The sequence below is a fragment of the Bubalus bubalis genome, chromosome 3 (assembly GCF_019923935.1).
Source record: "Bubalus bubalis isolate 160015118507 breed Murrah chromosome 3, NDDB_SH_1, whole genome shotgun sequence".
NCBI lineage: Eukaryota > Metazoa > Chordata > Mammalia > Artiodactyla > Bovidae > Bubalus > Bubalus bubalis.
Window position 1 is genome coordinate 147,257,730 of NC_059159.1, and position 72,089 is coordinate 147,329,818.

At 39.1% G+C, this 72,089-nt stretch overlaps 1 protein-coding gene across 1 annotated transcript; it reads right to left on the reverse strand.

Moving 5' to 3' along the window:
* Positions 1–4,898: 4,898 nt before the first annotated feature.
* Positions 4,899–58,399, reverse strand: LOC102409886 (serine/threonine-protein kinase MRCK alpha). Its single transcript, XM_044938464.2, has 14 exons — positions 58,226–58,399; positions 54,162–54,255; positions 53,657–53,787; positions 51,904–51,968; positions 47,196–47,272; positions 36,541–36,651; positions 19,962–20,045; positions 18,516–18,621; positions 16,626–16,762; positions 15,825–15,961; positions 9,420–9,501; positions 6,553–6,769; positions 5,394–5,456; positions 4,899–4,921 (listed from the first exon to the last, which is right to left on the reverse strand). The coding sequence occupies exons 1-14, from the start codon at positions 58,294–58,296 to the stop codon at positions 4,899–4,901; spliced, it is 1,398 nt and encodes a 465-aa protein (XP_044794399.2). The 5' UTR covers positions 58,297–58,399.
* Between the last annotated feature and the right edge of the window lie 13,690 nt (positions 58,400–72,089).

Consider the following 72,089-nt stretch of genomic DNA (forward strand, 5'->3'; position numbering starts at 1 on the left):
AGTCTGTCACTGTTTCCATTGTTTTCCCATCTATTTGCCATGAAGTGATGGGACTAGATGCCATGATCTTTGTTTTTTGAATGTTGAGTTTTAAGCCAGATTTTTCACTCTACTCTTTCACCTTCATCAACAGGCTCTTTAGTTTCTCTTCACTTTCTGCCATAAGGGTGGTGTCATCTGCATATGTGAAGTTATTGATATTTCTCTCAGCAATCTTGATTCCAGCTTGTGCCTCATCCAGTCCAGCATTTTTAATGATGTACTCTGCATATAAGTTAAATAAGCAGGCTGACAATATACAGCCTTGATTTACTCCTTTTCCAATTTGGAACCAGTCCATTGTTTCATGTCTGGTTATAACTGCTGCTTCTTGACCTGGATACAGACTTCTCAGGAGGCAGGTAAGGTGGCCTGGTATTCCCATCTCTTTAAGAATTTTCCACATTATGTTGTGATCCACACAGTCGAAAGCTTTAGTGTAGTCAATGAAGCAGTTTTTTTTTTTTTTTCTGGAATTCTGTTGCTTTTTCTATGATCCAACAGATGTCGACAATTTGTTCTCTGGTTCCTCTGCGTTTTCTAAAAGCAGCTTGAATATCTGGGAGTCCACGGTTCACCTACTGTTGAAGATTGACTTGGAGAATTTTGAGCATTACTTTACTAGCATGTGAAATGAGTGCAATTGTGGGGTAGTTTGAGCATTCTTTGGCATTACCTTTCTTTGGAATGAAAACTGACCTTTTCCAGTCCTGTGGCCACTGCTGAGTTTTCCAAATTTGCTGGCATATTGACTGCAGCACTTTCACAGCATCATCTTTTAGGATTTGAAATAGCTCCACTGGAATGCCATCACCTCCACTAGCTTTGTTCATAGTGATACTTCCTAAAGCCCACTTAACTTCGCACTCCAGGATGTCTGGCTTTAAGTGAGTGATCACACCATAATGGCTATCTGGGTCGTGAAGACCTTTTTTGTACAGTTCTTCTGTGTATTTTTGCCACCTCTTCTTGATATCTTCTGCTTCTGTTAGGTCCCTACCATTTCTGTCCTTTATTGTGCCCATCTTTGCATGAAATGTACCCTTGGTATCTCTAATTTTCTTGAAGAGATCTCTAGTCTTTCCCATTCTATTGTTTTCCTCTATTTCTTTGCATTGATCACTGAGGAAGGCTTTCTTATCTCTCCTTGCTATTTTTTGGAACTCAGCATTCAGATAGGTATATCTTTCCTTTTCTCCTTTGCATTTCGCTTCTCTTCTTTTCACAGCTATTTGGTAAGGCCTCCTCAGAAAGCCATTTTGCCTTTTTGTTTTTCATTTTCTTGGGGATGGTTTGATCATCACCTCCTGTACAATGTTTCAAACCTCTGTCCATAGTTCTTCAGGGCTGTCTATCAGATTTAATCCCTTGAATCTATTTATATGTATATGTATCTCACATCTTTATTTGTTCATCTGTTGGTAAACATTAGGTTGTTTTTATATCTTGACTGGTACAAATAATGCCGCAGTGAACATGGAGGTACAGATACATTTTTGAGTTAGTACTTTTGTTTTCTTTGATAAAATATCCAGAAGTGAAGTTATTGGATCATACAGTGGTTTTATTTTTAATTTTTGAGGAACTTCAATACTGTTTTCTATGTGCCTGTAGCAATATACATTCCCAAGAACAGAGTACAAAGGTTCTCTTTTCTCCACATCCTCCCCAATATTTATTATTTCTTGGCTTTTTAATAATAGCCACATTAACAAGTGTGGGGTGATATCTTATTGTGGCTCTGATTTGCATTCTCCTAGTGATCTTGAGTAACTTTTTTGTACCTGTTGGCCATCTGTATGTCTTTTTTGGGAAAATGTCTATTCAGATTTTCTGCCCATTTTTTAATCAGATTGCTTAGCTTTTTTTGCTACTGAGTTGCACAAGTTGTTTATGTATATTGGATATTAACCCCTTATTAGATATGATTTGCAAATATTTTCTCCCATTTGGTAGGCTTCTTTTACCTTTTATTGATGGTTTCCTTTGCTGTGAAAAAGAATGTTTTTGTATTTTTAAATTCTTTCCAATTATTACTCCATAGGGTTTAAGTCATGTTCTAATAAAATTACAGACATAAACTTCAGTTCAGTCAGTTCAGTCACTCAGTCGTGTCCAACTCTTTGTGACCCCATGAATTGCAGCACTCCAGGCCTCCCTGTCCATTACCAACTCCCGGAGTTCACTCAGACTCACATCCATCGAGTCAGTGATGCCATCCAGCCATCTCATCCTCTGTTGTCCCCTTCTCCTCCTGCCCCCAATCCCTCCCAGCATCAGAGTCTTTTCCAATGAGTCAGCTCTTCGCATGAGGTGGCCAAAGTACTGGAGTTTCAGCTTTAGCATCATTTCTTCCAAAGAAATCCCAGGGCTGATCTCCTTCAGAATGGACTGGTTGGATCTCCTTGCAGTCTAAGGGACTCTCAAGAGTCTTCTCCAACACCACAGTTCAAAAGCATCAATTCTTCCCCGCTCAGCCTTCTTCACAGTCCAATTCTCACATCCATATATGACCACAGGAAAAACCATAGCCTTGACTAGATGGACCTTTGTTGGCAAAGTAATGTCTCTGCTTTTCAATATGCTATCTAGGTTGGTCATAACTTTCCTTCCAAGGAGTAAGCATCTTTTAATTTCATGGCTGCAGTCACCATCTGCAGTGATTTTGTAGCCCCAAAAAATAATGTCTGACACTGTTTCCACTGTTTCCCCATCTATTTCCCATGAAGTGATGGGACCAGATGCCATGATCTTTGTTTTCTGAATGTTGAGCTTTAAGCCAAAATTTTCACTCTCCACTTTCACTTTCATCAAGAGGCTTTTTAGTTCCTCTTCACTTTCTGCCATAAGGGTGGTGTCATCTGCATATCTGAGCTTACTGATATTTTCCTGGCAATCTTGATTCCAGCTTGAGCTTCTTCCAGTCCAGTGTTTCTCATGATGTACTCTGCATATAAGTTAAATAAACAGGGTGACAATATACAGCCTTGGTGTACTCCTTTTCCTATTTGGAACCAGTCTGTTGTTCCATGTCCAGTTCTAACTGTTGCTTCCTGACCTGCATACAGATTTCTCAAGAGGCAGATCAGGTGGCCTGGTATTCCCATCTCTTTCAGAATTTTCCACAGTTTATTGTGATCCACACAGTCAAAGGCTTTGGCATAGTCAATAAAGCAGAAATACATGTTTTTCTGGAACTCTCTTGCTTTTTCCATGATTCATCGGATGTTGACAATTTGATCTCTGGTTCCTCTGCCTTTTGTAGAACCAGCTTGAACATCAGGAAGTTCACGGTTCACATATTGCTGAAGCCTGGCTTGGAGAATTTTGAGCATTACTTTACTAGCGTGTGAGATGAGTGCAATTGTGTGGTAGTTTGAGCATTCTTTGACATTGCCTTTCTTTGGGATCAGAATGAAAACTGACCTTTTCCAGTCCTGTGGCCACTGCTGAGTTTTCCAAATTTGCTGGCATATTGAGTGCAGCACTTTGAGAGCATCATCTTTTAGGATTTGAAATAGCTCAACTGGAATTCCATCACCTCCACTAGCTTTGTTTGTAGTGATGCTTTCTAAGGCTCACTTGACTCCACATTGCAGGATGTCTGGCTCTAGGTGAGTGATCACACCATCATGATTATCTTTGTCGTGAAGATCTTTTTTGTACAGTTCTTCTGTGTATTCTTGCCACCTCTTCTTAATATCTTCTGCTTCTGTTAGGTCCATACCATTTCTGTCCTTTATCGAGCCCATCTTTGCATGAAATGTTCCCTTGGTATCTCTAATTTTCTTGAAGAGATCTCTAGTCTTTCCCATTCTGTTGTTTTCCTCTATTTCTTTGCACTGATTGCTGAGGAAGGCTTTCTTATCTCTTCTTGCTATTCTTTGGAATTCTGCATTCAGATGCTTATATTTTTCCTTTTCTCCTTTGCTTTTAGCTTCTCTTCTTTTCACAGCTATTTGAATGAAACTAAGCAATGCCAGTGGGGCAACCCAAGATGGGCGGGTCATGGTGGAGAGATCTGACAGAATGTGGTCCACTGGAGAAGGGAATGGCAAACCACTTCAGTATTCTTGCCTTGAGAACCCCATGAACAGTATGAAAGACATAAACTTAGAGGATAGATTTGAGGACAAAAAAGGATAAGAAGAAATGAGATCAAAAATTATATGTTAAAAACAGATAATTATTCCAGAGATAATATAATTACCTTAATCATAAAATTAGCATAATAAAGCACTCAACTTAATCCTGATATTTCAGATGGCAAAGCAAACATTCCTCAGTGTCTGACGAATAGAAAGAAATATGCTGCTTTTTTTTGTTTGTTTCTTTTTTTTTTTTTGCTTTCCTGCGAGGCTTGAGGGAGCTAGATATCACCAGGGATAGAACTTAGGGTCTTGGTAATGAAAGTGCTATGTCCTAACCACTGGACAGCCAGGGAAAAAAGAGAAAAACAAAACTGTCCTCTTCTTTCCTGGCACTAATTTGATTCCTTTATTGCACAAATATTTGTTGAGTGACCACTATGTGCCAGGCACTTTTAAGTGCATGGGATACAGTGCTGAACAAAAAGACACAAGGCCCTGCTCTCATGCTGGCACCTGGTGACCTTTCCTGGGTCTCCTCACCAGGACTGGGAAGCCTTTCATGGAGAATAGCTAATGGCCTTCAAATGCAGGTTCTCCTTTATCTAACTTATCATTTGAATGCAAGACATTCACTGGAACAGCTGTATTAGAACGGCTCTTCTTCATGTCAGCTATTCACCCCCTTCTCCCTCAAGCAACTTTGAGAACCAAACAAAACCAAAACAGAGAATTTTGCTGTCTTATCTGGGAAAGATTAAATTTATGTGGTTACTCTTCATGGTGCCAATGTACTAGTGAGGGCAGGGGCATTCAAGCAGAAGTGTTTTCCTCCATGCATCAACTGGAAGATGGTACATTAAGTTCTTACAGCACACTTACTAGGTAAAATCCCTTGTGAATATATATGGACACCCTACTACATATAAAATAATTAACAAGGGCCTACTGTATAGCACAGGGAACTCTATTCAGTAACCTGTAATAATTACATGGGTAAATAATCTGAAAAAGAATGAATAGGTATAATTGAATCACTTCACAGTACCCCTGAAACTAACACAACATTGTAAGTCAGTTATATACTCCAATAAGAAATTTTTTAAAAACATGTTTGAACTCTGGAGGATTATGGATCTCTGAAAGTAGGCAAGTCATCCTGTGACTTGAAAGCACATCAAACCAGATGTGGACAAAAGAGAACAAATTTGATAATATTATTATTGAACTTTAAAGTTATTCCAGAACATTAAAGACTCTCCTTACCATCTATGATAATGTGGACAACAAATAACCCTTCTTCATTTCCCAGAGCAATTCTTTTGTGATCTATATTTGACACATAAATAAAAACATCAAGGAATTTGGGAGCAAATTAAGTGAACCAATTTATCAATGTTGAAAAATTTTAGAAGTCAAATTAAATATATAATTAGAAATATTCAATGAAAAGAAACATAATAAGAACCAATAATTTATACTATGATTCAGATTACACAAGTGAGCACAATAAAACATGGTTTTTCTCAATAGAAATTTCATTTTATAAGGTAATCTTTATGAATACTTGAAGAAAGCATAATAGTCAAGTAATGATATACTTTCAGATTTGCTGTAAGTGATGTTTCACAAATGAAAAAATTTTATAAAATAATTTGTCAGTGACCATAATTTGAGCTACAACAGCATGGGGGTGTGTGTCAGAACACAGTGAGAACTAAAAAATGCAAAGATACCACATTAAGTGAAGCCTTTGAATACAGAGCACAGAACCTAACATATACAAGTTCATTTAATCCTCTCCATAACTGAAAAGCTGGAATTATCTGCATTTAACACATAAAAGCTTAGGAACTAGCTCCATGCCACCAAGGAGGCAATAGCTAAGTGGTTCTTACTGTCACCATTATCTAATGCAGAAATATGCTGTTTAAGAAAGGCAAGTATTCTTGTTCACTGATAAAACTTTCAGTATCAATCTTGGCAATTCATTCATTGATTTCTTTGCTTTTCACTTATTTATTGAGTATTGGGTGTTGGGATTTGAAGGACAGTCTCTGCCCTCAAGGTAAGTAGTTCACAGTTACACACAGGGTAACACTCCTTGTGTGTTTGTGGCCAGATGTGTTTGGAAACTAAGAATTTTTCAGACTTGAAAAGGTATAGCTGTAGATTAAAGAAACACCCCTTTAGGCAGAGAACCATAATATAATCAAATATATTTTTGCAGAGAATCTGATGAATAGCCATGGGATGGAGGAAGAAAGACCTTTTCCCTCACTCCCACCCCCTGCCACTCATAGAGCTTCATTCAATCAGGTTTTGCTGACAAATGAGTTATGGATAAAGTTAACGTTTTCAGATTTCGACACTGGGACTGTGGTGAGGGGTGTGAACCTAGCAGGATAATGTTGTAAATCCATACCTATGATTGCAGCTGTCTGGGTGGTTTTGATCCAGGGTAGATTGCTGTCATAAGCCTCTTTCAGAACATAGATTGACCGGTCTCTGGAATGACTTTTTCTCAATATCTTGTGCAATTCACTCAGCACACCCACCCACTCACTCTTCTTATTCTCGCTATCTGCTAAGATTGGGATTGAATATCTATTACTAGGTGCTGAGAGCTGGGAAGCTGTGACCTAGAACGATGTAAGGAATATCTAGGTTATAAGAAAGCAGACATTCTCTATGCCAGCCTGTCTAGCATTTTCCCATTACATTCACAACTGGTAAATGACACTTCTAATAATATTACCCTCTTCCTAGTAGTAAAACAGAGAAGGCAATGGCACCCCACTCCAGTACTCTTGCCTGGAAAATCCAATGGATGGAGGGGCCTGGTGGGCTGCAGTCCACGGGGTCGCTAGGAGTCGGACATGACTGAGAGACTTCACTTTATTTTTTCACTTTCATGCATTGGAGAAGGCAATGGCAACCCACTCTTGCCTGGAAAATCCCGTGGAAGGAGGGGCCTGGTGGGCTGCAGTCCATGGGGTCGCACAGAGTCGGACATGACTGAAGTGACTTAGCAGCAGCAGCAGCTAGTAGTAAAATAGGTGATGTGAGCCATCAGAGCCAGGCCAGAAGTGTCAGAATCACTTCTATTTCGATCTTCATAAAACCATCAGTGTTATCTGACTACCTAAGATCTTTTACTTCATCAAATGAAAATAACTACTATTTATTCCCTGGTGGCTCAGACCGTAAAGAATCTGCCTGCAATGCAGGAGACATGGGTTCGATTTCTGAGTCGGGAAGATTCCCTGGAGGAGGAAATGGTAACCCACTCTGGTATTCTTGCCTGGAGAATGCCATGCACTGGCTACAGTCCATGGGGTCATGGCAAAGAGTCCAACATGCCTGAGTGACTAACACCTTCACTTTCATTGTATGCTGTCTCTGTACCAGGAACTGCTCTAAGAAATTTGCATGTGCTAATTGAATGAATCCTCACAGAAAACTCTGGGTAGTTAGGACTCTTCTCTCCATTTTATGGGTGTGAGGACAAGAGCACAGCTGGGTAGAATGCAAGCAATCTGATGCCAGAACCTTCACTCTGAGTCTCTATTTCTTTAGTTCTAAGACGCACCTTTGCACCTTTAGATTATCTCTGAAATGGCAATGCTTTGGGTAATTGCAATCATCACAATCAATTGTGATGCTACAGAATGCTCAGTAGTTTTTGTTGTTACATTAGAAGTATTCAGAAACACTCATGCTTTCCTGACTGCTACATGTCTATAATTTATATTATTACTAGTAAATTGGCAAATCAAATTTAAATTTTAAGATGTATAATTAATCTTAAAGTCTACATTTCTATATAAAACTTTCTTTTGTGATCATCAAGTCAGCATCAGTGATATAATAAGCTACCACTCTAAGTCAGTTCCAAATAGCCAGAACTTTGTAGGGGCTCTTGGCAGTTGCTGCTGCTGCTGCTAAGTCGCTTCAGTCGTGTCCAACTCTATGCGACCCCATAGATGGCAGCCCACCAGGCTCCCCTGTCCCTGGGATTCTCCAGGCAAGAACACTGGGTTGCCATTTCCTTCTCCAATGCATGAAAGTGAAAAGTGAAAGTGAAGTCACTCAGTCGTGTCTGACTCTTAGCGACCTCATAGACTGCAGCCTACCAGGCTCCTCCACCCATGGGATTTTCTAGGCAAGAGTACTGGAGTGGGTTGCCATTGCCTTCTCCAATGCATGAAAGTGAAAAATGAAAGTGAAGTCACTCAGTCCTGTCCGACTCTTCACGACCCCATGGACTACAGCCTACCAGACTCTTCCGTCCATGGGATTTTCCAGGCAAGAGTACTGGAGTGGGGTGCCATTGCCTTCTCTGCTTGGAAATTGAGTAATATCTAAATAAATGTCTATCTTTGGGTTAGGGAACTAAGAATACTCCTGTGTGGCCTTTGTTAAGGCAAAGATTTCTAGGCTGACTAACCACAAGGGTCTCAAGAGAATAACAAACCTTTGCTCTTTCTGTCACCTTATCATACCCATTCCAGAATCACTTTAATTTTTACATGAGTTTTAAAGAGCAGAGTGTCTATTTTTTAGATTGCAAAATAACATCTTCCCCAAATTTTTCCATTTTGTACTCTTGGTTTGAACCTGAATTATGGCTTCAATATGTTGCCTCAGAGAAGACTTATTTTACAAAGTGACTGTAGTTTTAGAAGCTGCATACTCGTGTTACTGCAGGTCCATGAACTGACCTCCCTGTACATCTGACCTGGAAGAATATTATCACTCTTCCTCTGTCATTGTTTCCCCCTCTTCTTTCACATCCTCTGCCCCAGCACTGTTCTGTTTTGTAAGCTTTCCCTGTTTTCAGCTATGAATCATATCTGTCTGATTACCTTAGTGTGGAGTGAATGGACACCCTACGGAATATTTGTATTTTAAATCTTAAGTTTAACTGTAGGATGAAAGACAGTGATACTTGCAAAAACCTATTTATAGCATGTTTGAATAAGAATAAGGGTGCTAGATTTCTTGTGGCAAGTGGGATGGAGTGGGGAACAATTCCACAGCCCTTCTAAAATCTTAACCTTCAGGTACTAATACCTTTACCAGCCCAAGGAGGCTTGACCCCTATGACCATACAAGAAAGGGATGAAACAAAACACATGTATACCTGTGGCAGATTCATTTTGATATTTGGCAAAACTAATACAATTATGTAAAGTTTAAAAAATAAAATAAAATTAAAAAAAAAAAGTGTGACTAAGGAGAAAAAAAAAAAAAATGTATAAGGGATCCAACAGCAGCACGGACACTTACCTTAAACATACGAGGCATTTCCTTTCTCTTCACAGGAACAAAATCAGAGGGCCAGACTGAACTGACAGAAAACGCTCCATCCCTGAAGGAAAAGCAAGACTCTGGGAGTGAGTAGAATTGCCTGAAAGTGAGTAAAATGATACATAAACATAATCGTCAAACTTAATTTCCTTAACTTTTAACATTCTTTTTTGTAGGAACTGACAGTGATCAAAATATTATAACAGCAGTTCTCAGCCAGTTACATATTATCAGAAAACCCAAGTTAACTCCGGGCTGTTCATGGAGGAGTCAACCCCCTGTGACTCCCTGTTCACAGGGAACTAAGAAAGGAGCACATGTCTGACTGCAAAGCCATTGGCCCTAGAGTAAGGGCCATAAGCCCTCAGATCAGCTTGCTTGTGTATTTTGTCAGTGTTACTGAGATACACTTGGCATGTAATAAACTGCACATATTTAAAGTGGACAATTAGATAAGTTTTGATTTATGTGAGACCGCCACCACAGTGGAGATAATGAATGTGCCCATCACCCGCAAGTTTCTTGGAACAGCTGTGTAACCCTTACCCCTCTCCCTCCTTGGAACTCTTCCTCACTCCCCCACTGATCTGCTTCCTGTCACTCTAGATTAATTTGCATTTTCTAGCACCTTATAGAAATGGAAAGATACACTATATATTCCTTTTGTCTGACTTTTTCTTAGCATAATAATTTTGAGATGCATTAGTGTTGCTGCCGGAGAAGGCAATGGCACCCCACTCCAGTACTCTTGCCTGGAAAATCCCATGGACGGAGGAGCCTGGAAGGCTGCAGTCCATGGGGTCGCTAAGAGTCAGACACGACTGAGCGACTTCACTCTCACTTTTCACTTTCATGCATTGGAGAAGGCAATGGCAACCCACTCCAGTGTTCTTGCCTGGAGAATCCCAGGGACAGGGGAGCCTGGTGGGCTGCTGTCTGTGGGGTCACACAGAGTTGGACACGACTGAAGTGACTTAGCAGCAGCAGCAGCAGTGTTGCTGCATGGATGAATACTTCATTTCTATTTATTAATGAATACTATTTCATTGTATGGATATGCCACAGTGTATCCATTCACCCATTACTGAACATTTGGCTTATTTCAAGTATGGGGTGTTTTAAATAAAGGTGTTATGCATGTTCATGTATGTCTTTGTGAACATATGTGTTCTCTTGGGGAAATACCTAGGAGTAGAATGACTAGATTATATATTCAGTTCAGTTCAGTTGCTCTGTCGTGTCTGACTCTTTGCAACCCCATGGACTGCAGCACGCCAGGCCTCCTGTCCATCACCAACTCCCAGAGTTTATTCAGACTCATGTCGATTGAGTCGGTGATGCCATCCAACCATCTCATCCTCTGTCATCCCCTTCTCCTCTCGCCTTCAATCTTTCCCAGTATCAGGGTCTTTTCAAATGAGTCAGCTCTTCGCATCAGATGGCCAAAGTATCAGAGTTTCAGCTTCAACATCAGTCCCTTCAATGAATATTCAGGACTGATTTCCTTTAGGATGGACTGGTTGGACTTTCCTGCAGTCCAAGGGACTCTCAAGAGTCTACTCCAACACCACAGTTCAAAAGCATCAATTCTTTGGCGCTCAGCTTTCTTTATAGTCCAACTCTCACATCCATACATGACTACCGGAAAAACCATAGCCTTGATTAGACGGACTTCTGTTGGCAAAGTAAAGTTTCTGCTTTTTAATATGCTGTCTAGGTTGGTCATAATTTTTCTTCCAAGGAGTGTCTTTTTATTTCATGGCTTCAGTCACCATCTGCAGTGATTTTGGAGCCCCCCAAAATAAAGTCTGTCACTGTTTCCACTATTTCTCCATCTATTTGCCATGAAGCGATGGGACCAGATGCCATGATCTTTGTTTTCTAAATGTTGAGCTTTAAGCCAAATTTTTCACTCTCCTCTTTTATCTATTAAGTGTGCATTTAACTTTTTAACTATTTTTCAAAGTGATTATATGATTTACAAAGCAATGTATGAGAGATTTAGGTCTTCCACATCTAGGTCCTCCAATACTCGAAATAGTCTTTAATTTTAGCTTTTCTTATGGATGTAAAGTGATATCTCATGGTTGTTTTATCTGAATTCCCACTGGAAAAGACCCTGATGCTGGGAGGGATTGGGGGCAGGAGGAGAAGGGGACGACAGAGGATGAGATGGCTGGATGGTATCACTGACTCGATGGATGTGAGTCTGAGTGAACTCCGGGAGTTGGTGATGGACAGGGAGGCCTGGCGTGCTGCGATTCATGGGATCGCAAAGAGTCGGACATGACTGAGCGACTAAACTGAACTGAACTGAACTGAATAATTAATGACATTGAGCATCTGTTGATGTGCTTATTTGACATATGTATCATCTTCTTTATTGAAGTATCTTTCCAAATTCTTTGCCCTTTTTTTAAATTAAGCTATTTTCTTACACGACTGAGCAACTGATCTGATCTGATCTGATTTTCTTATTATTGAGTTTAAAGAACATTTTTATATATTTGGTATGTAAGTTCTTTTTCAAATATTTGATTTGCCATCTGTCCACAGTTTCTATTACTTCTCTTAACAGAATATTTCAAAGAGCAGAAGTTCTAAATTTTTATGAAGTTCAATTTATCAATTTTTAAATTTTACCTGTTCTGCTTTGATGTTATATCTAAAAATTATTTGTCTCATACAAGATCAGGCTTTCTCCTAAGTTTACTTCTAGGTACATTACAGTTTTAGGTTTTACATTTAGTTCTATGGTATATTTTGAGTTAATTTTTATACATAGCAAAAAGTATAGATCAAAGTTGATTTTTAAATATATGGATATCTAAAATTCCATATGATTTGTTGGTAGCTATTGTAAGATGTTTAAAATACTGTACATATTAAAGTAACAGAATAGAAAATATAGAAATATATTTACATATATTTGAAGAAAGTAGGGAAAACCACTAGACCATTCAGGTATGACCTAAATCAAATCCCTCATGATTATACAGGGGAAGTGAGAAATAGATTTAAGAGGCTAGATCTGATAGATAGAGTGCCTGATGAACTATGGACTGAGGTTCGTGACGTACAGGAGTCAGGGATCAAGACCATCCCCATGGAAAAGAAATGCAAAAAAGCAAAATGGCTGTCTGGGGAGGCCTTACAAATAGCTGTGAAAAGAAGAGAAGTGAAAAGCAAAGGAGAAAAGGAAAGATATAAGCATCTGAATGCAGAGTTCCAAAGAATAGCAAGAAGAGATAAGAAAGCCTTCCTCAGTGATCAGTGCAAAGAAATAGAGGAAAACAATGGTATGGGAAAGACTAGAGATCTCTTCAAGAAAATTAGAGATACCAAGGGAACATTTCATGCAAAGATGGGCTCGATAAAGGACAGAAATGGTATGGACCTAACAGAAGCAGAAGATATTAAGAAGAGGTGGCAAGAATACACAGAAGAACTGTACAAAAAAGATCTTCACGACAAAGATAATCATGATGGTGTGATCACTCACCTAGAGCCAGACATCCTGGAATGTGAAGTCAAGTGGGCCTTAGAAAGCATCACTATGAACAAAGCTAGAGGAGGTGATGGAATTCCAGTTGAACTATTTCAAATCCTGAAAGATGATGCTGTGAAAGTGCTGTACTCAACATGCCAGCAAATTTGGAAAACTCAGCAGTGGCCACAAGACTGGAAAAAGTCAGTTTTCATTCCAATCCCAAAGAAAGGCAATGCCAAAGAATGCTCAAACTACTGCACAATTGCACTCATCTCACACGTTAGTAAAGTACTGCTCAAAATTCTCCAAGCCAGGCTTCAGCAATACATGAACCGTGAGCTTCCAGATGTTCAAACTGGTTTTAGAAAAGGCAGAGGAACCAGGGATCAAATTGCCAACATCTTCTGGATCATCAAAAAAGCAAGAGAGTTCCAGAAAAAACATTTATTTCTGCCTTATTGACTATGCCAAAGCCTTTGACTATGTGGATCATAATAAACTGTGGAAAATTCTGAAAGAGATGTGAATACCAGACCACCTGACCTGCCTCTTGAGAAACCTGTATGCAGGTCAGGAAGCAACAGTTAGAACTGGACATGGAACAACATACTGGTTCCAAATAGGAAAAGGAGTACGTCAAGGCTATATATTGTCACCCTGCTTATTTAACTTATATGCAGAGTACATCATGAGAAATGCTGGGCTGGAAGAAGCACAAGCTGGAATCAAGATTGCCAGGAGAAATATCAATAAGCTCAGATATGCAGATGACACCACCCTTATGGCAGAAAGTGAAGAGGAACTCAAAAGCCGCTTGATGAAAGTGAAAGAGGAGAGTGAAAAAGTTGGCTTAAAGCTCAATATTCAGAAAACGAAGATCATGGCATCTGGTCTCATCACTTCATGGGAAATAGATGGGGAAAGAGTGGAAACAGTGTTAGACTTTATTTTTCTGGGCTCCAAAATCACTGCAGATGGTGACTGCAGGCATGAAATGAAAAGATGCTTACTCCTTGGAAGGAAAGTTATGACCAACCTAGATAGCAAATTCAAAAGCAGAGACGTTACTTTGCCAACAAAGGTCCGTCTAGTCAAGGCTATGGTTTTTCCAGTGAACATGTATGGATGTGAAATTTGGACTGTGAAGAAAGCTGAGCACCGAAGAATTGATGCTTTTGAACTGTGGTGTTGGAGAAGACTCTTGAGAGTCCCTTGGACTGCAAGGAGATCCAACCAGTCCATTCTAAAGGAGATCAGTCCTGGGTGTTCTTTGAAAGTACTGATGCTAAAGCTGAAACTCCAGTACTTTGGCCACCTCATGCGAAGAGTTGACTCATTGGAAAAGACTCTGATGCTGGGAGGGATTGGGAACAGAAGGAGAAGGGGACGACAGAGGATGAGATGGCTGGATGGCATCATCGACTTGAAGGCCATGAATCTGAGTGAACTCCGGGAGTTGGTGATGGACAGGGAGGCCTGGCATGCTGCAATTCATGGGGTCTCAAAGAGACATGACTGAGCAACTGAACTAAACTGAACTGAATGGAGACACAGATGTAGAAAATGGACTTGTGGACACAGTGGGGACAGAGTGGGATGAATGGAGGAAGTAGTGTCAACATATATACACTATTGTGTGTAACATAGGTAACTGGTGAGAAGTTGCTGTGTAACACAGGAAACCCAGTCTGGAGCTCTATGACAACCTAGAGGGGTGGGATTGGCAGGGGCAGAGAAGAAGGAGGCTCAAGAGGGAAGGTATATATGTATAATTATGGTTGATTTATGTTGTCATACAGCAACACAACTTTGTTAAGCAATTTTACTTCAATTAAAAATAAATTAAAAAATAATGTAATAAATCATGGGAGTTAAGGGAAAAACAACAATGATCTCAAGAGACCCAAAAAACCATCTGCCAATATCCAACAACACCTTTCCAGATAAAAAGACTCAACAAACCAGGAAGAGAAGGCCAGTTTCTCAACCTGACAAAGGGCATCAGCCATGAAAAATGAAGTACTGATTCATGCTCCATGGGTAAGTCTTGAAAAATTATGCTTAGTGAAAGAAGCCAGTTACAAAATCCCACATATTTTATGATTTCATCTATATAAAAATTTAAAATAGGCAAATCCATAGAGACAGAAACAGCTTAATGGTTGTCAGGGGCTGGGGGCAGTGGTGAATATAGAGTGACTGCTAATTAATAAGGGTTTTGGGTTTTTTTTTGATGTGATGAAAATCTAAAATTAGGTTATGGTGATGGTTTTACAAGCTTGTGATATACTAAAAACCAGTGGATTCCACATTTTTAAATAGTGAATTTTATAATACATAAATAATATCTCAATGTAAAGAACTTTTGGTTTTGAGGTTGTATTTCCTTTCCTGCTATACACATGTGCTGTTCTGTGCTAAGTCACTTCAGTCATGTCTGACTCTTTGTGACCCCGTGGACTATAGCCCACCAGGCTCCTCTGTCCATGGGATTCCCCAGATAAGAATACTGGAGTGGGTTGCCATGCCCTCCTCCAGGGGATTTTCCTGACCCAGGGATCGAACCCGCAGCTCCTGCATTGCAGGCAGATTCTTTACTGCTGAGCTAACAGGGAAGCCCTGCTATAAACACGTGCAAACATAATAATAAAATAAACTTCTGACTAAAAAAAAAAACAAACCCAAAAAACTCTTACAAATATTACACAGTTATAATCCACATCTAAGAGGTAATGATGCAAACTTTAGGAAAAATCGTTTTTAAAGTCCTCATGGAAATGGTGAAAATTGGGAACTTAAGTAAAGTTGTGGCAACACTACTTAAAAAAATATCAGAAACCGTTTTTATTCCAGTTCTTGTTTTGATAAAGAACATTCTCCCTTTCAAAGCTTACCTCATGTCAATTACTTGACTCACTACAACACTGGGTTTTGAGTCTTCTTCATTCATATCATATAGGAAGAGTTTGAAGTCACAAACTATGGCCAATGCCCTCTGCCATCCTTTTTTCATGCCTGCTTTCTTTGGAATCTTTAGTTTTTATTTTTCAAGAAACAAATAAAAGCAATCCAAGCTGAAACATCAAACACTACACAATTATTACATATAAAATTAAAACAATACAAATGTGTTACAAATCTATCATGTTTCTTGTTAAAAGATTGGAACCCAATGACATAACATGATTGAGATTTAAAAGCAAGGCAATTCTTTTGATTACTGAATAATTCATGTGCGTGAAAAATATATTAATACTATTTCAATTAGCACAAGCAATTCATTCAAATAACAGTCACAGCTTTTCCTCTAAGGTAACATTAAATTCAAATTTGGTAACTCCAAAATCACCTCAGATTTTAAATATTTCTCAGGAAGATTTTTTCACTTTTAGCCTCATAAGTTATTATTGCTGACTGGAAGTCAAAGTTACATCATTAGGACAGATTTTAGCATTTGTTCATTGCAAGGTAATGTCTAAACAGAAAGCTTTGAGCAATTTGAAAATACCCTATTGGGGGCAGCTATACTTAGTTTTGAAATCATATTCTTAGGATGCAAAAAATATTTTCAATTTAATATAATGAATATTGTATAACATATCATAAATACTTCTGACAAATATTGTACATGCATTTTGAAAAGTGATTAATAAACTCTTTAAGAGTTCATGGGAACCCAGAACATTGCCACTTACCCAGACATGGCCTTCATAGGCTGTTCCCAAGCCTTTCTGTGGGTCTAGACAGAAGGCACCTTTCTTCTGATGAAAAGGCACCGGACAAGCTCTTGGAGCTTTTTCTACACAGGCTGTGTGACATGAGAACCCACATGCTTTTTGAAGGAAATAGAGAGATATGATTGTAGAGGGTAAAATGGGTTGACTCCCTCAACCCCTACTGCAATTCTGTCTACTCTATCCTAGAGATCAAAATGCTAAAAACTACCTGTCCCAGACTCCCTTGGAACTAAGTTTTGGACCTGACGTAAGTTCTGCTGGTAAGATAACCTTCTGTGAGACTCTGAATTGAGTCAAGCTAGAAGAGCTGCAAAACGCAGCACATCAATGTACTGGCTTGGATAGTGACAGGGAGTGACAGCTGCAGGAATGGCTTCTGATTTGATGGAAGCTCTCTTAACTCCGCAGCAGCAGGGTGTTTCTTGCTACTGGCAGAAGTTGCAGGTTTTAAGGGCTGCAGCAGTAGTGGCAGCTTCCAGACTCACCATCTTCTTATGACACTGGTGGGAGCTGCTCCAGGCTCAGCAGAGACTGAGTGATGCTGGCAGCAGGAAATGCCCTGGGAGCTCAGCTCAGAAGCTGCCTCTGCTGCCCTAGGAGGATTGCATGGGCGCATAATTCCCCCTGTAAAGTCCTACTTTGTTTAATATGCTGGGATGTATTTATGGTTAAGGCATCTCTGATTGTCATAGTGCTGAGGACAAGAAAGCTGTCCTACTCCACACCATGTGTTCCTGAGTGGGCACTCGAGAGACTGGCTATTAATACAGAGTCTGTTCCCTAGGATGAGGTATGAAGTGTCTGTGCGGCATTGTGATATGCTGCTGCTGCTGCTGCTAAGTCGCTTCAGTCGTGTCCAACTCTATGCGACCCCATAGACGGCAGCCCACCAGGCTCCCCTGTCCCTGGGATTCTCCAGGCAAGAACACTGGAGTGGGTTGCCATTTCCTTCTCCAATGCATGAAAGTGAAAAGTGAAAGTGAAGTCGCTCAGTCATGTCTGACTCTTAGCGACCCCATGGACTGCAGCCTACCAGGCTCCTCCATCCATGGGATTTTTCCACTGTGATATACTGTTTGATATTTACAAAACTATATTTCTTTATTTCAATGATGTCATAATAAATTCAACGAGTAAAATAAAAGGATTACAACTCAAGGCTAACATTCTATTTTCCTGTCACATAAGCTGGTGAATGTGGTCCTCACACTCTACTATTGCTATAAAGAACAAAATTTATCTAAACACATTTTCCTAATAAGTGTGGCCCTGCCTGGAGACTACACAGCACACCTCCCTGGGGTGCTTTCATGTGGGCTGTGAGGGTATGAGGCTGTTTGGAGCTGCACAGTGCAGAGGTCTCTTCAGAAGCCCCCTTATGAAATAGATTCAGAGGGATTTTTAGTAAAGAGATCAGTTCACTGTCACGCTTCCACAATTCAAAGAGAACAAAATTTATGACTGAATGCATGCATTCCTTCATAAATGATATATCGAAATCGTAATCCCCTCGTGATGGTATTTGGAGATGGGCTCCGTGAGAGGACATGGGAGTGGAGCCCTCGAGAATGGGATCAGCGGCGTTACAAAAAAGACTGCACAGAGCTCCTTGGCTCCTCCACCAATTGAAGACACAGCAAGCAGGCAGCCGTCTGCAGCCTGCAAGAAGGCCTCCCCAGAACTGGGCCATACTGACATTCTGATCTGAGACTTCCAGCCAGTGAGGAACATATGAATGTGTTTGGAAGTCACCCAGTCTCTGTACTTTGTTACGGCGCTGAGTTGGCTAAAACACTTAGATGCAAGTATTATGAGTCTGACTCCACGTATCCCTTCCTCAGATCTCACCGTCACAGGTGCAGCCTTGTCTTATCAAACCCACCATCAGAGACGTGCACTGGTGACACTTGGTGGGAGCAGTAAAGGATGTGAGGAAAAACCGGTGGGCCTTAAGCTACAAAACAAAGAGACCAAATGCACATTGATGGTTAAATAACTTTGAATAGGTGATTCTGGTGATTCCTTCAACCCATCCTGCCCCAAACAAAGAAAAGCAGCTTTCCCTTTTCTCACCAGCATTCAAGATTCTTGCCCCTAAGTACTTCATAATTGGAAAATTCTGATTTAAAAAAATACTAAGAAGAGAAAGGGGGTGTGGAGGAGGAGAAGAAGAAAGAGAACTATTTAAGCGGTGACCAAACGTACATTGTTACTACTTGGAAGTAGTAGCAATAAAGCCTGACTTTTATTTGAGCTGGTATGCTCTGAACATTTAAAAAATTCTAGATTGACAAATTCTTCAAATCATTCCTTTATAACAAATGGAGTCAAATTGCCTATGTACACATATTTTTATCGGGGAGGGGTAGCAAAAATAATATGGTTTTTAAAACCTTCTTTAGAAGAAAGAATAATTTCAAAATTTTATCCCTACAGCAAATTATGTATTTCATTTTCTACTATCAATAAAAAAGAATGTGCTCCAGGAAATGGAACACTTCTATTAAGTTAAGCAAGATCTATTATACCTTCAAGACAGAAGGCACCCTGAAATTTCTCACTGAAACCTCAATAACTAAAACTGTAGATGTTTTCACAGAATTATCAAGTTGACAACCCACTATAGATTTTCCATTTCTGTATCATATCTTTTTGACCTGAAATTATTGTCATAAAATAGCAATATGTATAACAAAATTATAACAAAATCTGGCCTTCCTAAACACTAGTTGACCAGTTTTCTCACCTTCCTTGTGTCTGTTTCCCAATTTGTGAGGGGGACAGACTTGCACTCCCTGCCATGTGCCATGGATAGTGTGTGTACAGGGGTTACTTGCTCTTTCTCAGATGATCAATTTATTCCTCTCTTCACCAGGGCAAGTCACCCCTGCCTCCTGAAGAATCTGGTGTCTGTAGTTCCTGAATCCTTCTAGGTGTGCAAAATCTTAATTATCTTCTGACTTAGCAAGACCTTTCTAAGCCCTTGACATTCAGATTTTTCAGCCATCCTAACCTCTCACTCAGGTTCTTCCATCTTCCAAAATTACATTGGCTTATTTTTCTACTTTTTCTCTCTCTTTGGTTGGGTTAGTAAGTTACATTAGAAAGCAAAAAAAAAAAAAAAAAAAAAAAAAAGTATGCATTTTTGAGCCTGCTATGTTTAACCAGAAGTCTCCAAGGAAAATAAGAAGGAAGGAAGGAAGGGAAAAGAAGGTAAGGTAAGGGGTAGGTTAGAGACCAAAACCAACTTGTCATTTTTCAAAGACTTGCTAAATTTATAACTAAATCAAGTACCTTAGTTGGAAAGAAGATTCTACTATGACATTCCTTTCTCTTTATTGTTGGTGTGTGGACGGGAAGGTGAGCAGAATCTGTGATCTGAAACAAAGAGACAAAAATAAAGATAGGTAAGTCACCCATATCGCCAAAATTATAAGAATTAAATTATTTCTCAAGTAAAGCAAAAGAATTATATTTGCTATACAAAAAGACAGTAAAAATAAAATTCTCACAGGGCAATATATATATTTTAAGTAATTTAAATCTATGCTTTTAGTTTCTATAAAAAATATACTTATTTCATATACTTTATTTCAATTTGGCTATTTTGAAATGTGTGTCATAACATGTAGACTATACTAAAGAAGAATTTTATTTTTTGGCTGAGCCCTGCAGCGTGTGGAACGCCCTCCAGCAGGTACTGAACATATGACAATTGCAGCGGAAGCGCGGAGTCTTAACCACTGGGCCACCTGGGAAGTCCAAAAGAAGAATAGTAATCCTGAACACATTTGAAAGATAATTTTAACAAGTAGGTATATGACCAGAATCTTCAAAAGATTTTTGAGCTACTAATTTTTTAAATGTAGGAGTAATTTATTATTTAAATTCTGTAGAAATATACTAAATTATAGAGGGTTCAGCAAGATCATGTGAATACTAATAATCTAAAAATAGGCTCAGATAATTTAGATTATGTATCTTAAACAGACTTCAAAATCATATAAAATACAGCTATCTATGTGACTGGAAAAGGTAAGTTTTCATTCCAATCCCAAAGAAAGGTAAAGCCAAGGAATGCTCAAACTACTGCACAATTGCAGTCATCTCAAACACTAGTAAAGTAACACTCAAAATTCTACAAGCCAGGCTTCAGCGATACGTGAACTGTGAACTTCCAGATGTTCAAGCTGGTTTTAGAAAAGGAAGAGGAACCAGATATCAAATTGCCAACATCCTCTGGATCATTGAAAAAGCAAGAGAGTTCCAGAAAAACATCTATTTCTGCTTTATTGACTATGCCAAAGCCTTTGACTGTGTGGATCACAATAAACTGTGGAAAGTTCTGAAAGAGATGCGAATACCAGACCACCTGATCTGCCTCTTGAGAAACCTGTATGCAGGTCAGGAAGCCACAGTTAGAACTGGATATGGAATAACAGGCTGGTTCCAAATAGGAAAAGGAGTACGTCAAGGCTGAATATTGTCACCTTGCTTATTTAACTTATATGCAGAGTACATCATGAGAAACGCTGGGTTGGAGGAAGCACAAGCTGGAATCAAGATTGCCGGGAGAAATATCAATAACCTCAGATATGCAGATGACACCACCCTTATGGCAGAAAGTGAAGAGGAACTAAAGAGCCTCTTGATAAAAGTGAAAGAGGAGAGTGAAAAAATTGGCTTAAAGCTCAACATTTCAGAAAACTAAGATCATGGCATCCGGTCCCATCACTTCATGGCAAATAGATGGGGAAACAGTGGAAACAGTGTCAGACTTTATTTTTCTGGGCTCCAAAATCACTGCAGATGGTGACTGCAGCCATGAAATTAAAAGATGCTTACTCCTTGGAAGGAAAGTTATGACCAACCTAGACAGCATATTAAAAAGCAGAGACATTACTTTGCCAACAAAGGTCCATCTAGTCAAGGCTATGGTTTTTCCAGCAGTCATGTATGGATGTGAGAGTTGGACTATAAAGAAAGCTGAGAACTGAAGAACTGATGCTTTTGAACTGTGGTGTTTGAGAAGATTCTTGAGAGTCCCTGGGACTGCAAGGAGATCCAATCAGTCCATCCTAAAGGAGATTAGTCCTGGGTGTTCATTGGAAAGACTGATGTTGAAGCTGAAACTCCAATACTTGGGCCACCTGATACGAAGAGCTGACTCATTTGAAAAGACCCTGATGCTGGGAGTGATTGAGGGTAGGAGGAGAAAGGGACGACAGAGGATGAGATGGTTGGATGGCATCATCACCAACTCAATGGACATGAATTTGGGTAGACTCAGGGAGTTGGTGATGGACAAGGAGACCTGGTGTGGTGAGGTTCATGGGGTCACAAAGAGTTGGACACGACTGAGTGAGTGAACTGAACTGATGTGATATAAAATTTTTCTTTCCTAGGACATAGTATAAAACACATTTTGAAATGGAAAGAATTGGATGCTTACATATGTTCCTGGAGAATAAAATCTGATTGTAAGCAGAGATGCTGCACAGTTAAGCAGAGCTTATAAGTACATAGATTTGCAAAATGGTAAATAACCATGGATAAAAAAATACTCTAAGAAATTGATAGTAAATGCAGGAAATTCAGGACACTTGCAAAATTTTCAAAGACAGTAAGAAAAAATTGCCTCTTTACTATGCATCCCAATAAATAGACTTTTATATGGATTTATTAAATAAATACAATAAAGATTCCTTCTTATAAGGCAATTTATTAATGACTTAGCTCCAATTTAGTTTTATTTTGTTTAAAGAGAGACTACCACATCATCCCGCTTCATGGATCACAGCCTTGTCATGGTGAAGGATCATAGAGAAACCAAGGGAGTTCCAACAAAACATCTACTTCTGTTTCATTGACTGTGCTAAAGACTTTGACTGTGTTGATCACAACAAACTATGGACAATTCTTAAAGAGATGGGAGTAACAGGCCACCTTTACCTGTCTCCTAAAAATCCTGTATGTGGTCAAGAAGCAACAATTAGAATTGCACATGGAATAACAGATTGGTTCAAAATTGAGAAAGAGGTATGACAAGGCTGTATATTATCACCCTTTTATTTAAATTATATGTAGAGTACATCATGTGAAATTCCAGGATGTATGAATCACAAACTGGAATCAAGCTTGTGGGGAGAAATATCAACAACCTTAGATATGCAGATGATACCACTCTAATGGCAGAAAGTACAGAGGAACTAAAGAGCCTCTTGATGAGGGCAAAAAAAAAAAAAAAAAAAAAAAAAGGAGTGAAAATGCTGGCTTGAAACTCAATGTTCAAAAAACTATGACCATAGCATCTGATCCCATCACGTCAAGGCAAATAGAAGGGGGAAAAGTGGAAGCAGTGACAGATTTTATTTTCTTGGGCCCTAAAATCACTGCAGGTGGTGACTGCAGCCATGAAATTAAAAGATGCTTGCTCCTTGAAAGGAAAGTGATGACAAACCTAGACAGCATATTAAAAAGCAGAAACATAACTTTGCTGACAAAAGGCCGTCTAATCAAAGCTATGCTTTTTCTAGTAGTCATGTACGGATGTAAGAGCTGGACCATAAAGAATGCTGAGTGCACAAGAATTCATGGTTTCAAATTGTGGTGCTGGAAAAGACTCTTGAAAGTCCCTTTTATAGCAAGGAGATCAAACCAGTCAATCCTAAAGGAAATCATCCCTGAATATTCAATGGAAGAACTGATGCAGAAGCTGAAGTTCCAATAGTTTGGCCACCTGATGCAAAGAGCCAACTCAATGGAAAATACTGATGTTGGGAAAGATTTAAGGTGAAAAAGAAGAGGGTGGCAGAAGGTGAGATGGTTAGATAGCATCACTGACTCCATAGTACATACCTGAGCAAACTCTGGGAGACAGTGAAGGACAGGGAAGCCTGGTGTGATGCAATCCACGGGGTTGCAAAGAGTCAGACATGACTTAGCGACTGAACAACAAAAATCATATCATTATATCAGTTGATGCAGAAAAGCTTTTGACAAAATTCAACATCCATTCATAATAAAACTCTCACCACACTAGGAATGAAAGGAAGCTCTTAACCTGATGAAGGGCATTTATAAGAAAACAAAGGCAAGCACTACTACTACTAATGAAAAACCAAATACTTTCTCCTAAGAAAGGAAACAAGGCAAGGATCTCCATTACTACTTCTTTGATTCAACTCAACCTGAAAGTTCTAGCCAGGACAACAGGCAGAATGAAAAATAATAGGCATACAGACCAGAATAGAAGCAATCAAACTATCTTATTTGCAGATGACATGATAATCTGTGTAGAAAATGCCTAGGAACGTCAAATAAAAATAAAATCCTGAACTATTAAATGAATTTGACAAAGACACATGGCACAAGATTAACACAAAAATTAATCATATTTATACATAATAGCTGCTAAAGCTGAAACTCCAGTACTTTGGCCACCTCATGCGAAGAGTTGACTCATTGGAAAAGACTCTGATGCTGGGAGAGATTGGGGGCAGGAGGAGAAGGGGAAGAAAGAGGATGAGATGGCTGGATGGCATCACTGACTCGATGGACGTGAGTCTGAGTGAACTCCGGGAGTTGGTGATGGACAGGGAGGCCTGGCGTGCTGCGATTCATGGGGTTGCAAAGAGTCGGACACGACTGAGCGACTGATCTGATCTGATCTGATACATAATAGCAAAACGTAATTGGGAATTGACTTTTTCTACTGACACTTAACCCTGCTTATTTAACTTATATACAGAGTACATTATGAAAAACACTGGGCTGGATGAAGCACAAGCTGGAATGAAGATTGCCAGGAGAAATATCAATAACCTCAGATATGCAGATGACACCACCCTTATGGCAGAAAGCAAAGAAGAACTAAAGAGCCTTTTGATGAAAGTGAAAGAGGAGAGTGAAAAAGTTGGCTTAAAGCTCAGCATTCAGAAAACTAAGATCATGGCATCTGGTCCCATCACTTCACGGCAAGTAGATGGGGAAACAGTGGAAAAAGTGAGAGACTTTTTTGGCCTCCAAAATCACTGCAGATGGTGACTGCAGCAATGAACTAAAAAGACTCTTACTCCTCGGAAGGAAAGTTATGACCAACCTTGACACCATATTAAAAAGCAGAAACATTACTTTGCCAACAAAAATCCATCTAGTCAAGGCTATTGTTTTTCCAGTAGTCATGTATGGATGTGAGAGTTGGACTGTGAAAAAAGCTGAGCACCGAAGAACTGATGCTTTTGAACTGTGGTGTTGGAGAAGACTCTTGAGAGTCTCTTGGACAGCAAGGATATCCAACCAGTCCATCCTAAAGGAAATCAGTCCTGAATATTCATTGGAAGGACTGATGCTGAAGCTGAAACTTCAATACTTTGGCCACCTGATATGAAGAGCTGACTCATTGGAAAAGACTCTGATGCTGGGAGGGATTGGGGGCAGGAGGAAAAGGGGACGACAGAGGATGAGATGCCTGGATGGCATCACCGGCTCGACAGACGTGAGTTAGAGTGAACTCCGAGAGTTGGTGATGGACAGGGAGGCCTGACGTGCTGTGATTCATGGGGTCGCAAAGAGTCGGACACAACTGAGCGACTGAACTGAACTGAACTGAATGTTCCATTGTCTTCATGTACCACAGTTTATTTATCCAGACACCTACATGAATCAGATAATCATGATGGTGTGATCACCAGCCTAGAGCCAGACATCCTGGAATGCAAAGTCAAGTGGGCCTTAGGAAGCATGACTATGAACAAAGCTAATGGAGGTGATGGAATTCTAGTTGAGCTATTTCAAATCCTAAAAGATGATGCTGTGAAAGTGCTACACTCAATACACCAGCAAATTTGGAAAACTCAGCAGGGGTCACAGGACTGGAAAAGGTCAGTTTTCATTCCAATCCCAAAGAAAAGTAATGCCAAAGAATGCACAACTACCGCACAATTGCAATCATCTCACACGCTAGCATGGAGAAGGCAATGGCACCCACACCAGTACTCTTGCCTGGAAAATCCCCTGGATGGAAGAGCCTGGTGGGCTGCAGTCAATGGGGTCGCTAAGAGTCAGACACGACTGACTGACTTCACTTTCACTTTTCACTTTCATGCATTGGAGGAGGAAATGGCAGCCACTCCAGTGTTCTTGCCTGGTGAATCCCAGGGACGGGGGAGCCTGGTGTGCTGCTGTCTACAGGGTCGCACAGAGTCAGACACGACTGAAGAGACTTAGCAGCTGCGGTAGCAGCACACACTAGCAAAGTAATGCTCAAAATTCTCCAAGCCAGGCTTCAACAGTACGTGAACCATGAACTTCCAGATGTTCGAGCTGGTTTTAGAAAAGGCAGAGGAACCAGAGATGAAATTGCCAACATCCGTTGTATTATTAAAAAAAAAAAAAAAACAAGAGAGTTCTAGAAAAATATCTACTTCTGCATTATTGACTATGCCACAGCCTTTGACTGTGTGGGTCACAAAAAACTGTGGAAAATTCTTAAAGAGATGAGAAAACCAGACCACCTGATCTGCCTCTTGAGAAATCTATATGCTGGTCAGGAAGCAACAGTTTGAACTGGACATGGACAGCGATTAGTTCCAAATAGGGAAAGGAGTATATCAAGGCTGTATATTGTCACCCTGCTTATTTAACTTATATGCAGAGTACATTATGAAAAACGCTGGGCTGGATGAAGCACAAGCTGGAATCAAGATTGCCGGGAAAAATATCAATAACCTCAGATATGCAGAAGACACCACCCTTATGGCAGAAAGTGAAGTGGAACTAAAGAACTTCTTGATGAAGGTGAAAGAGGAGAATGAAAAAGTTGGCTTAAAACTCAACATCCAGCAAACTAAGATCATGCCATCTGGTGCTGTCAGTTCAGTTCAGTCGCTCAGTCATGTCTGACTCTTTGTGACCCCATGAATTGCAGCACGCCAGACCTCCCTGTTCATCACCAACTCCTGGAGCTTACCCAAACTCATGTTCATTGAGTCGGTGATGCCATCCAGCCATCTCATCCTCTGTTGTCTGCTTCTCCTCCTGCCCCCAATCCCTCCCAGCATCAGGGTCTTTTCCATTGAGTCAACTCTTTGCATGAGGTGGCCAAAGTACTGGAGTTTCAGCTTCAGCATCAGTCCTTCCAATGAACACCCAGGACTGATCTCCTTTAGGATGAACTGGTTGCATCTCCTTGCAGTCCAAGGGACTCTCAGGAGTCTTCTCCAGCGCCAGAGTTCAAAAGCATCAATTCTTCAGTTCTCAGCTTTCTTCACAGTCCAACTCTCACATCCATACATGACTACTGGAAAAACCATAGCCTTGACTAGATGGACCTTTTGTTGGCAAATTAATGTCTCTGCTTTTGAAGATGCTATCTAGGTTGGTCATAACTTTCCTTCCAAGGAGTGAGCGTCTTTTAATTTCATGGCTGCAATCACCATCTGCAGTGATTTTGGAGCCCAAAAAAATAAAGTCTGACAGTGTTTCCACTGTTTCCCCATCTATTTCCCATGAAGTGATGGGACTAGAGCCATGATCTTCGTTTTCTGAATGTTGAGCTTTAAGCCAATTTTTTCACTCTCCTCTTTCACTTTCATCAAGAGGCTTTTGAGTTCCTCTTCACTTTCTGCCATAAGGGTGGTGTCATCTGCATATCTGAGGTTATTGATATTTCTACCGGCAATCTTGATTCCAGCTTGTGTTTCTTCCAGTCCAGCATTTCTCATGATGTACTCTGCATATAAGTTAAATAAGCAGGATGACAATATACAGCCTTGATATACTCCTTTTCTTATTTGGAACCAACCTGTTGTTCCATGTCCAGTTCTAACTGTTGCTTCCTAACCTGCATATAGGTTTCTCAAGAGGCAGGTCAGGTTGTCTGGTATTCACATCTCTTTGAGAATTTTCCACAGTTTATTGTGATCCACACAATCAAAGGCTTTGGCATAGTCAATAAAGCAGAAATAGATGTTTTTTCTGGAATTCTCTTGCTTTTTAGATGATCCAGAGGATGTTGGCAATTTGATCCCTGGTTCCTCTTCCTTTTCTAAAACCAGCTTGAACATCTGGAAGTTCATGGTTCACGTTTTGCTGAGGCCTGGCTTGGAGAATTTTGAGCATTACTTTAGTAGCGTGTGAGATGAGTGCAATTGTGCGGTAGTTTGAGCATTCTCTGGCATTGCCTTTCTTTGGGATTGGAATTAAAACTGATCTTTTCCGGTCCTGTGGCTACTGCTGAGTTTTCCAAATTTGCTGGCATATTGAGTGCAGCACTTTGAGAGCATCATCTTTTAGGATTTGAAATAGCTCAACTGGAATTCCACCCCCTCCACTAGATTTGTTCATAGTGATGCTTTCTAAGGCTCACTTGACTTCACATTCCAGGATGTCTGGCTCTAGATCAGTGATCACACCATTGTGATTATCTGGCTTGTGAAGATCTTTTTTGTACAGTTCTTCTGTGTATTCTTGCCACTTTTTCTTAATATCTTCTGCTTCTGTTAGGCCCATACCATTTCTGTCCTTTATTGAGCCCATCTTTGCATGAAATGTTCCCTTGGTATCTCTAATTTTCTTGAAGAGATCTCTTGTCTTTCCCATTCTGTCATTTTCCTCTATTTCTTTGCATTGATCGCTGAGGAAGGCTTTATTATCTCTCCTTGCTATTCTTTGGAACTCTGTATTCAGATGCTTATATCTTCTTTTTTCTTCTTTGCTTTTTGCTTCTCTTTTATTCACAGCTATTTGTAAGGCCTCACCAGACAGCCATTTTGCTTTTTTCATTTCTTTTCCATGGAGATGGTCTTGATCCCTGTCTCCTGTACAATGTCACGAACCTCCGTCCATAGTTCATCAAGCACTCTGTCTATCAGATATAGTCCCTTAAATCTATTTCTCATTTCCACTGTATAATCATAAGGGCCATCATGGTCAACAAAAGAGTCCAAAATGCAGTACTTGGATACAATCTCCAAAATGACAGAATGTTATCTGTTTGTTTCCAAGGCAAACCATTCAATATCACAGTAATCCAAGCCTATGCCTCAACCAGTAATGCTGAAGAAGCTGAAGTTGAACGTTTCTATGAAGACCTACAAGACCTTTCAGAACTAACACCCCAAAAAGATGTCCTTTTCATTATAGGGGACTGGAATGCAAAAGTAGAAAGTCAAGAAACACCTGGAGTAACAGGCAAAATTGGCCGTGAAGTACAGAATGAAGAAGGGCAAAGGCTAATAGAATTTTGCTAAGAGAACACACTGGTCATAGCAAACACCCTCTTCCAACAACACAAGAGAAGACTCTACACATGGACATCACCAGATGGTCTACACTGAAATCAGATTGATTATATTCTTTGCAGCCAAAGATGGAGAAGCTCTATACAGTCAGCAAAAACAAGACCGGGAGCTGACTGTGGCTCAGACCATGAACTCCTTATTGCCAAATTCAGACTTAAATTGAAGAAAGTAGGGAAAACCACTAGACCATTCAGGTATGACCTAAATCAAATCCCTTATGATTATACAGAGGAAGTGAGAAATAGATTTAAGGGACTAGATCTGATAGACAGAGTGCCTGATGAACTGGTCCTGTCACTTCATAGCAAATAGATGGGGAAACAGTGGAAACAGTGGCTGACTTTATTTTTCTGGGCTCCAAAATCACTGCAGATGGTGACTGCAGCAATGAAATTAAAAGACGCTTGCTCCTTGGAAGAAAAGTTATGACCAACCTTGACACCATATTAAAAAGCAGAGACATTACTTTGCCAACAGAGGTCCCTCTAGTCAAGGTATGATTTTCCAGTAGTCATGTATGGATGTGAGAGTTGGACTATAAAGAAAGCTGAGCGCAGAAGAATTGTTGCTTTTGAACTGTGGTGTTGGAGAAGACTCTTGAGAGTCTCTTTACTGCAAAGAAATCCAACCAGTCCATCCTAAAAGAAATCAGTCCTGAATATTCACTGGAAGGACTGATGCTGAAGCTGAAACTCCAATACTTTGGCCACCTAAATATGAAGAGCTGACTCAAAACTAATACAATTATGTAAAATTTAAAACAAAATAAAGAAACCTTAAAAAAAAAAAAAAAGAAAGGACCCTGATGCTAGGGAAAGACTGAAGGCAGGAGGAGAAGCAGACAACAGAGGATGAGATGGTTGGATGGCATCACCAACTCAATGGACATGAGTTTGAGTAAACTCCAGGAGTTGGCGATGGACCGGGAGGCCTGGCGTGCTGCAAGTCCATGGGGTTGCAAAGAGTCGGACATGACTGAGTGACTGATCTGAACTGAACTGAAGAAAGTTGCTTCCAAGCTCGGGCAGTTATAAATAAAGTTTCCAAATATATCCATGTACAGCATTTTGTGTGGAGATGAGTTTTCATTTCATTTGAATAATATCAAGGTACATGATTCCAGGACTGTATTGAAAGTGTTTAATTTTGTAAGAAATGGCTAAACTGTCTTCCAAAGTAGCTGAACCATTTTGCATTTGCACCAGCAATGAGTGAGAGTTCCTATTGCTCTACATTTTGCCAGTACTGATGTTGTCCGTGTCCCAGATTTTGATGTGTAGAGGTATCACATCGTTTTAACTTGCATTTTCTGATGACATATATACGGACATCTTTTCCTGTACTTATTTGCAATCTATGTATCTTCTTTTTATTGAGGTCTCTGTTTAGTCTTTGACCCATTTTTAATCAAGTTTTTTGTTTTCTTATGAGTTTTTTCTTGAGTTTTAACAGTTTTTGTATATTTTGGATGACAGGTTTTTTTTTTTTTATCATATTTATCTTTTGCAAATATTTTCTCCCTGTCTGTGGCTAGTCTTCTTAGTCTCTTTTGCAGAGCAAAAGTTTTTAATTTTAATGAAGTGCAACTTATCAAAAATTTATTTTGTGGCTCTTGCTTTTGATTTTATATTTAAGAAGTCATTATCTAATGCAAGGTTGCTGAGACTTTCACCTATGATGTAGTTTTGCATTTTAAATGTAGGCTTATGATCCATTTTGAATGGATTTTTTGAAGAGTGTAAGGTCTGTGTCTAAGGTTTATATTTTTTGCATGTGATAGTCCAGTTCTTCAAGCACCATTTGTTGAAGAGACTATCTTTGTTCCTCTGTATGGTTCTGGGGATTTTATTATATTTCATCGGTCTATTTGTCCATTCTTTTGCCTTAAAAACAATTGAAATTTTGACACACATGATAACAGAGATGAAATATGAAGATACTATGCCAAGTGAAATTAGCCAGACAAAAAGGGGCAAATATTATATGACTCTTCTTCTTCTAAGTCGCTTCAGTCATGTCCAACTCTGTGCGACCCCATAGACTGCAGCCCACCAGGCCCCACTGTCCCTGGGATTCTGCAGGCAAGAACACTGGAGTGGGTTGCCATTTCCTCCTCCAATGCATGAAAGTGAAAAGTGAAAGTGAAGTCACCCAGTCGTGTCCGACTCTTAGCGACCCCATGGACTGCAGCCTACCAGGCTCCTTCATCCATGGGATTTTCCAGGCAAGAGTACTGGAGTGGGTTGCCATTGCCTTCTCTGATTATATGACTCTACTTATATAAAATATATAGAATAGGCAAATTCATAGAGATGCGAAGTAGATGAGAGTTTACCATGGACCAAGGGGAAAGGAAATGTCAAGTTATGGTTTAATGAAGATAAAACTTCTGTTTGTGGAGATGGAAAATTTTGAGAAATAAATACTGTAATAGTTACATTTGCAGAACACTGTGAAAGTAATTTATTCCACTGAACTCTACACTTAAACATGAATAAATGGAATATTTTATGTTATGCCAATTTTGTTGTTGTTGTTCACTAAGTTGTGTCCAACTCATTTGTGACCGCATGGACTGTAGCCTGCCAAGCTAGTCTATCCATGGGACTTCCCAGGCAAAAATACCAGAGCAGGTTGCCATTTTCTTCTCCAGGAGATCTTTTAGACCCAGGGATTGAACTCATGTCTCCTGAATTGGCAGGCAAATTCTTTACCACTGGGCCACCTGGGAAGCCCTTATGTATATTTTCAGTTCAGTTGCTCAGTCGTGTCCAACTCTGCAACCCCATGGACTGCAGCCCGCCAGGCTTCCCTGTCCATCACCAACTCCCAGAGCTTGCTCAAGGTGATGTCCATTGAGTCAGTGATGTCATCCAACCATCTCATCATCTGTAGCCCCTTTCTCTTCCTGCCTTCAATCTTTCCCAGCATCAGGTTCTTTTCCAATGAGTCAGGTCTTTGCATCAGGTGGCCCAAGTATTGGAGCTTCAGCTTCAGCTTCAGCATCAGTCCTTCCAATGAATATTCAGGACTGATTTACTTTAAGATTGACTGGTTTGATCTCCTTGCAGTCCAAGGGACTTGCAAGAGTCTTCTTGAACACCACATTTCAAAAGCATGTTTATTTTACAACCAAATAAGTAAGTAAATAACTAAATAAAGCTGATATGTGATAGAAGTGACATTACAAATTATTAGGAGTTGATAGACTAGTCAATGAATTGGGCCTGGGACAACTAACTATCATGGTATCATGGTGGCAAAAGTCAAATTCCTACTTCAGAGCAAACAAAGATATAATTTCCTGTTGGTTTAAGGACCTAAATGCAAAAAGCAAAACTTTAAATCTTTTTGGCACTTCGAGGGCAGAAGAATAGGATAGAAATGGAATTCTTATAAAACAATTAACAACCTCAAGCAGTAGAAGGAGATATATTTTACTAATAGAATGAAAAACCTCTAAATGACAAAATGAGAGCAATAATTAGATACCTCTTCATATCCATCAGAATTACAAAATTTCAATGGTCTAGTAGTGGCAAGTGTCAACATAGGTATAAGGAAATGAGAACTCTTATGTGCTGCTAAGTGAGAGTAGAAATTGGTTTTTAAAAACTCTATTCCCAGCAAGGTGAGATGAGTGTGCACAAGGAGGGTAATCTAAGATAGCGACACAGAGTCCATGCAGTGTGAGAAGTGATGAGGTAGCTGCGGAGATGGCAGACTGCTCACAGAGAACAGAGGTGACAGAATAGCTTCCCTGGTGGCTCAGACGGTAAAGCGTCTGCCTGCAATGTGGGAGACCCGGGTTCGATGCCTGGGTCGGGAAGATCCCCTGGAGAAGGAAATGGCAATCCACTCCAGCACTCTTGCCTGGAAAATCCCATGGATGGAGGAGCTTGATAGGCTACAGTCCATGGGGTCACAAAGAGTCAGACACGACTGAGCGACTTCACTTCACTGAGAGTATAAAGAGGCAAGTTTCTCACTGTCACAGAAAGAAGTTAACAATATAGAAAAGGAGAAAACTAGACTGAAACCTATAATGTTGGTTTGGAATTAGTGGTATAAATGTGTGTATGAACTCACAGTTTTTATAGGTAAGTAGTTAGATAAGTAAGTAGCTGAGTAGGAGAGTAGAGATGATGAACAGATAGATGACAGACAGATACACAGATACATAGATTTCTGCATAGAGACTGATATATAAATATATTTTTCTCTATCTCTATCCAACAAGCATTCTGGGATAGTGGCATCCCATAGCAATGAGCATACCTAACACCCAGATCTTATCTTCTAAACACCATCTTCCACTGAAAGCAATCAGTGCTGCTTGGAGAGATGGCTAAATCCATGGCCGGCAAAATACAAGATGAGCTATACAACCATTTGAATACTAGAATAAATTATGACTATAATGGATTGTAAACAATGAAGTAAAATGAAAAACTATGTGTCCATATAGGTACAAGTAAATTGCAAATTGTTAAGAAATGTGGTACTTACTGCTTCAAAGTACCTCTATACAAAATACTTATTAATTACAAAGGGAAAAAAGTAATTTCTCAGTGGACAGGCCTGGAAATTCCCACCTTAGTGCAGAGGTCAAGTAAGCATGATCAGCAATGGAAAACATTAAAATCATGAACCACCTGATAGCATGTAAGGAGAATACCACAGCATCACTTCTGTGATATTTTTGACAAACATGCATAACTTGAATCAAGTCACAAGAAAGCATTTGTAAAATGAGGGATATTCTATTCTAAACCAGCATGATTTTTGAGAGTATCAAGGCAATGAAGTCAAAGAAAGACTTTAGCAAGAGACTAATGACTTCCATATGGCAAGAAACTATTGAGAGACGACAACCAAGAGCAAAGTACAATTTTGAACTGCTTTTTTTTTTTTTTTTTTTGCAATAATGGACACGAGGGGGCAGTTGGTGACACCTGAAGGGGTCTGACGATTAGATAGCTGATAGTGATGCATCAATGTTAGTGATGATGGTTGTACTGTATATGTATAAGATGTAGGAGAACATTCTTATTTGTAAGAAGTACAAGCTTAAGTATTCAAGGTGATGGAAAATCAAATGACAACTTTCAAATAGTCTAGGAAAAATAAATATATACTGCACTTATAGTATTTCTGTAAAATGTGTGACTGTTTCAAAAAATTAAAACAGTTGGCAAAATTATGCATTGGAAATATGCATTTCTACTAGCTAGTAACTAACAAATTCTCCCATATGTATATAGTCAAACAGGTCCCAACAGTCTCTTTGTAATAGAGAAATTGTAATAAGGAAAAAAGACATCAATACATAAAAAGGAACATAATTATATAAATCATGGTTATGTATAAATAAGTATATTTATAATCTGGAATACTACACAGCAGTTAAAGATGAACTGTCTTGACATGGATAAATACTGTGAAAATAGTAGATTATTTTCACAATAGGGATATTATTTGTGTATTTTGAGCAGACCAAGCAATCCTTTGAAATTGAAGAACTCATGCCTAGGATATAAAATATAAGAGGGTGAACAGAAGAATGCACACCATTTCAAAATATCTGATCACCTCCCAGGACAAAAGAATGCAGTTAGATGGGCTCAACTGTTCAGTATCATTCCAATTTTTCTTTTTATCTGAACAAAAATGTCAAACTGTTTTCTTAATTTGTGGGTAATAGGTATATGGGCTTGTGATAGATTATTCCTTGTACCTTCTTCCTTCATGAGAGAGATATTATTAAAATTTTAAAACAATAAAATAAAATTGTTATCAAAATTTTAAATGCTCTGAGCAGAATTTGAAAACAATGTCTGACCTGGCTATAAACCACCCTGAAAATTTTCCAAACTAAACCACGTATCTCTGGGAGAACTCGCCACCTAGTCCCCAGGATTCCAAAGTGGGTAGCAAGAAACCCTACCCAGATTAACCAGGGTGAGTGAAATGCAGAGGAGGGAAATAGCATTTCTGAAGATGGAAAATATGAGCTGGGAGACACCAAACCCTTTGATTTCGGGAGGAAACATTTGCAGAGAGTCATGTTCTCTAATTATCATAAAGGGCCACAAAGAGCTATTTTGTGTACCATTAAACTTATGACCAACCTAGATAGCATGTTCAAAAGCAGAGACATTACTTTGCCAACAAAGGTTCGTCTAGTCAAGGCTATGGTTTTTCCTGTGGTCATGTATGGATGTGAGAGTTGGACTGTGAAGAAGGCTGAGCGCTGAAGAATTGATGCTTTTGAACTGTGGTGTTGGAGAAGACTCTTGAGAGTCCCTTGGACTTCAAGGAGATCCAACCAGTCCATTCTGAAGGAGATGAGCCCTGGGTGTTCTTTGGAAGGAATGATGCTAAAGCTGAAACTCCAGTACTTTGGCCACCTCATGTGAAGAGTTGACTCATTGGAAAAGACTCTGATGCTGGGAGGGATTGAGGGCAGGAGGATAAGGGGACGACAGAGGATGAGATGGCTGGATGGCATCACTGACTCGATGGACGTGAGTTTGAGTGAACTCCGGGAGTTGGTGATGGACAGGGAGGCCTGGCGTGCTGCGATTCATGGGGTCGAAAAGAGTCGGACATGACTGAGCAACTGATCTGATCTGTTGTGAGACATAAAATTATCTTACATTTTAGTAAGAACAGTAGCAAAGTATTTTTTGTCTTGTTTTGTTTGTGGGGTTTTTTTGTTGTTGTTGCATGATGGATGGCCTCAGGAGGACTATTTGCAGTTTTGTTTTAATTTAATGTTAGAATATAGTGATTTATGGGCTTCCCTGGTAACTCAGCTGATATAGAATCTGCCTGCAGTGCAGGAGACCCCAGCTTGACTCCCGGGTTGGGAAGATCCCCTGGAGAAGGGATAGGCTACCCACTCCAGTATTTTGGGGCTTCCATGGTGCCTCAGATGGTAAAGAATCTGCCTGAAATGCAGGAGACCTGGGTTGGATCCCCGGGCTGGGAAGATCCCCTAGAGGAGGGCATGGCAACCCACTCCAGTATTCCTGCCTGGAGAATCCCCATGGACAGAGGAGCCTCATGGGCTACAGTTCATGTCGTTGCAAAGGGTTGGACTTAACTGAGCAACTTAGCACAGAACAGCACATGTATTGTTAATCCCAAACTCCTAGTTTATCCTTCTCTGCCCTGCCCAAGTTTCCCCTTTGGTAACCATAAGTTTGTTTTCAAAGTTTGTGAGTCTGTTTAGCAAATGTATTTTTATGCCTTACCTAATACCAGACTTTATGTTGTGATAAGATTATGTAAAATATTCCTGTTACAGCTTAACTCCTTGATGTTAATTAAAGCAATGAAAATAATGACAGCTCTCTCCCTGCCAGACCATGTCCCCTCATGGACATGATTATCAGTTAAACTTAATATTAACTATCATCTGATAAACTTAATATTCTCTATAGACTGTTCCTATCTAAGCAATGCATCTGATTAGAGAGAAAGGGCACTGTTTCTGAACAGGATTCAGTCTCCTTTTGTTTGGTACAAGTGAAAAGTTCTGAAGCAAATCCACCCCAGAGATGTACCTTCACTGTGTCCGCTTCATCTTCACTATATGAAGATGGAGATGTGGATCTGGAACTGATGTAAAACTTGATCTTTAGATTCTGTTTGAATATATTGTCAACTGGATCGCCCTAGAAAAACAAGTTAGGGAAAACAAAAATTCAAGAGATCACTGTATAGAATTCAGCACTCTTAACATAAGTCATGAATATAACACTACTTTCCAATAATGGGTGATAAAACTGTAACTTTAGTATTTTTCTAAGAATTATGTCAACACACAAAACTGTAGCCATAATCCTTCAATGGTGGACACAGCTGCTCCCACCTGCACCTCTGAGTACTTCTCTTCAGAACGTGCTGTTTCACATCCATCATTCCATTCCATGTGGAAGTACCATGACATAAAAAAAAAGAGCAGGTGGATTCCATTCACAGTGGGTTATAGAGAAATGAATCAGAAACTACAGATAAGAACTCTGTCACTGAGGGCACCTAGTGAAGAGGTTCAGAATATGTCACCCCCAAGTATGTCACTTTGGCATATTGATTACTTGAATTAAAGTACTTGAGAAACAGCCATGCAAGGATACTCTGGCCCTCCTTTGTTCTCCTGAAGGAAGAAGGATACAAATATTCCCTGCGAAAATCACCCTCCTTGTGCCAGGAGGAGGGAAAAACTTTATCACCAGAAACATGGAATTCAAGGCTAGGAAGGCTGCATAAACAAAGATATGATTGTTAAACTACCCATATTTTCCTTGTTACTTCACCATTTGTGACTCAACCCAAACCCCTTTGTCTTATCGTTTCTTCACAAATATATTGTACCTTTGCCTAAAAAAGTATAAAATCTTCCTTACTCTGGTCACTTAAGGTCTTCTCTTGGGAAGGCTCCCATGTACATGTAAAAATTTAATAAAATGTGTATGCTTTTCTCCTGTTATTCTGTCTTATGACCAATAGAAGGAAGACAAGAATTTTTCCCACCCACAGTGAATTAAATGAAAGTAAATGAAACTGATGGTGGTTGTATGACTAATGGCACCAATGTAAACCCCTGCTTATTTAATAGCATAGAAATACTGGCACCTAGAGGTCAACATCTATTATCGTCAGAATTTTTGTGACTTTACTTTGGAAGATCATGTAGTGCATAATCTAGTGATTTCCAAAGTTATAAAGTTTCTTAAAATGCAGAGGCAGCTCCAGGATTTTTATATAAGTGAGGCGCAATCAGAAGATGAGGTGAAGCTATAGGTCAGCCTGCTTGGGGTTGCATACACACAGTGAGTGTTTCACATGGTACTAGAGAGCGTTTTGCTGTTTTCTCTACACATGATGTTTAATATGCATGAGATGATGGTGGTGGTGCTCGTGGTGGTGATAGCAGTAGTAACTGGGGTTTAGAGGTAGGGGAGCTGGTAGAGATTATTGAAAGGCCAACCTGCCTGAGCACCCCACTTAGTGTCAAGAGCCACGATCGTCAAAATGTCCTATGCATTTGTATGAGCACGTTTTGGGGCTAACAGAACACACTCTCTTCAGAAAATGAAGCCAAATAATAAAGAGCAGAAATAATTGACAATGTGCAAAGCAAAGAGCTTTGCTTAGTAAATTATATCTTAAGCTTGTTTTCAGTTCAAGGCAAATTCAGACACGTGGCTTAAATCCCCAAATGCCCTGTTCGTTTTCTCAGGTTGGATACAGTATCTTCCATTGTTAATTCATGTGACCACTGCTGTGAAATATGACTTATTGTTTGTATATTTTATTGATTTTTTTTTTTGGTGTGGAGAATTTAAAAGTCTGTCTTTTGGACTGATTCCAGGTACAATTTTCTATGTGGCACAGTGGTAAAGAATCCACTTGTCAATGCAGAAGACCCAAGAGATGTGAGTTTGATCCCTGGATCAGGAAGATTCCCTGGAGTAGGAAATGGCAACCCACTCCAGTATTCTTGCCTGCAAAATTCCATGTACAGAGGAGCCTGTCAGTTACAGACCATGGGGTCACAAAGAGTTGGCCATGATTGAGCAACAGAGCATGCACACACAGTTTTCTATGTGGTTAATATTTTAGAGATCAACAAGGCTCCCAACAAAATACTTGAGCCTAACACTCTAAGTGTTAGTCGCTCACTCCTGTCCAACTCTTTGCAACCCCATGGACTGTAGCCCACCAGGCAACTCTGTCCATGGGATTCTCCAGGCAAGAATACTGGAGTGGGTAGCCATTCCCGTCTCTAGGGGATCTTCCTGACCTGGGGATCAAACCTCAGGTCTCCTGCACTGCAGGCAGATTCTTTACCATCTGAGGCACCAGGCTGGAAATTTAAAACCGGCAAGATTGGCTGTCACTTATTGCTAATAATATAATCAAGGCTATGGTCTTCCCAGTGGTCACATATGGTTGTGAGAGTTGGACCATAAAGAAGGCAGAGTGCTAGAGAATTGACACCTTCGAACTGCGGTGCTGGAGAAGACTCCTGAGAGTCCTTTGGATAGCAGGGAACTCAAACCAGTCAATCTTAAAGGAAATCAATCCTGAATACTCATTGGAAGGACTTATGCTGAAGCTGAAACTCCAGTATTTTGGTCATCTGATGCAAAGAGTCGACTCATTGGAAGAGTCCCTGATGCTGGGAAAGATTGAAGGCAGAAAGAGAAGAGGGCATCAGAGGATGAGATGGCTGGATGGCATCACTGATGCAATGGGCATGAACTTGGGCAAACTTTGGAAGATGGTGAGGGGCAGGGAAGCCTGGTGTGCTGCAGTCCATGGGGTTGCAAAGAGTTAGATACGACTGTGTGACTGAACAACATTGCTAATATACTTGTTCCCTGGAGGGCCATGACCATTACGGTGGGCATAAGCAAGCTAGCTATATGACACAGCTATCAGCAAAACAAGTAGATAAGGAGTTAATTTACTCCTACCAATGAAGATTCCCTTCAGGAAGTTCTCAGTAACCTAGGTAACTGACTACTGGAGAGACTCATCTGTCCTCTCCCATCCCCTGAATCTCACTTTTAAGCTTTAAATTAAGCAACATAGAGTGAAACCTTGAAACTCAAGACACCCCACCCTCTATGCCAGTAAAATCAGAGCTCTCAGTCTCCTTTCTCTCCCATTCTATCTGCCACCTCGTTGTGTGGCCCTTGGGTGTGCCATGTACCCTCCAGGGCCTGTGAGTGATCAATCATGTTCCTCAAGTTTCCCTTATAGTTTTTACTTAAGTGCATCCTGTTATCATAATGAGAATCACAAGGCTCGGGCCAGACACACAGTGGTCTCTGTGGTGATGGAGAGGATTGTGTGTGGCACTCATTACCAGCACTATGGCTCAGGTGAATGCCCTGGGCATTCCTAGCCAAGAGCATCACTACCAGCCAGCTGAGACTACAAAACACAGAGTTTAATTTTGCTCATAGTGTGTTGTCTTTTGTGCTTGACTTTTTTCACTCAACATTATGCTAATGAGATTCATTCATGGTGTTGTGTATAGCTGTAATTTATTCATTGTTATTGCTGTAGTGTATTTCATTACATTAATATAGCCTAATTTCTTTATTCATTCATTTTGATGGACATTTGTGTTTTAGCTATTACAGTCATTCTTCTGCATACCTCCTGGCATAAAATATGTAAGCATTCCTACAGGATATATTTCTAGAAATGGAATTACACAATATGCAGATTCATATTTCTTCAAATACTCACCAACACTTGCTTTTGTAATCATTCTGTGTTAGCTATTTATTTTCACTAGTGGCATCTCATGACGTTTAGAACTTTTAATATGTTCATTGTCTATTTGGATTTCCTCTTTTATGAATAGCCTGTTAAATTTCTTGCCACTTTCCCATCAGGTTCACTGTCTTTTTCTTATTGACTTATAAACTCCTTATATATTCTAGATATGAGCTTCTGTTATTTGTAGTGTTGTAAACATCTATTTCTACTCTAAGGCTTGTGTTTGGATGATCATTTTTCACTGTTCTATAGTCCCAGTTCTATAATAAATTAAGTATTTCCAATACAAATTTTTCTGGGCACTGTCATACACTGCTGGTCTGTGTATCTGTTTTTGCAAATACTATACTGTTTTAATTTACAGATTGTAGTTTTATAATAAATCTTGAACTTCTGGGACTTCTCTGGCAGTCCAGTGGTTAAGACTTCACCTTCTAGTGCAAGAGGTGCCTATTCCATCTCTGGCCGAGCAGCTAAGATCCCACAAGGCTTGTGGCCAAAAAACCAAAAACATAAAGTAGAAGCAATATTGTAACAAATTCAATAAAGACTTTAAAAATGGTCCACATCAAAAACATCAGAGAACAATATGGAGATTCCTTAACAAACTAGAAATAAAACTACCATATCACCCAGCAATCCCACTATGGTCATATACCCTGAGAAAACCACAATTCAGAAAGACACATGTACCCCAGTGTTTACTGCAACACTATTTATACTAGCCAGGACATGGAAGCAACCTAGATGTCCATTGACAGATGAATGGATAAAGAACATGTGATACATATATGCATACATATATACATTATATATATAATGGACTATTATTCAGCCATAAAAAGGAACAAATTTGAATCAGTTGTAGTGAGGTGGATGGACCCAGAGCCTGTTATACAGTGTGAAGTAAGTCAGAAAGAGAAAAACAAATATAGTATGTTAATGCATATATATGGAATCTAGAAAAATAGTACTGATGAACCTATTTGCAGGGAAGGAATGGACATGCAGACGTAGAGAAGAGATGTGTGACCACATTGCAAATTTCATGAGGAGAATAGAATTTAATCAGGATTATATTTAATCTTGATATTTTATATTAAATCTTTAATCTTGATGGAATCTTGATTGAATTGATATATTATCAGTAAACTCAAACAGGGGCTCTGTATCAACCTAGATGGGTGGGGTGGGGAGGGAGATGGGAGGGAGGTTCAAAAGGGAGGGGATATATGTATATCTATGGCTGATTCATGTTGAGGCTTGACAGAAAACAACAAAATTCTGTAAAGCAATTATCCTTCAATTAAAAAATAAATTAATTAAAAAATGAAGAATTAATATCTTTATAATATTGAGTCTTTCAATCTAGTGTTATAGACTATTTAACTTAGGCCCTTTCAAATATCTCTCTTTAAATTTTATAATATTTCTTCCTGGAAGCCTTCTAGCTATTGTTAGATTTGCTTCTAAATATTTGATTCCTTATGCTATTGTAAATGGTGTATGTTTAAAAAGGTAATTATTTAATATTCTAATATAATTACTTCATATTATTTAATATTCATATAGAGAGATGCATTTGATTTGAGTATATCGATGTGACATATATTTGTTTCTGTATATTGACATTGCAGTCAACATATTCTGTACATATAACATACTCTGTATATTGATTTTTATATACTGATATGGTAGTCAACCACCTTGCTAAACTATTAATAATTCTAATAATTTATTGAAAAGATCCTCAATTTCATAATGAATTTTATGTTCATAAACATAAATTTTTTTATTTTTTCATTTTTATACTTTTTTGCACTTCATACTTTTCATTTTTATACTTTGTTCATAAATATAAAAATAGAAAAGCTTGAGTATTTCACCACTATACAGTTATATACATATATAATTATTATTATATATAATGGCGGCACTAGTGGTAAAGAGGGCTTCCCAGGTGGTGCTAGTGGTAAAGAACCCGCCTGCCAATGCAGGAGAAGGTAAGAGACTTGGGTTTGATCCCTGGGTTGGGAAGAGTCCCTGGAGGAGGGCATGGCAACCCACTCTAGTATCCTTGCCTGGAGAATCCCATGGACAGAGGAGCCTGGTGGACTTTGGTCCATAGGGTTGCAGAGTCAGACATGACTGAAGTGACTTAGGATGGAGGATAATAATATTATATAACATATAATAATAATTATATAATATTAAATATTATTATTATATATGACTTTTGTTGCTGGTGCTGATATTTTTGATCAGATAAAGAAAGTTGTTTTCTATTTCTAGATTGGGAAGAAGGGTTTTGCTTTTCTATCATAAAAGGCTGTTGAATTTTTTCAGATGTTCTTATGCTTTTATTGAAATTATATGATTTATATTTTTAATCCATGAAAATCAAGATGGTGGAGTAGAGGGACGTATGCTTGTCTTCTCCTGCAAGAACACCGAAATTGCAACTAGCTGCTGAACAACCATCAACAGGAGAATGTTGGATCCCACAAAAGAAAGATACCCTGTGTCCAAGGGCAAAGAAGTCCCAACAAGACTTAGAATCAAATCTCATAACTGCTAGAGATGCTCAGAGGGTACAAACAAAACCTCATGCTCACCAGGACCCAGGGAAAAGTGCAGTGACCCCCACAAGAGACTGAACCAGACCTGCCTTTGAGTGTTTGAGGGTCTCCTGTGGAGGCACAGATCTGCAATGGCCTGCTATGGGGACAGGGGTTCTGGCTGCCGCAGACCTAAGAGGCACAGTGTGTGGCATAAGTCGTCTTGGAGGAGGTTGCCATTAGCCCCACCATAGAGCCACTGAGCCTACAAACTGGAGAACAATTATACCAAAGAAGTTCTTGCACTGTTGCAAAAGTTCTAGGGCCCAAAACAGACTTTCCAACCTGGGGATCTGAGAACCCTCTGGGAATTTGACTTTGAAGGGCAGTGGGATTTGATTACAGAACTTCCATAGGACTGGGGAAACAGACTCTTGGAAGGCCAAACAAAACCTTGTGCGTACCAGGACCCAGGAGAAAGGAGCAGTGACCCCACAAGAGACTGAGCCAGACTTTTAATATTTTTAATCTGTTACTGTGTTATATTTTTAATGTGTTACTGTGTTATGTTGATTCATTTTCCAGGAGGAGAGGGGGACGACAGAGGATGAGATGGCTGGATGGCATCACCGACTTGATGGACATGAGTTTGAGTGAACTCTGGGAGCTGGTGATGGACAGGGAGGCCTGGCGTGCTTCAATTCATGGGGTCACAAAGAGTCAGACATGACTGAGCGACTGGACTGAACTGAACTGAACTGAACTGAAAGTGAAACTTTGTGTATCTGTTCAGTTCAGTTCAGTCACTCTGTTGTGTCTGACTCTTTGCAACCCCATGGACTGCAGCCTGCCAGGCTTCCCTGTCCAACATCAACTCCTGGAGCTTGCTCAAACTTGTGTCCATCGAGTCAGTGATGCCATCCAACTGTCTCATCCTTTGTCGTCCCCTTCTCCTCCTGACTTCAATCTTTTCCAGCATCAGGGTCTTATAATACCAAATTGGTCATGCTGAGTTATTCTTTTTATTTTGTTTAGCAACTTTTTTTAAAGACTTAAAAATTTTTTCAACAATTGCAGGATTTCATGAGAATTCCCACTGTACAGCTGAGAGTATACAAAAGGTCAGATTTGGTATGTGTATGGTGCAGATGTTCTACCACGGGGCAATAGTGATAAAGTATAATGAAAACAGTGTATATAATCTTTGAACTGTTCCAAGGACATGGCAATCAGCATAGCTGAAGCCATGGATGTTCTTGTTAAATTTCAAACTAAAGTTCAAAGAATGCTTCTGTAACTTCAGCCAAAATAGTGGATTGTATACCTTTGTCTTTAACGAACACATGAGCATCATTATCTTAGCCTTACCCTCGATTATCTTTTAATGAGTGGCTAAAATTTAGGGCTGTGTTTTCAGTTAAGACAAAACCTATATTTTTCATAACAGGTATAGAACCAACAAAATACTCATTAATGTCAAAAGTAGAATTCTGTATGTTCACCAGTAAGATTAGACTTCTTCCTTCTAAAATATTCCTTATCAGGTTTTGGTATCAGGTTACACTAACCACGTAAAATAATTTGGGGAGTGTCTTAGTCAACTACAGCTGCCAAAACAAAACACATGGATTAGGTGACTAAACAGCAGGCATATATTTCTCATAGTTCTGGAGGCTGGATGTTTCAGAACAGGGTGCCAGTGTGGTTGGCTTCTGGTGAGAATTTTCTTTCTAGTTTGCAGACAGCCAGCTCCTCACTGTGCCCTCATATGGAAGAGGCCACCAATACTATCAGACAAGGGTCTCACTCTTACAATTTCATTTAACTGTTTAGTCGCTAGTCGTGTTCAATTCTTTCTGACCCTATGGACTATAGCCTGCCAGGCTCCTCTGTCTATGGGATTGTCCTGGCAAGAATACTGGAGTGGGTCGCCATGCCCTCCTCCAGGGGATCTTTCTGACCCAGGGATCGAACCCTTATCTCTTAATGGTTCCTGCATTGATGAGTGGGTTCTTTACCACTAGCATCACCTGGGAAGCCCATAAATATATATAAGGATATATTAAAAGATATAGACATTATAAGAAATTGTCTCACATAAATAGATCATAAATAATTTCCTTAAATAAATAAAAGATTAAAACATATACATATATATATAAACATAAGGACATATAAAAAGATACAGATATAAGGAATTGGCTCACATGATTATGGAACATACCAGAAGGAGATATTGATACATAAATAGATAGTGATATAAATTCCTGTTGGTTCTGTTCCTCTGGAGAGCCCTAAACCAGATTTTGATGCTCAGAAGAGACTGGTTCCAAGTTGGGAAAAGAGTATGTCAAGGCTGTATATTGTTACCCTGATTATTTAACTTATATGCAGAGTACATTATGTGAAATGCTCGTCTGGATGAAGCACAAATGGAATCAAGATTGCTGGGAGAAATATCAATAACCTCAGATATGCAGATGATACCACCCTTATGGCAGAAAGTGAAGAGGAACTAAAGAGCTTCTTGATGAAGGTGAAAGAGGAGAGTGAAAAAACTGGCTTAAAACTCAACATTCAAAAAACTAAGATCATGGCATCCAGTTCCATCACTTCATGACAAATAGATGGGAAAACAATGGAAACAGTGAGAGATTTTATTTTGGGGGGCTCCAAAATCACTGCAGATGGTGACTGCAGCCATGAAATTAAAAGACAATTGCTCTTTGGAAGAAAAGTTATGACAAATCTTTTCAACATATTAAAGAGCAGAGACATTACCGACAATGGTCCATATAGTCAAAGCTATGGTTTTTCCAGTAGTCATGTATGGATGTGAAAGTTGGACCATAAAGAAGGCTGAGCACCAAAGAATTTATGCTTTTGAACTGTGGTCTTGGCGAAGACTCTTAAGAGGCCCCTGGACTGCAAGGAGATCAAACCAGTCAATTCTAAAGGAAATGAATCCTGGACCTTCATAGTCTGTGGGGTCACAAAGAGTCAGACACGACTGAGTGCCTAACACTTCCACTTTCACATGAATGAACCCATAGGACATTATGGTAAGTGAAATAAGCCAGTTACAGAAGACAAATACTACATGATTCCACTTATGGGAAAAATCTAAAGTAGTCAAACTCATAGAAGTAGAGAGGGGAAAGCTGGTTGCTGATGACTAGAGGAGAGGAAAAGTGGGGAAACATCTGTCAATGAGTACAAAGTTTCACTTATGCAAAATGAATGAATTCTGGAGATCTGCTGTACAAAGTTGTGCCAATAGCTAACCACATTGCATTGTGTACTTGAAAACTTGTTAAGAGGGTTTATGTTAAGTGTTCTTACAGGAATGGCAGTAAGAGACCATATTTCTGCCAGGGATGGCAGTCCAGTAGTTAGGACTCCCTGCTTCCACTGCTGAGGGCCTCGGTTCAATCCCTGGTCAGAGAACTAAGATCCAGCAAGCAATGTGGGGACAAAAGTGTTTCTACAACAACAATAAAAAGAAGCACAAGGAAATTTTTTGAGGTAATGGATAGATGTATTACTTTGATTGTGGTGATAGTTTCATGGGTGTATGAGTATGTACAAAGTCATCAAATTGTACATACATTAAATATGTACATCAGTTATACATCAATTGCACCTAAATAAAGTTTTTAAAAATAAATAGATAAAGTGAAACATCTCTATTAACTGTTACAGTTCTTAGTTTCCTGACTGGAACCAGACACATATCCAAGGATTCCCCAAAAACAGAATGGGTAAATAAACTACTGTATATTCACATAATGGATGATCACATATATTGAAATACAGTTGAACATATTATTACTACACATAAATGAGGCTCACCCACTCAAAGCTGTGATACAAAAGAACGTGTACAGGGTGATTCTGCTTACATACTAAAATTAAATCATCTTGTTTAGGGATGCATACATTCACTGAGTGTAAAAACATAACAAAAAGCAAGGTGAGCAGCAGAGTAGCAATTGCCCCCAGCAGAAAGAGAGGGTTTGCTGTTTCTGAGGACGGGCACACTTGTGGGGCATCAGTCATGTTTCCGATTTTCACCTGAGAGCAGGTAACAGAGGTGTTTTACATACTTTTCTCTATGTGTGTCAGAATTCATGATGTAAAATATTTTGTTATTTTAATTCTAATATAGATGACTTTACAGCCTACATAACCTTGCAGCCTTATTTCCATGAAAACTGTTTCTTTGTTATGTGCTATGTCAAGCCTCCAGTTCTCTCCCATGGAATATTAAAAGAGTTTTACTGCAAAGGGAAGTGATACTCTGAAAGCATCAGTGACTTCTGAAGTGGAGGCAGCACATACCCAAGAAGTTTAGTACTTACTTCACACTGAGCCACTGCATTAGAAGTTGTATTAAAAAGTGCCAAGGAAGATGAACTTGGGTCTTGTAGCACTAAACCTGGAAGACAACAGCAAGCAGTTTATAAATGAGAAAACTGAAACCAGCATTCATGCCTTTTTCAACCTTAATCTCTTTAAAATTGTTTTCAGACCATATTTTTGGAGATAACCTGACTTACGTGTGTGTGTGCGTGCTAAGTTTCTTCAGTTGTGTCTGACTCTGTGCGACGCTATGAGCTGTAGCCCACCAGGTTCTCTGTCCAAGGAATTCTCCAGACAAGAATACTAGAGTGGGTTGCCATGCCCTCCTCCAGGGGATCTTCCTGACCCAGAAATGGAAACCACGTCTCTTACGTCTCCTGCATTGGCAGGCAGGTTCTTTAAAACTAGTGCCACCTGGGAAGTCCTTGTATACATATTTAAATCAAAATAGGTTTATATTTATTTTTATATATTAAATATATCTGAGAATTATGCATCTCAAATGAAATAATTTTAGCAAATTTATGTAAACTTATAATGAAACTATATAAATAAATTATGTAAGTTTTCATGAATTACCTCCTGTGTGTCAAGTCATTGCTTTATTTTCCTTAATTGTATTACATTTAAATAAATTTTGAAACATTTTTAGAAGCCTCAAGGGGATTTCAGCAATATGGTCATGCCAGTGATAGATGCTTTTTCTATGTTAGCTTCTCCCCACAGCAGGAATGAATTTCAAATTATTCCTCCCAGGTACCTAGTACAATTATCTGTTAGTATCCCCAGGATATGGCTTCCAGTACGCTTGCAGATAGCAAAGTCCTCTGATGCTCGAGTTCTTTACATGAAGTAATGTAGTATTTGCATGTAATAACCTACCCACCTCCTCCTCTATACTTTAAATCATCTCTAGGTTACTTATAGTACTGAATACAATGTAAATGCTATGTTAATAGTTGCTGGAAGCTGGCAAATTCAATATAAATTCTATGTAAATAGAATGGTGCACAGCAAAGTCAAGTTTTCCTTTTTGGAACTTTCCATAAATCTTTTGTTTTGTATTTTTTATCTGAGTTTGGGTAAATCCACAGACATGGAACTCACAGATATGGAGGGTCAAATGTATGCATTTCTTAGCTTAAGTTATCTATAAGAAGAACACAGGCAGATATAAAACAAATATTAATTATACTTAAAACTTTTATGATAGTATCAAGGCTTTATTTATTTAGACAAATAAAATAGCCAACTACAAGTTTCTTTTTTCCTTAAAGGAATTTTAAAGAAATTCCATACATTATCATTTAGCAATTGTATGAACTTTAAATATATTAAAAAATAAAATCTTATGGTATGAGTATACCTTTATTTAAGTATGAGAGAAGAAAAAGTAGGAATGTAGACCTTCTCCAATAAACATACATTTAACAACTGATATTGCCATGAGTGTGGATTTTCCAGCTCTAAATTGCTAACACAATTTCTTAATAATCAAATAAGGAAATGTGTTCAGAAATGTCACATAATACTGCATAAGGATTGTACTGCTCTACAGCATTCAGGGAAAAAAATAATGGTAAAAACAAAACTGTGACAAATAAAAATGAAACAGTGACAGACTTCATTTTTTGGGGGGCTTCAAAATCACTGCAGATGGCGACTGCAGCCATGAAATTAAAAGACTCTTGCTCCTTGGAAGAAAAGTTATAACCAATCTAGACAGCATACTGAAAAGCAGAGACATTACTTTGCCAACTAACGTCTGTCTAGTCAAGGCTATGGTTTTTCCAGTAGTTATGTATGGATGTGAGAGTTGGACTATAAAGAAAGCTGAGCGCCAAAGAATTGAAGCTTTTGAACTGTGGTGTTGGAGAAGACTCTTGAGAGCCCTTGGGACTGCAAGGAGATCCAACCAGTCCATCCTAAAGGAAATCAGTCCTGAATATTCATTAGAAGGACTGATGTTGAAGCTGAAACCAATACTTTGGCCACCTGATGCAAAGAACTGACTCACTGGGAAAGACTCTGATGCTGGGAAAGATTGAAGGTGGGAGAAGGGGATGATAGAAGATGAGATGGCTGGATGGCATCACCGACTCAATGGACATGAGTTTGAGTAAACTCTGGGAGTTGATGTTGGACAGGGAGGCCTGGTGTGCTGCAGTCCATGGGGTTGCAAAGAGTCGGACACGACTGAGTGACTGAACTAAACTGAACTGAAAAATAAAACTTCATGTGAAAATCTTAAAATGTTAACTTGATAAAGTATTGTGATAATATATAGTCTTCATTTTTAGGTTCCTTCAAAAAAAATGTCAAGCCTAGCACTACTCCCACTTATCAAGGTTTTGGGGTCCTGAAGGACCCCATCTGCTGCTGTTCTATAGTGAGCAATACCCTGGCCTTGATTCCTTTGCTGGAGCATCTGCCCTGAGGCCACCACCATCTGAACTTGCTATATCACTTATTCTATATTCAGTGCATCACTTATTCTACCTCTCTCTTGAATTAGGACCTATCTTGGTTCTTGTCTTTGTAAGGATACTCAAGTTCTTTTTAATTGTTTCTTCTACTGTCCATAAAAAGTCAACCCACAAATATTTATTAGACAAATATTTACTTCCAGAGTTTGCCTATCTTGAATTCCTGATTCACCTATTCTTTCCCCTCCAGAATGTTGATCAACTCTTGCAGGTTCATCCCACTCTGATACAATCCAATGTGAACCAAAAAACTGTGGAATGAAAGGAATGGTGAACTCAGGCGGAAGCTCCACTAACATATTTGCATAAGAAGCAGCTTCTGTTGAGAAAATGAAATATCCCTTCAAAGGGTTAAAGGTAACACCCACAGTTTATTTTTTAAAATAAACTCTATATAAAATGGAGTATTACTCAGCCATAAAAAAGAATAAAATTGGGTCATTTGTAGTGATGTGGATGAATCCAGAGTCTGTCATACAGAGTGAAGTAAGTCAGAAAGAGAAAAGCAAATATATATGAATGCATATATATGGAATCTAGAAAAATGGTACTGATGAATCTAGTTTCAGGGCAGGAACAGAGATGCAGACATAGAGAATAGACTTGATGACACAGCGGGGGAAGAAGAGGGTGGGATGCACTAAGAGAGTAGCATTGACATATAGACACTTCTATGTATAAAATAGGTAACTAGTGGGAAGTTGCTGTATAACACAGGAGCTCAACCTGATGGTCTGTAACAACCTAGAGGGATGGGGAGTGGGAGGGAGGTTTAAGAGGGAAGGCCCTTATGTATCAGTTCAGTTCAGTTCAGTCGCTCAGTCGTGTCCGACTCTTTGCAACCCCGTGAACTGCAGCACGCCAGGCCTCCCTGTCCATCACCAACTCCCGGAGTTTACCCAAACTCATGTCCATTGAGTTGGTGATGCCATCCAACCATCTCATCCTCTGTCGTCCCCTTCTCCTCCTGCCCTCAATCTTTCCCAGCACCAGGGTCTTTTCAAATGAGTCAGCTCTTCACATCAGGTGGCCAAAATATTGGAGTTTCAGCTTCAGCATCAGTCCTTCTAATGAACACCCAGGATTGATTTTCTTTAGGATGGACTGGTTGGATCTCCTTACAGTCCAAGGGACTCTCAAGAATCTTCTCCAAGACCACAGATCAAAAGCATCAATTCTTCTGTGCTCACATAGAGCCAGACATCCTGGAATGTGAAGTCAAGTGGGCCTTAGGAAGTATCACTATGAACAAAGCTAGTGGAGGTGATGGAATTCCAGTTCAGCTATTTCAAATCCTAAAAGATGATGCGGTGAAAGTGCCGCACTCAATATGCCAGCAAATATGGAAAACTCAGCAGTGGCCACAAGACTGGAAAAGGTCAGTTTTCATTCCAGTCCCAAAGAAAGGCAATGCCAAAGAATGCTCAAACTACCGCACAATTGCACTCATCTCACACGCTAGCAAAGTAACGCTCAAAATTCTCCACGCTAGGCTTCAGCAACACGTGAACTGTGAACTTCCAGATGTTCAAGCTGGTTTTAGAAAAGGCAGAGGAACCAGAGATACTTATGGCTGATTCACATTTTTCTATGGCAGAAACCAACATAATATTATAATGCAATTATCCTCCAATTAAAAGATTTTTAAAAATGCACCATGGGAAAAAAGTGGAGGAGGATCAGGAGCATCCTGATGCAAATCTGAGGCATCTCCCATGATGATGTCTCCTCAGCTGCACTTCGCCATCTCCCCACTTTGATTCCTACAGCTCTGAACACACAGACATGCACTGCCTTGACTCTGTTTAATTTGAATAGCAAATTTACCCATTGCCAGAGTGGCTTTGCCTTATGCTGTGACACATGGGAGCTTCCCAAAACTGGGATGTGACTGGTACAAAATGAAAAAATTGTATTACAAAAGGTCTTTATAAAAGATAATTCCACTTAAAGTAAAATACTTTGCTTCCACTATGATAGAAAAATCTCTTAAGTTGTATAAAATAAAACCAAACAAAATTACTCTTTGAACATTTTATCAAACAAGAGTAGACATACACACAAACCTTAACCTTGGGCTCCAAGCTGGCTTATGAGAGCTAATCTTCCACTTGCATAGTAAACTGGTTCCCTAGTTAACTGGACTCATGGACATGGAGTGCAATAGGTACTGATTTAAGCAACAGTTAGCCCCATACCCTTTTAGATCTGAGTGTCTCACCTTTACTCGGGTGTTCAATTTCTAACCACAGATCAGATTGGTACTTCTCTCTGGCTTTCATTTTACTAAAAGAGGCAGAGAAAAGGGAAGACACCATTAAATGCAAAGTGCAGGAGACTGACCTATAAGTGGATCTCACTTAACTGGAAGGTAGGGCTAATGCAGTTAGAGACTTCAGTCAAGCTGAATTTATTACTTATAACATTCCAAATAAAATGTATCAGGGTTTGTTTCATAGGGAATTGAAATAATGGAGCAAATAAATGTATATACATATACTATTTTCTGTCTGATTTACATGCCTACTTTTAAGCAAATGTGTGAACTGAGATGTTCTGTGCATAAGATGAAATAATGTGTTTATTTTTTCTGGAAGATTATACATTGTATCATCCACACACTGAGGAATGTCTTTTTCATGTTTAAATGAAGTATACAGTATAACTGGATCATTTGTAACATATGAAGCTTTTGGCTTTAAGTATTACAACTTTTACATTGAAGTTGATTCAAATGTTAATAATTACAGTTAAGTGAATTAGTCTTTAAGCCCGAAAGAGGCCCTCAGAGGCTTATATTTCTTCTTGACTCATTAAAATGACTCTTTTGGAGCACATTGATGTAGGAAACAGCTGTCATGTTTATATTTTCACACTGGTTTTGAATTTTCTTGCTTTTTTTCCTTTTACTCTCTGATACTGCTGCTGCTGCTGCTAAGTCGCTTCAGTCATGTCTGACTCTGTGCGACCCCATAGACCGAAGCCCACCAGGCTCCCCCGCCCCTGGGATTCTCCAGGCAAGAACACTGGAGTGGGTTGCCATTTCCTTCTCCAATGCAGGAAAGTGAAGTTGCTCAGTCTTGCCCGACTCTTAGCGACCCCATGGACTGCAGCCTACCAGGCTCCTCCATCCATGGGATTTTCCAGGCAAGAGTACTGGAGTGGGGTGCCATTGCTTTCTCCACTCTCTGATACTCTACCACCTCAAATACACTGATGTATTTATCAGCTATGTTTACGGTCTATTTGTATGATTATCATATTGTCATACACATTGTTCTTGCCTGGAGAATCCCAGGGATGGGGGAGCCTGGTGGGCTGCCATCTATGGAGTCGCAGAGAGTTGGACACGACTGAAGCAACTTAGCAGCAGCAGCAGCATACACATTGTTGGAGTTTAATTTGCTCTATGTTTGTGATAAGAATAAAACAAACTGCTTTACTGACCAGCAAACAGAATGGAGAAAAGCAGCCTTTAAAAAATACACATATTGCCATGTGCAAGTTACAGCTATAATTAAAAATATATGGAAACTAACCTCAGTAGAAGTTAAAGGTCATTTAATAGTTAAAGGTCCATGGGAAATATGCCTCATTTTGAGTTTACCTCATCCTATTACTATTCAAAAGATTTTTTCTACGTATACAAGGTATTTCTTACTAGAGGATTTGGGGTACCTGTGAATCAAGGAAATTTTGCAAATAAGGAGAAAACAACAGAAATTTCATTCACAGATGATTTAGTTTTTAGTATTATTGATATCATTTTGTAGAGATACTGGAATCAATTAAAGCCTGTTGAAAGTACATATGTTAAAAGTAACTAATTGGTTTCAAACTTTCATCATTTTTCGTAGAAATAAATCTATTCTTTAAAAAAACCCATACTTTATGTCTTAGGAAGAAACTAAACACAACACTTTGCAAACAGATTATAAAACAATCATTTAAAAAATGGTATCAGTTGGTCTCACCAGTTTAGAGTGACTGGCACAGCCTCTGGGAGGATCTTTCTGGAAATTTTCTCTCTGTCCAAAGCTGACTCCAACATAATCATAGCTGACATATCCAGTTTATCACATTGCTCCATTGCCCCCGGCATTTTCTACAAAATCAGGTAAGTAGGTTTTGAGTTCCATCTTAAGTTTACAAAATTTTAAATCACCTCTAGAAAAAGTTAGGAGGTGCTGGGGACTATTAGTTTTCTTGAATAGTAAACAGAAAACTGATTGTTAAAATGTATTATTTTTCAATAAATTTGGGGATAGTATTAAAAATTCATGTGAACAGTCTCATTTTTATTCTTATAATTCTGGTAACTGCCTCCCTTTCCAAAAAAAGTAGGGCTGATCTCTTATGAAAAGGCATTTTTCAGGCTGAAATCCAATGAACTGAGATTATTCAGCAAGTTTATTATCATCATTTTAGCTTTCCTTTTTTCCATTTTATGAGCCTTCCTGGGCTGTGATTGACACTCACTCTTGCTCCTAAAACCAAGCTGGAATTTCTTAAAGACTCCTCTTCTTTGGTTTTTTCTAACACCAAGTCCTGAGACTCTTTTTCATCCTTGATGCTATAATATAGAAAGTAAAAGACAGATAAAGGCAAACATAGAAAAAAATTAACCAACCTAATGAGGATAAAGAAAGATACAGGACAGCAAATCTTAGCACAAAGTACTTAAGGAGTCATAACAAATAATTTCTGACCAACAGAAAAGAGTAAAAATCTAGAGATACCTCTAAAATATATGTTATCCTGGATTTTTATAATGCTCATTAGAAAATGTGAAATGGTTGACCAGATTTAGGGCACACTGGACAACAGTAGACTTCTTCCAGGTTCAGATCATGTAGTTGGAGAAACCATTAATTCAAGGCAAAGATAGTTTTCAGTCAGTTCAGTTCAGTCGCTCAGTCGTGTCTGACTCTTTGTGACCCCATGGACTGCAGCACGCCAGGGCTCCCTGTCCATCACCAACTCCCAGAGTTTTCTCAAACTCATGTCTATTGAGTCGGTGATGCCATCCAACCATCTCATCCTCTGTCGTCCTCTTCTCCTCCCACCTTCAATCTTTCCCAGCATCAGGGTCTTTTCAAATGAATCAGTTCTTTGCCAAAGTGACCAAAGTATTGGAGTTTTAGCTTTAGCATCAGTCCTTCCGGTGAATATTCAGGACTGATTTCTTTTAGGATGGACTGGTTTGCTCTCCTTGCAGTCCCAGGGACTTTCACGAGTCTTCAACACCACAGTTCAAAAGCATCAGTTCTTTGGTGCTCAGCTTATAGTTTTACTGACTTAATTAAGGAAGGTCACTATTCCAAACTGTTTCTTCTTAGAGACTAATTAAAATATTAATGTAATCATTGAAAATCCACACTACGCCCATATGTAAAATAGCTTACTGGTAAGCATAGTGTATGAGTCCCTTGGGGCTCAGCTGGTAAAGAACCTGCCAGCTAATGCAGGAGACACAAAAGACACAGATTTGATCCCTGGGTCAAAAAGATAACTTGGAGAAAGAGATGGCAACCTGATCCAGTATTCTTGACTGGAAAATTCCAAAGAGTCAGACACGACTGAACATGCACACACACACACAAGCATTACATACAGTCTACACTACTTTATTAATATAACAGCATTAAACCTCCATTCCTAGAGGATCACTCAGTTAATGGGATAGTTAGTCCTATCACTCTCTAGGAAACGCTGAGGCTGGCAAATAAAAAATGCAAGTATAAAAGCAAATGAAAGAAAATTTTGGACATACAAAGAGGTAGGAAGTGTATGACACAGACTTTTCTGAAAGAAGTCTTCCAGGATGTTCTCTAGTGCAAGACAAACACTGAATTCAAGAGCGAGGGAAGACAGGAAACACAAGAACACGGAAACATAATTAGTCACTTATGATTACATCTAAAATATTGTCAGTAAATAATAAACTGGATCTAAACTCCCATATGATGCCAGAGTTAGAACTGGAGTGGAACTATCAGAATTCTTTTTTAAAAATTAATTTATTTATTTTAATTGGAGGCTAATTACTTTACAATATTATGGTGGGTTTTGCCATACATTGACATGAATCAGCCATGGGTGTATATGGTTGTCCCCCATCCTGAACCCTCCTCCCCGCTCTCTCCCCATCCCATCCCTCAGGGTTGTCCCAGTGCACTGGCTTTCGGTGCCCTGTTTCATGCATCAAACTTGGACTGGTGACCTATTTCACTTATGGTAATATACATGTTTCACTTCTATTCTCTCAAATCATCCCACCTTCGCCTTCTCCCACAGAGTCCAAAAGTCTGTTTTTTCTATCTGTGTTTCTTTTGCTGTCTCACATATAGGGTCATCATTACCATTTTTTCTAAATTCCATATATATGTATTAATATACTGTATTGGTGTTTTTCTTTCTGACTTACTTATAGTGGAACTTTTTGAAACAAGCATACATCTCACATATACTTACATGTGATACATGATATATATGAAGGGCTTTTAAGAGAAAAAAAAAATTTTTCTAGTGTGGCTTTCCTGGATGTTAATAATCAAAGAAGCAAACTGGATGCAATGTTTGAACAAATTCTTAGTGAAATTAAAAGGAAATAATTGCCAATGAACAAATCATAATGAAAAGAGTTTAGACAGAACACACAAACCAAAATATGTGCAAGGAAGAAACATAACAGTGAGACTAGTGTAGGCACTGGTTACATACTCCTGGGAACCAATTTGGTTCTACCTCCTAGGACTAATGTGAGTCTAAATATATTAAAAGCATCTGAGAATTAAGACACAAATGGAAAATGATTATTTATTTAGTTGGCAGAGGAGTTAGAAGCATCTGAAATATATACATTCAAAAAATTATGACAAATAAATGGGGGGAAAGTGGAAACAGTAACAGATTTTATTTTCTTGGGCTCCAAAATCACTGAGAGAACAGTGACTGTAGCCACGAAATGAAAAGACATTTGCTTCTTGGAAGAAAAGCTATGACAAACTCAGATAGCATATTAAAAAACATATTACTTTGCCAATAGTGAAGTGGCTCAGTCGTGTCCGACTCTTTGCGACCCCATGGACTGTAGCCTACCAGGCTCCTCTGTCCATGGGACTTTTCCAGGCAATAATACTGTAGTGGATTGCCATTTCCTTCTCCAGGGGATCTTCCCAACCCAGGGATTGAACCCGGATTTCCTGCATTGTAGACAGACACTTTACCGTCTGAGCTATGGCTTTTGCCAATATTGATGAATGGATGTGAGAGCTGGATCATAAAGAAGGCTGAGTGCCAAATTAATGCTTTCAAACTGTGGTGCTGGAAAAGACTCTTGAGAGTCCCTTGGACAGCAAGGAGATCAAACCAGTCAATCCTATGGGAAATAAACCCTGAATATTCACTGGAAGGACTGATGCTGAAGCTAAAGCACCAATACTTTGGCCACCTGATGCGAAGAGCCAACTCATTAGAAAAGACCCTGATGCTGGGAAAGATTAAGGGCAAGAAGAGAAGGGGATGACAGGGATGAGATGGTTGGATGGCATCAATGACTCAATAGACATGAGTTTAAGCAAACTCCAGGAGATAGTGAAGGACAGGGAAGCCTGGCATGCTGCAGTTCATGGAGTTGCAAAGAGTCAGACATGACTTAGCAACTGAACAACAATATATCCAAACCTCAAAAGATATATAGATACATATATACATGTGTATGTGTGTGTGTATGTATATAAAATTTTGCCTCATTTACTTTGTCTATCACTCACTTTCTATATTTTTTTCTAAATTATTAAATTGCAGACACAAGGATTTATTACCCTTAAATACTTAAATATAAGAACACTTCTTATATAACCACAGTACAAAAATAAAAAACTAGAAATTCAACATTGACACACTATTAACTAAAATATAGACTATATTCAAATTTTAAAAAATTGCCCTAATATATATTTACATATGTGTGTATATACACACATATGTATGTATGTTTGTGTATACATATTTATATTTGCATATTGTGGACACACAACTTTTTTGTTGTTATTTTTAAACATACACCAAAAAAGAGTTCACAGAAAGTGTCATAATTCTAAGTCTCATTCAAAACCTTAAACTTGATAAATCAAGAAAATAAATTGAAGGATGTTTGATAAACACAGTTAGTTTCCTACTTCATTAATTTCATGAGGTATTTAAAAATAGTGTGACCTGTATTTCTAAGCACCATTTCTTGTTATAATTAGTGAGAAAAGAAATTAGAAATTTAGCTTAAAAAACATACTGAAAGCAGAAGTCCAGAGATCCAACTCTAAGTATAAATGCAATATAGTGTATATTTTTAAAAAGTATAGTTGAGTTATTACTGGTAAATTTGTACAAGGAAATGGCAACCCACTCCAGTATTCTTGCCTTGTTAATCCCTGGAGCCTGGCGTGCTACTATCCATGTGGTTGCAAAGAGTTGGACATGACTTAGTGATTCAGCAACAACTGGTAAATTAACAGGAAAAAAACTAGATGGGCCTGACGTACCTTCCTGATGCATCCTTTAAAGGCTTATAATCATTCAACCTATAGAATAAGGAAGTTCTGTCTTTGCTCATAGTGACATGAAAAGTCCCAGGGTTTCCCCTCCTGGAGATCTTGGTGGAGAAGGAAGGCTGGGAAGTCTAGCTCTAAGTCTTCCAATTGTCCAAAGGATCTGCCGGGGTGAGGCCAACTGCTGCTCCCTGGGGCTGGAAGGGTCCTGCCCCAGGGTTCCAAGGTCAGTTCTGACTTCAGTGGCAGTTAAGTGAGAAGACTCAACTGTGCAGGCTTGATGGGCATCCATGTGTAATGGTCCAGCCTGTGAGAAAGGAGGAAATCATTCCCTGGAACACAGAATGAGAGTCATCCAGGAGGGTATTCTGGTGATGACATTGTGATACTAGATCATTAGACACAATCCTTGACTTGAACTTTCATATATAACACACATATATGAAATAGATATGAATTTATATTGTTGTTGTTCAGTCACTAAGTTGTGTCTGATTCTTTGTGACCTCATGGACTGCAGCACTCCAGGCTGCCCTGTCCTTCACTATCTCCCAGAGTTTGCTCAAACTCATGTCCATTGAATCAGTGATGTTATCCAACCATTTCATACTCTGCTGCCCCCTTCTCCTCCTGCCCTTATATATATATGAATATATACATGTATGCGTGCTAAGTCACTTCAGTTGTATCCAACTCTGTGTGACCCTATGGACTGTAGCCCACCAGGCTGCTCTGTCCATAGGATTCTCCAGGCAAGAATAATGGAGCGGGTTGCCATGCCCTTCCTCCAGGGGATCTTCCTGACCCAGGGGTCAAACACACGTCTCATGTCTCCTGCATTGGCAGGTGAGTTCTTTACCACTAGCGCTACATATATATATGTATATATATATCAAGAAGGAATTGTTATAAGTTGTTTTACAATTTTTTATTCTGTTTTGTTTTGTTGAGATACTTCCTTTTGGTAACTGTCAATTTTGATAAAATTTGAAACTTGTAGAAAATCATAACACTAAACAAAGAGGTCCTGTAAATTGTTTATTAAATTTAACATTTTAAACATTTTGTCCCACATACTTTCTCTCTCTTTCACTCTCTTTTTCTCCATTTTTTTCCCTGAATCATCTGAAAATAAGTCAAAGACACTAGACTTTATTAAAAGATGCTTACTTCTTGGAAGGAAAGTTACGACCAACCTAGACAGCATATTAAAAAGCAGAGACATTACTTTGTCAACAAAGGTCCATCTAGTCAAGGCTATGGTTTTTCCAGTGGTCATTGAGAGTTGGACTATAAAGAAAGCTGAGAGCCAAAGAATTGATGTTTTTGAACTGTGGTGTTAGAGAAGACTCTTGAGAGTCCCTTGGACTGCAAGGAGATCCAACCAGTCCATTCTAAAGGAGATCAGTCCTGGGTGTTCATCGGAAGGACTAATGCTAAAGCTTAAACTCCAATATTTTGGCCACCTCATACAAAGAGTTGACTCATTGGAAAAGACTCTGATGCTGGGAGGGATTGGGGGCAGGAGAAGGGGATGACAGAGGATGAGATGGTTGGATGGCATCACCAACTCAATGGACATGGGTTTGGGTGGACTCTGGGAGTTGGTGATGGACAGGGAGGCCTGGTGTGCTGCAATTCATGGGGTTGCAGAGAGTCGGACATGACTGAGCAACTGAACTGAACTGAACTGAAACACTTAAGAATACACTTATTACATAATCACAGAATTAAAAACCTGGACATTCATCATCATCACAACACTTTTAACTAAAACATATCCTATTTTCAAATTTTGTTATTTGTCCTAATAACGTCCTTCATAATTATGTTTCTCTAGGTTCAGGATAGAATCTGGGACTGCTCATTTCATTTAGGTCATATATCTTTAATCTGGAGACTTTCCTTAGTCTGTCTTTGTATTTCATGACCTGGACACTTTGAAAAAGATGGACTGATTATTTTTAGTTTGGTTTCCACATGATTAGATACATGTTAGCAACTTGGGGAGGAATTCCATAAAACTGATGTTATGTCCTATAGTACCCTGTAGGATGGCACATACTCGAACACCAAGAACCCCAGGGACACTTGATGGCCATTTGCCTCACTGTTGGTGATATTAACATTGTTTGGGTAAGCAGATTGTCTCTTGACTATAAATTTTCTTGTCTCCATTTCTAACTAATAAGCTGTTTGGTAGGGAAAATATTTCAAAACTAAGCAGTTATCCTGTTCTTCATAAAACTTTCGCTCATTGGTCATCCTTAATATGCTCTGAAGTAAGTGTACACGCTAAGTTGCTGCAGTTGTGTCTGACTCTGTGAGACGCTATGGACTGTAGCCCGCCAGGCTCCTCTGTCCAAGGGATTCTCCAGATAAGAATACTGGAGTGGGTTTCCACGCTCTCCTCCAGGGGATCTTTCTGACCCAATAATAGAACTTGAGTCTCAGAACTCCTGCATTTGCAGGAAGGTTCTTTACCACTAGTGCCACCCGGGAAGCCCAATGCTCTGAATACACATCTCCAAGGCCATCATTTCTTCTATATTTGTTAACTAGCATTCACTGTAAGAAACAGCTTTTCCTTTTCTCTCATTTATTATGTATACATTAATTTATTTACATCAGTATATACTCATGGGCTCCTATTTAATTTTATTCCTTAATTATTTTGAAGCTCAGTTGCCTCCTTTATTAGTCAGTGCAGGGTACTGTAACAAAACACCATAGGTTGGTTGACTTGGATGACACAAATGTATTTCTCACAGTTCTGGAAGTTACAAGTTCAGGAACAAGGCATTATAAAGGCAGGTTTCATCCTAGGGCTTCTCTGGGCTTGTAGGTTACTGCTGTCTCACTGTGTGCTCATATGGGCTCTTCTTGATGTGCACTTGGAAAAAGGAGGGGTGTTCTGATGTCTCTTGCAAGTGTTTCACCCTCACGATCTCATCAAACCTAGTTACCTCTCAAAAGCCCCACCTCCAAGCCCATCTCGTTGGTGGTTAGAATTTCCTCATATGAATTTAGGAGGGGATAAAATGTGCATTCCATCTAGACAATCATCTCCTGTTGGCCAAAGCGAAAGACTTCAAAACAACTCTTAAGTCCTTTTCACAAGCTCCAATATTATTTGAAGACTTTTTTGCTTTCTGGCATAAGATGTACCAAGGTCATCTTGTTCTTTCACTGTCTGAAACATGGAATCAAGAATTTTCCAAGGACCTTTGTTTTTATTTTATGGGGAGTGGTATTTAGAAAACAGCATGCTACTATGTGCTCATTGCTACTGGCTTATAAGTGCTTCTAGGACCTCTCGGCAGAAAGAACTAAATGAACATACAGACACATACATACATATACACATACATACATACATATACACATCCACATACCACACAAATACATATATGCTTCACACACATGCCTATAAACATACTACACATGAACACACACATACATCCACAGACACATAGGCATAAACATATATACATGTATATAAGCTTTGTAAAAATAATAAAATACACAAAATAGATATTTTTAATATTCTTGTGCCTGACACCATCACAGAACCTTACCTCTTAGGAAATGGAATAAGAGTCAAGGAACATGGCAGACAAAGCTCTTAGAAGCAGGAGTTACAGTCCATTACATACCTGTTCACCTGAGAAACAGCCATGAGGCATGCTAAACTGAGTGACTGCTGTATCTCTGAGCAATAGCTTGAGTCCTAAATGTGCTGTGTTCAAAATCTCTGTTCCTAAAGTCACAAAGGTCATACACATTTACTCTAATGTTGGAATAAATATAAATAAATATACTAACAATTCTTAGTTTGTAAAACAGAGATGAATACCTGCTTTCCATGAGGACTTTGCTATTCAGGGCCCTCATTTTTTTTTTCACTATGTTTTAATTTATTACGTGAAGGATAATTGCTTTACAGAATTTTGTTGTTTTCTGTCAAACCTCAACATGAATCAGCCATAGGTATACATATATCCCCTCCCTTTTGAACCTCCCTCCCGTCTCCCTCCCCACCCCACCCCTCTAGGTTGATACAGAGCCACTGTTTGAGTTTCCTGAGCCATACAGCAAATTCCCGCAGGCTATCTATTTTACATATGGCAATGTAAGTTTCCCTGTTACTCTTTCCATACATCTCATCCTCTCCCCTCTCCTCATGCCCATAAGTCTATTCTCTATGTCTGTTTCTCCATTAGTTCAGTTCAGTTCAGTTCAGTCGCTCAGTCGTGTCCAACTCTTCGCAGCCCCATGAATCGCAGCACGCCAGGCCTCCCTGTCCATCACCAACTCCCAGAGTTCACTCAGACTCACATCCATCGAGTCAGTGATGCCATCCAGCCATCTCATCCTCTGTCGTCCCCTTCGCCTCCTGCCCCCAATCCCTCCCAGCATCAGAGTCTTTTCCAATGAGTCAACTCTTCGCATGAGGTGGCCAAAGTACTGGAGTTTCAGCTTCAGCATCATTCCCTCCAAAGAAATCCCAGGGCTGATCTCCTTCAGGATGGACTGGTTGGATCTCCTTGCAGTCCAAGGGACTCTCAAGAGTCTTCTCCAACACCACAGTTCAAAAGCATCAATTCTTCGGCGCTCAGCCTTCTTCACAGTCCAACTCTCATATCCATCTCCATTGTTGTCCTGTAAAGAAATTCTTCAGTACCATTTTTCTAGATTCTGTATATATGTGTTAGAATACAATATTTATCTTTCTCTTTCTGACTTACTTCACTATGTATAATAGGTACTAGGTTCACCCACTTCATTAGAACTGACTCAGATGTGTTCCTTTTTATGGCTGAGAAATATTCCATCGTGTATATGTACCACAACTTCTTTATCCATTCATGTGTCGATGGACATCTAGGTTGCTTCCATGTTCTAGCTATTGTAAATAGTGTCACAATGAACAATGGGATACATGTGTCCTTTTCAATTTTGGTTTCCTTGGGGTATGTGCTTAAGAGTGGGATTTCTGGGTCATATGGTGGTTTTATTCTGGTTTTTTAAAGGAATTTCCATACCATCTTCTATAGTGCCTGTATCAATTTACATTCCCATCAGTATTGCAAGGATGTTCCCTTTTCTCCACACCTTCTCCAGCATTTATTGTTTATAGACTTTTTGATGATGGCCATTCTGACTGGTGAGAAGTGATATCTCACTATAGTTTTGATTTGCATTTCTCTGCTAATGAGCAATGTTGAGCATCTTTTCATGTGTTTGTTAGCCATCTGTATGTATTCTTCGGAGAAATGTCTGTTTAGGTCTTTTTCTCACTTTTTGATTGGGTTGTTTATTTTTCTGGTATTGAGTTGTATGAGCTGCTTGTATATTTTGGAAATTAATCCTTTGTCAGTTGTTTGCTATTATTTTCTTCCATTCTGAGGGTTGTCTTTTCACCTTGTTTATAGTTTCCTTTTCTGTGCAAAAGTTTTTAAGTTTAATCAGGTCCCACTTGTTTACTTTTGCGTTTATTTCCATTACTCTAGGAGGTGGGTCATAGAGGATCTTGCTTTGATTTATGTCATCGAGTGTTCTGCCTATGTTTTCCTCTAAGAGTTTTATAGTTTCTGGTCTTACGTTTAGGTCTTTAATCCATTTTGAGTTATCTTTGTGTATGATGTTAGGAAGTGTTCTAATTTCATTCCTTTACATGTAGCTGTCCAGTGTTCCCAGCACCATTCATTAAAGAGGCTGCAGGGCACTCATTTTGTTGGGCTCATACTGAACAATCACCAACTCAATGGACATGAGTTTGAGCAAACTCTGGGAGATAGAGAAGAACAGGGAAGCCTGGCATGCTGCAGTCCATGGGGTGGAAAATGGTAAGACACTACAGCGACTAAACAACAACATACAGAACAATGCAGAAAAAAGCAGGCAAGGGGCAAAGGGAAGGCAAGGCTCCACAAGGCACAAACAAGTCTCCTAATCGCAACTCTGGACCATGAAGAAATTCTCAGCTATATGAAGATTATATTAGTTCATTCAATTCTCCTAGCTATATTAAATTAATAGGGAGTATTCTATATTATAACTCTTTTTTACAATGTAACCTTTGAGAGCAGGATAGATACACTCATAAAGTTTTATTGGATTTCCTGAAATATGCCAAGAGAAGACTAGAAGGCAGTTTGGCAGAATACTGCATCAACGCTTGCTGAATGATGGATGTCAACAATGGGATCATCCATTGTGGGCATTGGATGATCAGGGACATTTCAGATGATGTTTTCCAAGACAAGGGTAAATAAGGATCAGTTAGTTTGAAAGTGTAATTGGAAAATATTCTATACACACCAAACTGTTTTAGAAAAGCTTAATTTAATTCAAGGAAGATAACTGATTGTGCATCTGCATGTGAACTTTTGTTATTAATGAAGGATCACACACACATACACACAAACATACATAATACTATTGAAAAAAATTTAAAAATCCTTCTTTTCAGAATCCTGTCTTCACTAACACATCTGGATAAGAGGACCTGTATAGAAATCCTGTACAAATTCCTTTAAACTCTTCCAACAAGCTCAAGCTTCTTCCCATCTTAAACCAAAAAGAAAAATGATAAGACTTCAGTTCTCAGCTAAGTTTACCCAGAATGACTATAAAATGACCTAAAATGACTATAAATGACCTAAAACAAAAACCTAAGTCTTTGAAGGTCAACCAAGGCCGCCAAGATGCCAGAGTAAAGGGAAATACATAGAGTGGGGCTTATGTTCACCACATTTCCCTTCAGAGAATTTGTTAGTTTGCCATGCTGGACACACACAGAACAAAAAGTTAGCAGCCCAGAGCATATAGCAATCTCACTGGACTGAAGGAGATGATGGCAAAAATTTTAGAAGAAAGGGAGTCAAAAAGGACCTGACATTCTTCATTGCAACTTCCTTCTTCATAGTTAGTTAGCTAGTTAGTTTAGTAGCTAAGCTGTGTCCAACTCTTGAGACCCCATGGACTGTAGCCCGTCAGACTCCTCTGACCATGGGATTTCCCAGGCTAGAATACTGGAGTGGGTTGCCATTTCCTTCTCCAGGAGATCTTCCCAACCCAGGAATTGAACCCAGGTCTCCTGCATTGCAGGCAGATTCTTTACCAACTGAGGTATGAGGGCACTTGTTAATTCCTAAGCTGGATGCCTTTTCTAAACCCAGGTTGAGTATCTGGAAGTTCTTGGTTCACGTAATGCTGAAGCCTAGCTTGGAGGATTTTGAGCATAACCTTACTAGCATGAAAGATGAGTGCAATTGTCCAGTAGTTTGAACATTCTTTAGTATTGGCCTTCTTGGGAATTAGGAAAAGTCAGAGGAACCAGAGATCAAATTGCCAACATTTGCTAGATCATAAGTGCTCTTGCCTGGAAAATCCTATGGACGGAGGAGCCTGGTAGGTTGCAGTTCATGGGGTCGCTGAGGGTCGGATACGACTGAGCAACTTCACTTAACTTTTCACTTTCATGCATTGGAGAAGGAAATGGCCACCCACTCCAGTGTTCTTGCCTGGAGAATCCCAGGGATGGGGGAGCCTGGTGAGCTGCCGTCTATGGGGTCACACAGAGTCGGACGTGACTGAAGTGACTTAGCAGCAGCAAAGAAAACAAGGGAATTCCAGAATAACATCTACCTCTGTTTCATTGACTACGCTAAAGGCTTTGATTGTATGGATCATAACAAACTGTGGAAAACTCTTAAAGAGATGGGAATACCAGACCATATTATCTGTCTCCAGAGAAACCTACCTGTGGGTCAAGAAGCAAGAGTTAGGATCCTGTATGGAACAACTGACTGGTTCAGAATTGAGAAAGCAGTATGACAAGGCTGTTACTGCCACTGTGTTATTTAACTTAGGCACAGAGCACATCATGTGAAATTCCAGGCTGGATGAATTACAAACTGGAATCAAGGTTGCCAGGAGAAATATCAACAACTTCAGATATGTGAATGATACCACCCTAATGGGAAAAAGTGAAGAGGAACTAAAGAGCCTCCTGATGAGGGTGAAAGAGGAGAGTGAAAAAGCTGGTTTAAAACTAAATATTAAAAATACTAAGATCATGGCATCCGGTCCCATCACTTCATGTCAAATAGAAGGGGAAAAGATAGAACCAGTGACCCATTTCCTCTTCTTGGACTCTAAAATCACTGCAGATGGTGACTGCAGCCATGAAATTAGAAGATGATTTCTCTTGCCAGGACAGCTATAATAAGTCTGAAAGTGAACGTCACTGAGCCATGTTCGACTCTTTGTGACCCTATGGACTGTAGCCCGCCAGACTCCTCTGTCCACGGACTTCTCTAGGCAAGAATGCTGGAGTAGGTTACTGAATCTTCTCCAGAAGATCTTTCCAACCCAGGGATTGAACCCAGGTCTCCTGCATTGCAGGCATACCCTTTACCATCTGAGCACCAATAGTGTGTTAAAAAGCAAAGATATCACTTTGCCAACAAAGGTTCATATAGCCAAGGCTACAATGGCACCCCACTCCAGTACTCTTGCCTGGAAAATCTCATGGATGGAGGAGCTTGGAAGGCTGCAGTCCGTGCGGTCGCTGAGGGTCGGACACGACTGAGCAAATTTACTTTCACTTTTCACTTTCCTGCATTGGAGAAGGAAATGGCTACCCACTCCAGTGTTCTTGCCTGGAGAGTCCCAGGGACGGCGGGGCCTGGTGGTCTGCCATCTGTGGGGTCGTACAGAGTCGGACACGACTGAAGTGACTTAGCAGCAGCACTGTCTCTCCAGTAGTCATGTATGATGTGAAAACTGGACAATAAAGAAGGCAGAAGCTGAATAATTAATGCTTTTGGACTGCGGTGCTGGAAAAGACTCTTGAGAGTCCCTTGGAAAGCAAGAAGATCAAACCAGTCAATCTTAAAGAAATCAACCCTGAATACTCTTTGGAAAGTCTGATGCTGAAGCTCCAATACTTTGTCCACCTGATGTGAAGAGCCAACTCATTGGAAAAGACCCTGACGCTGTGAAAGATTGAAGGCAGAAGGAGAATAGGGCAACAGAGTATGAGATGACTGGATAGCATCACCGATTCAACAGACATGAACTTGGGCAAACTCCGGTAGATGGTGAGGGATAGGGAAGCCTGGCATGCTGCAGTCCATGGGGTCACTAAGAGTTGGCAACTGAACTAAAACAGACTGGATGCACACATATGAAAAGACAAGCAGAAAAGCAGGTTTTTTTCTTTCTTTCTTTCTTTCTTTTAGTATAAATTTATTTATTTTAATTGGAGGCTAATTACTTTACAATATTGTATTGGTTTTGCCATACATTGACATGAATCCACCACGGGTGTACATGCGTTCCCCATCCTGAATCCCCCTCCCACCTCCCTCCCCATACCATCCCTCTGGGTCATCCCAGTGCACCAACCCCGAGCATCCTGTATCATGCATCGAACCTGGACTGGCGATTTGTTTCACATATAATAATATACATGTTTCAATGCCATTCTCCCAAATCATCCCGCCCTCACCCTCTCCCACAGAGTCCAAAAGACTGTTTTATACACCTGTGTCTCTTTTGCTGTCTCACATAAGACAAGCAGAAAAGCACTTTTAAGAGATTAATAAAACAAAAGCAGAGTTTCAGCTATCTAATATTGCTGGAGTAATAGAAGCTGGAGTTCAGAGCCTATCAAAGAGCAGAAATCCTGGTTAACATTCTAAGCTTTCATTTGAGACTTCAGAAAGTCTTCACCATGGAACTCAGAACAAACCAGAAAGACCAGTTTTAACAATGTGGAAATACTATCTGAACAAGATTCAGGGGAATTACTCACTTTCTATCTGCCTACCAGTAGAGAAACCTATCTAAAGAAAAACAGCTTCATCCTGAGCCTATATAATTGCTTATCAAATGTTCTGCCATTTAATGAAAATTTAGTAAACTAAAAATTTAGGAAACATGGTCAGGTAATCGAAAATACAAAAGTAAAAACAGACAAGAGCAAAAACCCACAGGTAAACCATACCCTGTCATGCCCTGGATCTCCCAGAAGCCAACTGTGAGTCAGTGTTTACTCAGATGCACTTGTGAGCAATACTTATGGAAGGAAGGGTACAGGGGCAGGACTGGGAAGAGAGAGAGGCTGAGTCAGCAAGAAGCCCTGATGATAGTCTAAACTGACAACATGAAGAACTCTAGAGCAAGAATGAGCTTTCCAACGTATGTCACCTTGGGCAAAGAAGGGTAGGCTTTTATGCTCTTCATCAGTCAATAGATATGGGCTACCTTAAAAGGGTCGAGACCTTGACAAAGTGACTTTCTGGAGCTGAGGTAATCCCTGGAGTTGCTGAGAGCTGAATGTTGTCTGCTGACAGAATTCCCAGCAGTGGAGCCAACAAACCTTTCAGTGAACAGGGAATCTGGGTACACATCATGTGCTCAAGAAGATATATAAAATACAAAAGTTAGATAAAAGTAAACTGGGATTTTGAAAAGATTTAGCGTTACTGTGGCCTACCAAAAAAATAGAAGCCAAGACAAATTAAATGTGCAAGACACTAAGCCAAAGACCCATCTAAATTGTGTCTAGATTCCTCTGACTCACATGACCTCTGAGACAATAAATGTATGTCGTGTTTTAGCCCCTAAACTTAAGGCCATTGGTTATGCAGAAATAGAAAACTGAACACAGTGGAATGAAGTGCACTGAACAACAGAGAAAAAATAGATTGGAAAACAAAAAAGAAACAGAGCTTCAGACTTATTGGATACATCAAAACCTTTAATGTTAAATGTTTGTGTCACTTTATTCATAGAAGAGACTGTGAGGAAAAAAATTTTAAATACTAAAACCTTCCCAACATTGGCAAAAACATAAACTTCCACATTCAAGAATCTCAGTGAATCCAAATAAATCCATGCCCCAATACATCATAAGCAAAATGCAAAAAAAAAAAGCAGGCATTACATGGAGAGGAATAGTGATTTGAATCAGGATCAGGAGATGCTTTTCATCAAAAACCATGGAGGTCAGAAGACAGTGGAACATATGTTAAACTGGTAGAAAAGAAATCTATGTGCATTTAAAATGTTATTCAGGAATAAAGGCAACATAGACATATTCTGAGATGAAAGAAAACTAAGAGAATCCATTCTAGCAAATTGCTCTAAAATAAATGCTAAAATAAATTTTTATGAAAGAATAACCAACAAAAAGGGTAGAATTTCAGGAATACAAAAAAGAGAAAAAGAAATAGTATCTATTTAAATATTTTTAAATTTTCTCTCAAGTTCTTTTAAATATGTGTGACAATTCTAATCAGAAATTATAACACTGTCTTAAAGAATTTTGATGATGTCAGTAATATAAAGAGGGAGAGTTAATGGGCTTATATGGTGGTAAAGAGTTTCTATATTCAAGTTGAAGTGTTGAAATATTAAAGTTTTAGCATAATATGAAAAGGTAAATATGTATATCATAATACTGGAGTGAGTAGCCATTCCCTTCTCCAGGGGATCTTCCCAACCCAGGGATCGAACCCAGGTCTCCTGTATTGTAGGCAGATTCTTTACCATGTGGGCCACTAGGGAAGCCCGTCATGATACCTAGAGCAACCAATGTAAAAACTACAGAAATATTATTTTTTAAATCAATAAATAATTAAAAATGGAAATCTAAAAACAATTCAAATACTCCAAAAGAAGTTAAGAAAGAGTAAGCAGGAACAGAAAACAGAGTGAATAAACAGAAAACAAGTAATAGGATTGTAGGCCTAAATACACACTTATCAGTATTATGTTAAATGTTAATAGTATAAACACACATATTAAAAGACAGATTGTCAGAATGGATTTTCAAATGACTTTATGCTGCTAGTGAAAAGTGCACTTTAAATGAATGATACACACAGGTTAAATGGAAAAGGATGGAAAAATATAAGCCTTGCCAACACTGGTGAAAGCAGAAGTCATTACACTGACATCAGACAAATTAGATCTCTGAGCAATAAAAAATAGTGTGGATAGAGAAGAACATTACACAATGATGAAAGTGTCAAATAACAAGGATACATAACAGTTCTAAATGTATATGCACCAAACAACAGAGATTCAAACTACATGAAGTGAAACTGAAAGAATGGCAGATCTACAGTTATAGTTGAAAACCTCAATATTCTGTTCTCAGTACTCAATACAATGGGCAGGTAGAAAATCAGTATGAATACAAAAGAACGGAACAACATCATCTACCAACTTCATCTAGTATTTATAGAACACTTCACTCAAGAGAAGCAGAATTCATAGTTTTCAAATACACATGGAATAGTTTGTCAAGAGAGATCATATCCTAGGTCATAAAACAAGCCTTGACAAATTTAAAAAGAATAAATTCAAACAGAATGTGTTATCTGACTATAGTGAAACTAAACTAGAAATCACTTACAAAAAGATAAATTAAAAATTCCTAAATACTTAGAAACAAAAGCCATACTTTCAAATAGATATGTGCTGAAAAGGAAGTCTCAAGGGAAATTAGAAAATATTTTGAACTGAATGAAGATGAAAATATAGCTCATCAATATTTGTGATCTAAAGCAGTAGAGAGAAATTTATAGATTTAACTGCTTATATAATAAAAGAAGTAAAATCTCAAATTAAGAACTTCATAAAACCTCTAGCCAGAAAAACAAATACATAAATTACCAATATCAGAAATGGAAAAAAAAAGATATCACTCCAGACCTCACAGACATTAAAAGGATAATAAGAGAACTATAACCATTCTAGGCACATAAATTAGACTTAGATAAAATGGACCAGTTCCCTGAAAGCCATAAACTATACCAAAGATCACCCAAGAAAAAATAAACAAGTCAAAGAGTACTACATCTAGCAAGGAAATTAAAAGTATACTTTAAGAATATCCCCCAAAAGAAAACTGCAGGTCCCAATAATTTCACTGGAAAATTCTATCAAATCGTTAATGAAGAAATAAATCTTTATAAATGGTTCCAGAGCAATTCCTTATCTTTATGCAAAAGAAAAAAGACTCAAACTAATCTTCACACCTTATACAAAATTAACTCAAAAATGCATCACAGATTTAACTGTAAGGTATAAAACTATAAAACTTACAGAAGAAAACAGGAGAAAATTTAATTACCTTGGTTGAGCAAAGTATACTTGGCATGTTTCAAAAGAAAAATAATAAACTGGACTTCATCAAAATTAAAACCTGTTAAAGACACTATTAAGAGAATGAAGAAACAAGGTACAGGCTGGGATAAACATTTGCAAAACACTTATCTGACAATGAACTTGTATCCAGAATTCCCAAATCTCAACAGTAAGAAAACAAAGGAACTTTTTAAAATGGAAAAACATTTGAACAGACATTTCACCAAAGAAGATGTATGGTTGTCAAATAAGCTCATAAAAAGATGCTCAATGCATTAGCCATTAGCTATTTGGGAAATGCAAATTAAAACCATGCTGCTGCTGCTGCTAGGTCGCTTCAGTCGTGTCCGACTTTGTGCGACCCTATAGATGGCAGCCCACTAGGCTCCTCTGTCCCTGGGATTCTCCAGGCAGGAATACTGGAGTGGGTTGCCATTTCCTTCTCCAATGCATGAGAGTGAAACGTGAAAGTGAAGTTGCTCAGTTATGCCCGACTCTTAGCGACCCCATGGACTGCAGCCTACCAGGCTCCTCTAATGAGATACAATTTCACACATTATAATAGCTTAAATATTTTTAATGGTCAATACCTTGTCTGGCAAGAACACTGAGTAACTGGAACTCTCATGCATTAGTAAGAATGAAAAATAATGCAACCACAGCGGAAAATCGCTGGGCAAGTTCAAGA

Bases quoted from the DNA above. Each gene is read 5' to 3' on its own strand.
- LOC102409886 (XM_044938464.2), bottom strand. From the start codon at position 58,296: ATGAGCAAAGACAGAACTTCCTTATTCTATAGGTTGAATGATTATAAG. The intron at 47,273-51,903 runs GTGAGACACTCA...GTTGTCTTCCAG, and splicing joins AATTGAACACCCGAGTAAAG to GTTTAGTGCTACAAGACCCA. The intron at 6,770-9,419 runs GTAAGTGTCCGT...ACATCGTTCTAG, and splicing joins AAATGCCTCGTATGTTTAAG to GTCACAGCTTCCCAGCTCTC.